Source organism: Acomys russatus, chromosome 1 (assembly GCF_903995435.1).
Source record: "Acomys russatus chromosome 1, mAcoRus1.1, whole genome shotgun sequence".
Taxonomy (NCBI): Eukaryota; Metazoa; Chordata; class Mammalia; order Rodentia; family Muridae; genus Acomys; species Acomys russatus.
Window position 1 is genome coordinate 62,594,381 of NC_067137.1, and position 72,089 is coordinate 62,666,469.

The following is a 72,089-nucleotide window of genomic DNA, read 5'->3' on the forward strand; positions in this document are numbered from 1 at the left end:
AATTTGATATGAAACTAAACTGGGCAAAACTTGTCAGCGAAATGTTATTTTTCATGAGTTACACTGCACTGGTTTCATTATTAATATAATGCCTCATATTCATATGAGGAACTGGCTTAAGGGGGCTTTGGGTCGGCACAGAGCTCAGTTTTAGGAGTACGTTTCTAAATAAATTACTGGCCCATGTTATGATTTCAATGAACCTGCCTCCTACATGAGATTGGAAGATCATGTTATAGTCACTATTAGTGTCAACACAATGTAACTCGGGGTCGTTATGAAGCTCTCCGGAGATGTCTACCGTGATTACATGCTCTTTCTAATCTACAGAAAGGAAGTCTTCAAAAGATGACATTCAGTGAGAGGAGACAGGGACCATCTGCTTCACTTATAAATCGCAGCCTTCTTATTATTATTTTTTGGGGGGGTATGTCATTGCTGTTTTCTCCTATTAGCACTGGAGAATGAAATTCAGGGAAGTTAGCTTTATGTTTTTGTCCTTATGAAAATGGAAAGAGGGCCGAGCATTAGCTATTAGGACAGTCCCTGCCTAGTGCCTGGCAGATGCCTGCATCAAATCCAATTCCAAAACCACTTTCTTCTTTATGCAATCACATATTCTAACAGAATCACATAACAAGCAAACACCCGTACTTTTTTTTTTCTTCCTTTATATTTAGGACAGTTTTGTCCTGTGTTTTCATTGCTTACATATGTCATTCTCAACTCAAAGGCACAAGCAGTAAGTTGGTACCTGGAAGGCTCCCATGGCAAAGGACCTTTTCCCTTTCAGGGGCCAAAGTGATGGAAAGCCCTACCATCACCAAGACAAAAGACAACACAACAAGCTTAGTTCATGGCAACAAGTGTCAAGAAGCGTTGCTGGGATCCGCTTCTCACCGGTTCAAACTCCTTCAAAATACAGAGTTTCTGTGCATGGCTTTAGATTATGCTTTCCAGAAGTGAAACCCTCACCCTACATAGATGAGGAGCAGTACCTTCCAGAGAGCACCCCCAAAAGGCACATTCTCGCTAAGAGGGGACCCTGGATGTTCCATTCTGCCTCCTGCAACACTTTCACTGTGCTTGGGCATCTGTGGCTAGAGAAAGGTATAGACCCATAGCATGGTGCCTGCTTGGTAGGTGAGGACCGACAAAGATGTGCCAGGCTCCCAAAGTGATGCTTACCCTGTGACTGCAACATCCCTCCATCTACAGAAGTCCTGCCTTGCTGGCAAGGAATGAATCCAGGCGCTCCAATCTAGAATCAACCTTCAAGGCATCTGTTAACCTGCTGGAGTTCTCCTTGTTGTCCCTTTCCTTGTCTGTATGTAAACATCTATGTGGTTCTTTTTTAAATGTTTTTATTGATGTCAGAACAGTCATACAAAAACAAGACTAACACTGTATGGTTTGGGCTCCTGGCTTCCCACATCACCCTTCTCCCTCCACACTGGCAGAGCTTGAAGACTGTTTATTCCGTGGCTTAGTTGCCCTTTATCTTTGATGTCCCAGAATGTCAAAGGTTGTAAATTTAATATTGATTTCATAAAGTAGTTTTATTCTAACATGTCAGTTACGATTAACTTCACGCTGGAAGAAGCTTAGCCACTGATCTGGATTTGCACGCGATGTGACGCCCCAGCTCTCAAGCTCTCTGAGTGAATGCTTTATTTATTAGCTTATGCGGTCTTTTGTCAAGGCCTGGACAGACCCCCACCTCCAGCCCTCTCTCTCTCTGCTCTGCGCCTCCAGCACCTGGGCTCTTACTTTAAGCTTGAAAACCTAAGTAGATCAGGGAGACGTATCATTTGCTGGCATGTCAACAGACAGACGAGTTTATAGATCACATTATACCCCAGTGGGTAGAGTCAGAGCTAGAGGAATGAGAAGTCTTCCTTGAGTTTCAGCCCCTCCCTCTCCTCAGGCTCCCAGCGCCCCTGTGTGCCACCATGAGGATGGGGGCTATTACCATATCAACAGTGATAAAAGTTGACATTTATTGAACATATTCTATGGATTTTCCATCTAATACATGTTCACTTAATCCTGTGTCTGTCTTATGAAGCAAATGTTTATTAATTACCATCATTTTGTGTTGCTAACACTACTGTGCCCGTTTCACTGATGGAAGAACTAAGGAAATCTCAGATCGCAAGCAAAAGAATTAAATCTCAGGCTGCCTAAACAGAATCCACGTACTGGCCTCCAATACCAGGGTGAACATTCTATCAGGAAACTGAGAGATGGAATTACTGCCGTACTCCTGCCAAGACAACACCCCCTGTTCCTTGCTTGTATCTTCTCATCCAAACTGGCATTGAGGAAAACTCATCCCTAGATTCCACTGTTCTCTCTCAAAGGGGGGGCGAGAGGACACTGTACTGGAAGTTTTGGTTTCTTTAAATACTCAGTTATGTTATGTAAATAGGTTTCGGTTTAATCCCAAGCATGGGATATGGAGATGCTTTTAGTTTGTCCACAACTGATAACCACCTCGTGCTGCTCAGAGAGAGGCATAGTCTTTGCCAGCTGAAATTAGTCTAATTCTGAGGCTTCTGAGAGGCTATAAATATCAGAACCCAGAGAGAGGAGGGACACTTCAAGAAGACAGACAAAAGAAAGAAGAAAGGAGAAAGAAGAAGGCTGCTGGTTCTGCTGAACTGCTAGATAGCCTCACGACTGAGACTGATATTTTCCCAATGAACCCAGTGACCCTAACCAGCCAGAACTAAGTCTAAAGAACTCTATGTCACCTTTCCCTTCTAACTTTCTTTCTCTCCTACCCAGGGTTGGGGATTGGAAGGGAGGTAGAGGCATTAAGGAACCCCAAATAACATAGAGTTTAAAAAGACACACTACAGGAGTGACAGGGTCCTTTCTCCTTCCTTACACTTGGATGAGGAAGCTTAGGGTACTTCCACTCTGTGGCACAGATCCCTTCCCAAAACCCATGTCTGTGCTTCTCTCTTCAGTGTGAGTGATGGTGGCGGATACAGACCACAGCCGTCTCACCTTTTCAGCCTTCCCTAAGCCCAGAGGCTAGTACCCCAGTGCTGGCTGTTCTAGCTCTTGATTGATATGTGCTCTTTGTGCTGGTCTTTGTGCCCGAGGCCTCTGCTTCTCTTTCTACCTTCAAAGAACTAGACAAAGTGACCGCCTAGATCTGTTTTTCCCTTCACTCTTCCTGTATCTTAGCAGGGAGGGCAAAGAATAGCTTAAAGCAGATTTGCCAAAATCCTTTGTCACTTTTGTCACGAAGTAGAATCTCAGTCCTGAGGAGATGGCTTTGTGAACTGTGTGAGGACCTAAGTTTGAGTCTCACCAACCATGTGAGAAGCTGGGAGTCACCCTATGCACACCTTTAATCCCAGAACTCTGGAGCTAGAGACAGAAAGATGACTGGGGCTTGCTGGCTGTCAGCCTAGTAAGAGACTTTTTCCCAAAGGAATAGACAGGAGGTGATAGAACAGGACACCTGATGTCCTCCTTTGGCCTCCACACTTGGGTTCACACACATGTGCCTATGCAGCACATACACGTGCTATATACATACATACCCAAGCACCCCACACAACAAAGTTTGGCACCTCTGTCCCCTCTCTTTGACTCTGGATGGCTCCTGGCACTGATCTGACCAATACAATTTATTGGAAGTGACAGTGAGCCCCTTTCTGGGCATAGACTTTAAGATAGCTAAGAGGCTGGCAGCACCCACTCCAACCACGTGCCACATTTTCTATCAACTATCCTGTCTGGAAGACCACAAGCAAAGCATGGAGACTACATGGAGAAGGAAGGGGCACAGCTGAGCCCATCTTGAGTGAAGCAATCCTGATCAGAACAGACGCCAGATGAATGCTCTCAAAGAAGGCCAATTAAATCATACAAAACAAAATCATGTGCCTCCTGGCCCACAAGATTCTGAGGGCTAATTGAGAGGTGGACGTTACACGCTAATAAATTATAAAACTGTAAGTATACCACTTACAAGGTATCACTTCAACTTTTATGGTTCCTAGATTTATTGTGTGGCTTCTTGGCAAATCTACATCTATTCACCATAGATACAAGGTGATGGACGATCAGAGAAATGATTCCAACCGAATTCCACTTAGTGGACAATAAGTTTAGCAGAGTTCCTTACTGGAGTGTGGGCAAGGGGTTACTTACAGTAATATGGATAAAACAGTTTGTATAATTGTATTATAAAGCCATTTCAAGTCACATGGTACTAAATATTAAATGTGATTCATAGTGTTAATCAATTTAAATCCATTTTAGTCACTTTTTTATCAAAATGTAATTCCAAATCTGATGTTCGGTGTAATTTTTTTGCCTGTTCAGATACAGAAAGTGGTGCTCAGTTTCAGAATGTGTTGTATATTTTCCCTGATACATACATACCATGTAACAGAAAGGGCAGCAGGGAAATAGCAATCTGCAAGACCAAGTGTGGCAGGTAAAAACATGATGCACATAGAGAATTCAGCATATGTGATGGGCCATAATACTCGTCATGAAAATAAGGTTAATCTAGACATGGGAAATGATTCACCATACATGCATGGGGACCTGAGATTTACCCATATCAGCATATAAGCAGCTGGGAACAGCCACACACATCTGTAATGCCAGTGTTGCAGAGACTGAGACAGGGTTCCTGAAATCACTCCAAACCTGCTTGAGCAAGCCCTGTCCCCAAAAGCACATGTTTACACTCACATATGCACACAAGTGCAATAAGTAAAAAGCGGCATGGGACAGGGAATAAGAGATGTGAAGCCACATCCATCAGTGGGCATTTGCAGTTTTATTTCCAGACTTTCTAAGAATTGCATTTGTGACAGTGAAAATAACGTTAACACCCCTTTAAAAGTATAGGCTGTAGGGCTGGAAAGTTGCTCAATGCCTGAGATTGCTGGTGTTCTTGCTCAGGACCTGTGTTCAGTTCCCAGAACCTATATGATGGCTCACCACCATCTGTAACTACAGTTCCAGGCACTCCTGGGTAGATCCTACAGGCCCTGTTCTGACGTCCAAGGCCACTAGACATGCATACACACAACACTTAAAAGATAAAATAATAAATAAAAGTATCAGGTATAGATCATTTAAAGAGGGCTCATGTGGCTATGAAACTCAGAGCTCTTTATGCTGTGATATCATTGAGATTCGCTACAGAAAGGCACCAGTCTTCTGTATTTCTATTTCCAGAAGAAAGACAAAGTTTAGCCACGTGTAGTAGTGGTATAACCCATGACTAGTGATGTGAACAAATAAATAAATTTCCAGAACTTAAAAAAAAAAAAAAAAAAAAAAAAAAGAATGCCCCGAGTGTCCTTTCAGTTCCAGCGGGCACTGCGCTACAACCTGAGAGCTTCCCTTATAAGCTCTTTGTCTCTCGGTTTCCTACTCTGTAAACTCCATACCCATGTGACTGTTGGAGAGATGGAGGTTGTCCTGCCTGGTGCGAAAGTACACTGCTCACTGCTATAACCCTTTAAGAGCTGTTCTGAAGGGCAGATTTCCACGCTGAGGAAAGCCAGAGGATAGCAGGACTGGCTCTGCACTGATTGCCTTATTTCTGCAGTCTACTTTGATTCCACTAGCACTACAGCAAACAGCTTAACACAAGGAAAGACTTCCCACACCTGCTCAATAGCATCACCTTCCCAAGCCCTCCACCCAGGTATTTAACACCCAGGGAGGCCTAGGGAACTGTGGCACCTGAGCACACATATGTCATTGTCTTCATAAAGCACCACTGCCTTTGGACTTGGACCAGAGGATACCTGCTAGCTCTTCTTGTATATCTTCACCAAAGAATTCTACAGCTCAGTCTACAGCACACCTCAGACAGAGTGAGCTCAAAGGTCCATGGAACTGACTCAATTCCACATCCTTGGACTGGTTTGCATGCCTTGTCTAATGTCTTTTCTCTGGTCCTCACTCTTTATATCAAGGATGATTTTCTTAGTGAAACAAGTACATTTGAGCCCTGTTGTCCCCTTTTCTGTAAGAGCCGAACCAAGATAAAAGTAGGGCAGTGTTGTGGGTTTCTGTGTTACTTACTTTTCAATTGCTATGATATAACACCATGGCCAAAGATGACTTACAGGAGAAGGGGTTATTTTGCATTATGGTTCCAGATTCCATCCTAGCAGGAAGGCATGACCTGAAAAAGACAGGCACAGTAGTAGGAGCAGGAAACCTAGAAGCCACATCTTCAGCAGCAAGCATGAAGGAGAGAGAGCATACTGGAAGTAGAAAGAGACTCCAGATCTCAAAGCCCACCCGCAATGGTGTACTTCCTGTAGCAAGCCTTACTTACTTCCTACAACTCCCAGAGAGCACCAACAATTGGGACCAAGTACTGAAATGGCTAAGCCTATGGAAGACCTCCTCCTTCCAACCATCATAGAAGAATTTTGTTATGGGAGGAGTATGGGAAGAGATGGCTCAGCCATTAAGAGCCTTTCTACTTTCACAGAGACCCTGGGTTCCATTCCCTGACGCCATATACCAGCACACAACCTCTGTGACTGTAAATCAAGGAGGCCTGACTTCTTCTGGCCCCCACAGTTGTACAGATACACACTCAGGTGCATGCACACACACACACACACACACACACACACACACCAACTAAATAAATAATTTTTGAATAAAATAACCCATATAAAAAATAGTATACAATAATTTTAATTGACTGGATTAATCCAGATCATGGAAATATTTTTCATTCACTGAGAAAATGCATAGTAAGATACAAAACAAATGAAAACTATCTCCAAGAAAGCCCTTTGTCATATATATATATTCAATTATTTTTAATTATATATAAGCTTTAAAAAGTACAAATTAGGGCAGGTAGCTCAATTGATAAAACGTTTGTTGTACACAAATGAGAATCAGAGTTTAGATTCCCAGTGCCCTAATAAAAGCAAGGTGGATGTGAAGGCCAATGTAGAATCCAGAAGCTGAGGAGGCTAAGATGGGATCCTTGGGACAAGCTGGCTAAACCAGCCAAATTGGTGAATCTCAAGCTCTGTGACAGACCTTTAGTACATAAATCAAATAGCAGTCAAAGAACACCAAACTCGATCTCTGGCCTCTGTGAGCCCATACACGCACATACGGACATACACCTGCAGCTCATACACCTGCTTCCATACGCATGAAGAAAGGCATATATGTCACACACACGTGTGCAAAAAGAGATAAACTACAAGCTGGTTAAAAGTATAGTTGATAAAGGAATGAAAGAGAAGCAGTTAGCAAAAAAGAAAAAAAGAATATCCTTTAAAAACCTACATGTATGATACAATTGCATTCCATAGGTTAAAACCAAACATGTATGGGGCATGAAGGAAGTCTCCTCAGCAAGCCGGTGGTGATCATCTCTGTGAAATGGCATCTGGGATAAGCTGTGCCTTCTTCTTCCTAATGTCCTTGCTTTAAATTTTACAGTATGAAATCAGAATCCTACTATTTAAAAAAATTCTAAATTTTATTTAGGAAATCGGAAAGACATCAAGGCAATAAATACAAAAGCAAAAGAAAAGGTGAAGAGGTGGACTCACATTGTCAAGCAGCCTCAGATGACCACATTTATATCTTGGCTCTGTCACTCTCAGCTGCGATTCTGTGCCAGGTCTGTCATTTCGCGCTCAGTTTTGCATATGTAAAGTGTACGTGGTAACCTAACTCATACTTTATTGGACTGCTAACAAATAATTGAGAACTAAAAGCTAGGCTTCCACAATGGTATCTGGAACACTGGAAATGCTGTAGGAAAGGCTGGTGGCTTCCTTTTTTTATATAATTAATCATTAAAGTGTTTGAAGGGCTTAGCTGCTACAACCTTTAGGAGCCCATTTGGACCCTGCCATTCTACTCAACAACAAAGAAAGAAGAGGGATAAAAAAAAAAAAAAAAAAACAGAATGGGAAAAGGGAAAAAAAACACAAAATAAATGAAATGGCCCCCAAAATTCCACCTGCCTACTTCTGACACTGCGGCCTAGGCCTGACCAGTGTCCTGCTGCCTGAGTGTCCCACTGTTCGGAAGAGTTCTCCTCCCAGCTTTCTGGCCACCCGGGTTCTTCCAGAAGCACTCAGGCCCAAGTTACGGATCTGTTTTCTAATTGAGATGCAACTGATAAAATAGTACATGTCACATTTCCTAGACACCAGATTTTTTTTAAAAAATGATTTTAATTAGTCATAAATGAGAAAATACACACACCATTCTGAAACTATCTCCATCCGAGTTTGCTTCCAAGTATGACACATGTAACGCTAGTGCCAATTCCTATTAACTGTGCAATACTGTGTGCTGACACCCACGACACATTTCCCAGCATTCAGTCACAAAAATACTTCTAATTAGCCATAAATGAGAATGTACACACATTTTCAATAGCCATTGCTTCTAGCGAGGTTCACATCAGAGAAAGCTTAGCTTGTCGCCACTGAGCTCCTTGTTTCAATTCCAACAACTCCGATTTCTGAAATGCTTAGACAGTTGACTCTTTCGACCTTGCTGGGTAAACAGATCTGAGGGAGATTTATTTCAGCCCAAGCCCTTTATTTGATATATGCGCACTCTTGAGCCCAACTAAAATGCATACCCTAGCCATTTCAAAGGCAGTGATAAAATTACTTGGTTAAATATTTTGGCTAGATTTCCTGTTGTCAGAGGACCAGGCTTTGTAGCGCTGCAGCATCTGAGTCTGTATGTGGCAACTAGGGCCATATTAAATGGCATCACCTGAGCCAGCCGCCCCTAAGAGCCATGTCTCGCGGGAAGGGCCCTGGGCACCCCATCACTACTGCGAGCCATGCCGATGAAGAATTCAAACCTCCTCCTCGCTAACAGTTTTTTAAATCCCCAGCCCTTTAACTTTCCTTAGGAATGTTGGCTTTAAGCCTCTTAGCCGATCACAGGTCACCAAGCACCTCTTTCGGCTCAAAGAGTGAAGTCATCGCTGTTATAATTCAGAACGTATCCGAACTCAGGGCTGCAGAGCCTTCTGGTACGCTCTTAGATTTCTGTATAAACTCCCATTCATTTGACAAGAGGCTTTGTCTTCTACTGACACCTGTGAATAACAAACTTTCCACATCCTGTGGCCACAATCTGCACACGGGACAAAACGGCGAAAGAGGGGTTTTATTTTAGCAAAGAGAAAATGGCCTATTAAACTTTGCCTACTTTCGCTCCCTTTAAAAACTCATTAAACAAGATTCTGCCTTTTTACTTGCTGAAGTGTTTAAAACCCTTTTTAATGAAAAATTCTAATCCGATATAATCACACCATAAGCACTCTCTTTCTGTTCTAGGAGGAAACAGTGTTAAATTTTAATGCATACCTCTGGCAGGCTATAATAAAAGTGTTCAGTCAGTTTTAAATCCGATTAGTGTAACTGTTTCAGATTAGAGAAAAACTCCAAGAGATTGGAGCAAGTCTCCAACTCAAGGGACCTAACTTAGGGACCTGATCATTCAGACCCAAGGCTCATGAATCCTGTTCACTCAAAATTTGTTCAGCGGTTGCTAACAGAAGGAGAAGAGAGGCAGACAGGCCTTAACAGGACTCGTGGGGCAGAAGGTTGCCCAAGCAAAGTCATCAAGGATAAGGCCCCCACAGGATGCTCTCGGTGTGTGGATTTGGACATAGTTGCTAGGATGGAAAAATGTGTACGGTTTTCCAGATTCCATACTTAAAATTCAGTCATTGTTGAACAGTTTAGAAGAGGAAAAAGAACTCGCGTTGTGCTTGTCCAATACTGCTGTAGCAAGCATTGGACAAGGCATCCATCTGATGCCCAACTGATGCCACAGCAGCCTACTCAGAGAATTATTCTACGTTCATAAGTGGAAAAAATAACCGCAATCTTGGGGATTGCAATTTTTGCTCAAAGTGAGGCTGGAGAGATGGCTCAGTGGTTAAGAAGAGCCCTGGTGGTTCTTCTAGAGGATCCAGGCTCAATTCCCAGGATCCGCATGGCAGCTCACAACTATCTGTAACTCCAGTTCCAAGGGATCTGATGTCCTTCTATCTGGCCTCTGCAAACATCAGGCACGCACATGGTATACAGACATATATTCGGGCAAAATATATGCATGTAAAAAAATCACATAAAATAAAGCAACTTTCTTAACGTCAAGCAGCAAGCAACAGGATACCTTCAGAAATCACATCCCATCCTACTTTTCTCCTAGGCAGAGTTCAGGCTCGCCTGGCGCTAAAAACTTTATTGACTACATGAAAAGTAAAAGGAGAAATTTCCGAGTTCTGACGTTTATTCTCCTTGTCATTACCACAGGCACTGATCACGGCACATAAACTGGAGTTCTTTTCTGTGGAAACGTTCTCCTCAGTGCTTCCAGTAGCCGTGTGGAGCAGATGTGCCAAAGCCTCCTGAAGTGGTATGCACCTATACATAGTTACGTGTTTGTATTTGTGAGGTCACCTACCACTGCCTCACTGCACCTTCCCGCACACCCTCAGGCTATAAGGGAAGTAGACATCTAACCCTAGAGAGTGTTGCCAGAATCATGAGGGAGCACTCAAATGTACCACCGCAGCAGGACTAACCCCAACCCCATCCTACGTGAGGGCCACTGAGCCAGCTCTTCTCAAAACCAGGTGATTTGACATCAGTTCCCATTTGGCCACTTACTAGCTATATAATCTCAAACAAATTACTCTTATCTGAGACCAATTTTATCATCTACAAGTTGAAAATTATCAGACCTGTTTTCCGTTTCAGGGTAAATTGTGAGAATCAAATGAATAGAACTGCAAAGTTTTCCCTGCTGTTATCCTGTTGATGCGTCTGCATTTGCAAACATCTGGATCTTACATATCGTTTCGTGACTGCACATAGGAGATAGTCAATAATCTGTGCTTGCTCATAGTTTTTTTTTTTTTCCTGCAACCCTAAGAGCATGCCCAGTAGGTGTCAAGAGGAAGGACTGTGACACCCCGTCCCGAGGAAAGCTGCTGCCCTTTCTTCCTCCTCCGTCTGGATAGATCTTAAAGACCAGAAGTCTTCATGAATCACGTGGGCCTATGTGGGCCCTAAAATGAGAAATGTTGGGCTGTAGAATGTGCTTGCTCCCCATATTTCTTCTCATGTTCTTCTTTTTCTACACCCAAGCCACAGTGCTCACCTACACCTCTTCAGAACCAAGAAGACATCCGTTAAGCTGTAAGTCATTTAATAGTAACTCAAAAATGAAGGACACCTATCTCAAAAAGAAAAGAAAAGAAAAAAGAATGTATCCTATATGGGGCATAACCAACTGCTCTCATATTGGATTGAAGAACTTTCCTTTTAGAAATTTATGCCTAGTACTATAAACCTGGTCAAATACATGTCAGGGGAGATCACAGACCCCAGGAAAGGGATAACTACTGCTGTTTACCTAAATTCACAGAGTACTTATGTCTATATTCACAGTGGGAGACTCTTCTCAGCCTTAATCCAATGAACCTTTCCTTCCAGTGAATGGCGACCAGTGCAAACTCATGACTGAACAAGGTGCTGAGAAAAAGTGGTGGATGAGTGTACGTCCCTAAACAAGGTGTTTATAGCATCCCCCGAAGGTGAAAAGAATGAAATACCAGGACACTGGGATAAGGGCTGTGAAATACCACCATGGGAACAAACCATAGCCCTTGCTACCAGGAACTCACAACACTGCGTCTGCACAGGGGTAGGCTAAGAAGCCCAGAAGTCAGGCTGTCCCACTGCTCACTGCTGAACTGATTGCTATGTAGGAATACAAAAAAAAAATAAATAAAAAGAAATATAAAAGAATAGAGAAGGGGAGCCATTGCCTCCAGTTGTTTCCTCCATGGTAACCTCACCAAGTTCCTATAGTCCCAATCCAATGGTCAGGCAGATGGCCCTGGTTAGGCTAAATGGGTCACAGAATCAAAAGTCATGAATCTGAGAAAGGGACTGGGGAAGGGGGTAGGTTGACAGGAGTGGCAAAGAGATAAAAGAGAGTGGAAGGAAAGAGAATACCAAGAATACAGTATATACATGTATAAAGCTTTCAACAAAACCAAAATTAATCAAATATATATATATATATATATATATATATATATATATATTAATGTTTGATGAGAAAACAATTCCTCATTAAAAAAGAACCAGAAAAGAAAAGAGAAATGGTAACAAAATTTAAATCCCTATAAAAGATTCACTGCCCCCTCCAAAAGTTTTCCAATTAAAAACAGGAAGAAGTTAAAACAAAGCTGCAGGTCTGCCCCCCAAACAGTCATCAACAGCTCCCTCTGCCCACATTTGATTTTTATTTTACATGAAGTATTTTTGTGTCTGCTTTGCCTAAATTTGGCCTCTTACCAAACCCTAATGACTCTACTTTATGTTAAGCTTTTCGAAAGATCTAAACTTAAAGCTAGAAAGAAAAAGGAAAAAAAAACTGTTAATTTATCTTGCAGGAAAAGGTGTTATAATTTGAATGAAAAGCAGCACGCAGACAGACAAGAGGAGCTGGCACAAAGCTTGGGCAATCAGTAACTTTTTTACCTGCAGGCTGAGAAACCATCTCTGGTGTTGTCTAGTGTTATTACCATCACCTATTTTCACTTGTACATTAGTTTCCAGCATAATTGTGTGAAATTTTGAGTCTTCTCTGCAGATTTACTATTTTAATAAGCTCACAAAGTTGAAACACCATATGTGTTGACAGTGGTACTTACACTGTATTAAGCAAACAAATCAAATCATTTTCTTTAAAATGCTAAGAGGCCTAGTTTGACCTTTCTCCAGCCATGGTCAGTTCCGAAATAAATGCTTACAGCAATCTTTCCTTTGACCTTTCAGTCTTCCCTTCTCTCGCTCAGTAAGGATCTCACAGACTGTGTGAGCTTAATCGCTACCGCCCTTGTCCTATTCAAGCCATGGGCAGCATGGGGCGCCCATGAGCTCTACTCACGAATATTCATTTGAAGCCACCAAAGCTAGGCTTAGGTACCAAAAAAAAGTAGATCTAGTTCATAATCTGGGTTTGAAAAGATTGGAGGTGAACTGAGAAAGGTCACATTGAGCTCAGGAGGCTAAGCAAGAGAACCACAAGTCTGAAGCATGCCTGAGTCGCAAGGTGAGAACCTGACTCAACAAAACAAAGCAAAGCAAAACTAGACACTGGCCCGTACCAGCAAGAGGGAGCAGTGTCGACCTAGGTAAATCCAGGTGGACAAAGTTTACCGCGGACGCAGAAAGGGCAGCAAGTCCACTCTAAAGCAGGTCCTTTCATTCCCCCCATTACTTTTACAAAATAATAGCATTTTTAAAAATATGAGTCTAAGCCCAGAACATGCCTTTAATCCCAGCACTGGGGAGGCAGAGGCAGGTAGATTTCAGTGAAGTCAAGGCTCTACAAAGAGAGCTCCTGGACAGCCAAGGCTACACAGAAAAACCCTGTCTCAGAAAAAGAAAGGAAGAAAGAAACAAAGATGGGTCTAGTTGTAGGGAAAAAAATGGAAAGCACATACAAAAATACATCAAACCACAGCCCTGCCTCTCAGAAGTGATCTTTGTTCTTGACTTTGGACTTTGGGAGACTTTGGACTTTGTCATAGGCTTCTTCTATGCATATTTTAATAGCCCAATATGGCAATGATGGTTTTTAACTTTTTTTCAACTTAATGTCTTATTACATCTTTTAGTGTCACCAATTATTCTCCAATTTCAGAAGGTCTTGAATAGCTATATTGGGTTCCATGAGAAACACATTGCCTACACGTGGATGTGTAGGTACCTCCACAATGCAGGTAAGATGGCAATGAGTTTACAGAGCAGTAAGTCATTTCTTAATGCCAAAGCCTAGCTACACTGGTTAATTTTCATTGTCATCCTGATTGGCTATGGAAACACTGAGGCTACCTATCACAGGGTGTGACTGACAGAATTTCCAGAGTAGTTTAATTGAAGAAAGATCTATCCTGATACACAGTGGCAACTCCCATGGGTAGGGAGTCCTGAACTAATTTTTCTTAATTTTTTAAAATAATTTATTCAGATTACATTCCCATTGTTATCCCTTCAGTTGTATCTTCCCATTCCCCCCTCCCTCGCTTTTTCACCCTATTTTCTTCCCCTAGACCTGTAACGAAGAGGATCTCCTTCCCCCACCATATGATCACAGCCTATCAGATCTCGTCAGGAAAGCCTGCTTCCCCTTCCTCTGAGAGCCACTGGACCTCCCAAAAGAGAAAGCAAACCAAGCAGCAGCATTCCCCTCATGGCTGATTGCTGACCCAAGGTAGCCAGCCCATCACACTGTGCCGTCGTGCCTCCCGCCATGATGAGTCACACCCTTCTTTAACTGTCAGCAGACATAAGTACTTCTTCTCTTAAGTTGCTTCTGCCATGTATTTCGTCACAACAATGAGAAGAGTATCTCACCATCCCCTACTCCTCAGCAGACACTGAAGGTCTCTTAAAGCCTCTGATGCAAGGTGGTGACCTCAGGCTCCTTGGCTTCTTTAGGCCTATGGATTGTAACATTGTTATCCTGTGCTTTATAGCTAATATCTACTTATAAGTGAGTACATACCATGCATGTGTTTCTGGGTCTGGGTTACCTCACTCAGGATGATCTTTTCTAGTTCCATCTATTTTCCTGAAAGCTGCACGATGTCTGTTTTTTTTTAAATAGCTGAATAATATTCCACTGTGTAAACATACCACGTTTTCTTTATCCATTCTTCAATTGAGGGATATCTAGGTTGTTCCCAGTTTCTGGCTACTATGAGTAAAGCTGCTGTGAACATAGTTGAGCAACTGCTCTTATGGAATAGTGGAGCATCTTTTGGGTATATGCCCAGGAGTGGTATAGTTGAGTTGTGAGGTAGATCTATTCCCAATTTTCTGAGAAACCTCCAGATTGATTTCCACAGTGGTTGTACAAGTTTACACTCCCACCAGCAATGGAGGAATATTACCCCTGTTCCACATTCTCTCTAGAATGCGCTGTCACTGACAGGTATAAGATGGAATCTCAGAGTTGTTTTGATTTGAAGTTTGCTGAACTTTTTTTTTATTCCAAAACAGGGTTTCTCTGTGTAGCCTTGGCTGTCCTGAACTCTCTTTGCAGACCAAGCAGGCCTCTAACTCACAGCAATCTGCCTGCCTCTACCTCCCAAGTGCTGGATTAAAGGCATGCGCCACCACCCAGAGTGCTGAACATTTCTGTAAGTGCTTCTCAACCATTCAAGATTCCTCTGTTGAGAATTCTGTTTAGTGCTGTACTCCATTTTTCATTTGGGTTATTTGGCTTGTTGGTGTCTAATTTCTTCAATTCTTTATATATTTTGGATATTAGCCCTCTGTGTGATAGAGTTGGTGAAGATCTTTTTCCTATTCTGTAAGCTGCCATTTCATTCTATGGACAATGTTCTTTGCCTTGCAGAAGCTTTTCAGTTTTATGAGGTGAGGCCCCAATTATTAATTGTTGATCTTATTGCCTGAGCTGCTGGTGTTCTGTTCAGAAAGTTATCTCTTGTACCAGTGACTGCCTCTACATCAATTAACAGATTTTCTTTAGAAGTCTATATGAGCATTTCACATATTTATAGCTGTAATATCCTTTTTAAAACAACGTGGTATGAAATAATATACACACCTAAGAAGCATTGCAGCTACATTGATCTAACATAAAGAAAATCTCATTTGTTGGTTGGTTCATTCAACAAATCATTCTGGAACAACTGTTGCATTCCTTGCCAACCAGTTGATTGATAATAAGAAATTCTAATGAATCCCCCCTGACAGAAGTCATTGTACCAGACTGAGAAAAATCCACAAGGATTTCTGCAGTTCTGTTTTTGTGGCCCTCACAGATCATTTAAGCAAATGGCTCACATTGATAAGTGAGATAAAAAGTTATGTTCATAATGATTAAGGGTCCCATCACCTCCATCACGACCATCAGGGTGCGTCAACGCTTCCTCTACACATGTACGTACCCAAGCCTTCCTTCTCTTCCGCATCACTTCACAGCGTGCCTTCCCTTATAGCCTCAGCTCTTCAGTGGTTCAGTTCTAAGCCCAGGGCCACACACCTCACCTCCTAGCTTCGCTCTCCTTGACTCCCATCAGACTGCACAATGCCCTTCTCCTACTTGTCACTTCAAAGAACACTCAAAAAATAAAAAAAAATAAAAATAAAAACCACTCAAAATCCTCCTGGACTGGTTGGAAGGAAAAGCAACTTTCCAAAGAGCCCGTCTCAGCAGCATGCCGTTCCCCGTGGAAAGCGGACTTGGATATAGAAAGCGTTGTTACATATGTATGAGAATATGCTTCACTTACTCACCTGCCTTTTTTCAGCCTGATTGTGAGCCCCTAAAGACGGAGAACATGTTTTCTCTCTACTCTGTAATGATCCCACCCCCCACAGAGCCCTACTGCTACACGTTGGTGCTGCCTTTCTTAAGGCGGCTATGGCTAATTACACTGAACGTAGCTGGGCCCGAGAATCAGACTTTTAGGGTCGGGTGCGGTGACAGTGGAGGTGACCTAGTCTACAACTCCCTGTTTTAAGCTCACATTCATTCTTTACTGAGTGCTACTGTGTGCTAACTTCCTTATAAGAATTGTGTGAAACTCACAAAACCACACAGGCAGGAGGTTTTACTATAACAACTTCTGCATGTACCCCCAAAGCTCTTCTCATGCATTTTAATAAGAAAATGTACATAAGTGATGGCTCAACCAGGGTTGGGACTTGAAGAAGTCCTGTCTACTGGAAGATAAATATTGAGGGGGCAAAATGTAAGGAGGCCGGTTGTGCAGGTGCCTCCTTATCTCTCTGCCCTCACCCCAGTTCTGGCCCTACCCCCGGGGTTTCTGGTGCTGGATAGGGCTGTAAGAAAAGCAGCATGCCTACTATTTCCACAATCCCAGGAGACTTAGGAGGAAGAAGAGAGTGAGTAATACACCCAAACTCTCAGCACTAGTGAGCGCCAGGGATGGATTTATATCTAATTATCTTAAGGAGAACAGAAAATTACTGTAGTAATCTAGCACCGGTCCTTGAACTTTAATCTCCTGGCCCTTGATACCATAGAGTAACCCCAAACTACATGTGAGAAAGTGCTGATTAGACCCCAGTCATAAAGATAATAATTTTTAAGTATTTGAATTAAACACATGTAAAAGGTACCTTTCTATAATTTCTAACCTGAATAGACGGTGTTTTTTTTTTTTTTTTTTTTTTTTTACAAATTAATGCCTATGCACTCTACTAGGAGCATAAAAAGTTGGTCTCACAGAAGACGAAGGTAGATTAGTGGTTCCTAAATGGTGGGAAAGAAAAGTATACTGATGGATACTAAGTTATAGCCAGCTGAAAATAAGATGCTTTGGTCAGTTTAGCACAATGGGATGACCATAAATAACAGCTAAATGCCATATAACTCAAATAACCAAGAGAAGGATTCCAAGTACTTTCTCCATGAAGAAATAGTCATTATGTTTGAGGAGGATGGATTAGCCTGGTTTAAAGCACACATACTGAGGTCCTACTGATAGGTACTAGGCTAATATGTCTTTAAAAAATAAATTAATGAATGTAGTGAATATTGATATGTCTGAGCCGAAGTTGAAATTTTAAGCTATCAAGAAGTAACAAACGGTCTCAACTACAAATACAATTATGTGTTTTCAGATGGTTCTCCTTCTATCCAAGTCCCGAGCTTGAGGATCTGCTAGGCCCCATTTCTACCTGACTTTGTAAGATATTTTTCTAATGTTAGCAGAGTCTACCTCTTAGAAACATAGAGATTGTCTTCATGTGGGACCTATTGTTTCTAGGGAGTCTGGGATGCTGCTGTGCTCTACAGGACACCTTTGCTGTATGCCAAAGCATTGCTTCCCAGCAGGAGTGTCCCAACTTCCTAGTAACTTGGTGTGGAGGTTCATCTTCACCGTAGACCTGGCTGGACTCGGGATCACTTGGAGGAACACTTGTATGGGTGTGTTCCTAGGAAGACTTAATTAAGAAGTGAAAGCCCAACCTTGGGCTAGAGTCACAGACTCAATACTAAAGATGAGGTCAGCTTACTATACCCTATGAGCATATACAGGGGGAGGTAAACCCCCTCAGGAACAGTCATAGGGGAGGGGAATAAGGGGAAAAGGGGAGGGAGGGAAGAATGGGAGGACACAAGGGATGGGATAACCATTGAGATGTAACAAGAATAAATTAATAATAAAAATTTTTTTTTAAAAAGATTCATCTCCTTCCTGACTGTGGACACAGTGTGACCAGACGCCTCCTATCCCCGCCCCCATGTCTGCCTCCCCATCATGACTGTAACTGGGAACTGGAAAAACCCTTCCCTTTAAGTTGCTTCTTGTGCAGTTTTTTGTCACAGCCAGAAGTGTAACTAACACACCTATTAGCTTCCCTGTGTACCCCAAAGCTCTTCCCCTGCCTTTTAATATTAAATAAAAATATTACCATTTTATTTCAGAAAGATAATAATGTTTGCTTCTCAAAAAATGCAAGAATTCAGCTTAATTAGGTTTCTTTTGTTATCATAGATACAAAGTTCCCTAACCTTTGACTCTTAGAAATGAATATAGTTGGCCCATACCATCTTTCTCAGCTAGGCCAAGGCAAGGTGACCAACCATCTGTCCAAAACCAACTTCAATTAAGGTTCCAACACTAACTGGAAGTCCATGCATATTCATGTGAAATTACATGATTGGAAGAGTTGGATGAATAAAACTGAAGATTGAGCATGACGGCACATGTCTATAACCCCGGTACGCTGGAGGCTGAGGCAGAAGGATTTTGAATGGCCAGTCTAACTGTATAGCAAGACTGTATGAAGATGGAGAAAATGGGAGAATGAGGAATTTCGTAATACTGGAATAAATGTTCTCAGAAGCAACTTGGGAATAGGGAGCGCTATGCAAATTAGTTAGCAATAAACTGATTTTTTTTTTTTTAACGCACAATGGCTTTTCTTCTTTAAACCAACCAACAACACAAGCCCCCTGGAACCATGGGGGGAAAGTGAAGCAAACCGAAGATACCTCTGTCAGGAACATGACGGAGATGGCTTCAACAGCAACACCTGCCTTGAAGTTGTTCTGCTGACGTCAGCTGGTAAAGCGGGTGAACCACCACCAACAGAGCCAACTAAGCAGGGCAGGGCCTTGCAGAGTCTGAAGCACCAACCAAGGACGATGCATGGACTGAAACTAGGTCCCCTACACAGATGTAGGTGATGGGCAGCTCCGGCTTCGTGTGTGTCCCGTAGTAAGGGCAGCAGGGGAGCTGTCTCTGACACAGACTCTGAGACCTGCTTTTCAGTCGCTTCCCCTTGGTAGGGCTGCCTTGCCAGGCCACAGGAGAAGAGGATATGCTTAGTACTGATGTGACATGATGTGCCGGGGTGGGTTGGGGGCTCCCCTTTTCTGAGTAGTTGGGGGGGGGGATAAAGCTGGGCGGAGAGGAGGGAGGGAACTATGATAGGATGTAAGGTGAATAAATTTTTAAAACTGCTAAATTTTACATTTGTTTACTATAAATGTCACTTCAGCACACAGATATAGGCCTGATAGACACTGAAACTGAGTCACACCTAGTCGTTTTTTTTTTTTTTTTAATTTATTTTATATGTATGAGTATTTTGACTATATATTTGTATTGTGTCACATTTGTGCCTGGTGGCCCATGCAGGCCTGAAGGGACCATTGGATAGCCCAGAACCCGAGTAACAGACAGTTGTGAGCCACAGTGCGAGTGCTGGAAACCACACCCATGCCCTCTGGAAGAGCAGTGAGTGTTCTTAACCACTGAGCTGTCTCTCTAGCCTACCTGTAGTCATCTTTGGCCTAGTCAGATTTCTACATGGGTTTGCAGTTTGTACAGCCCACTGTTCCTCATCTTACTAATTCAAAACCAGCATACCTCACAGCTGCTGACTAGGACAGAACTTAACAATCAACAGTCACATAAGTGGCCCTGCGTAGATGTTTTCCTTAACTAATCCACAGTGCCCGAGGGAGAGCCTAATGAATTAACGCTGAGGACTCTCAGTGATCGTCACTTTCTCCCAACAGTAAGGGTGAGCTCTGCTCCCTCTGGACTTCCTGTCAATCTGCCAGCACCCTTAACCACATATATCTTCTGTTTGTGCATTTTAGCTTCTCTTCCACATGGTATCCCTTGACTAAAGCATCTCAACTTGATGCTCACTACCATCCTCAACATCCCCCCCGCCCCAAACACACACACACTCATGCACACTGGCCAGTGTTCTCCTAGCATGCCTTTCTTGGCTAAAAATCCATTCTTAAGTGACTTCAAGGCTGTCAGAAAAAGCTACAAAGTGGTTTAAATATAGGAATGGTCCCCCATCGGCACATCAGGGAGTGGCACCTCTTGACAAGTACAAAGAGGTGTGGCCTTTTTGGAGTAGGTGTACCCTGGAGTAGGAAATATGTCACTGGGGATGGGCTTTAGAGTTTCAAGTGTTCAAGCCAGGCCCAGTAGTGCTCTCTCTTCCTGCTGCCTGTGCATCTAGACGTAGAAACTCTCAGCTCCTTCTCCAGCACCGCATCTGCCTGTATACTGCCATGCTTCCTGCCATGCTGAGAATGGAACAAGCCTCTGAGACTGTAGGCAAGGCCCAATTAAACGCTTTCCTTATTAAGAGTTGCCATGGTCATGGTGTTTCTTCACAGCAATAGAACACTGACTAAGACAAGCCGTAACAATAGAAATCACAACAGACCTCAATCTTAAAAGTGTGTCAAGAAATTCACAGACACACCTGACAAGCCTTTCCAGTCAGGCCGATCACTTGCAGCATCTGCCTAAGAGTATATCTGAATACATTTACATATGATTCATGCCTTCTCAGAATAACCGTTTATGAAGACCTGGATTTTGACTATTTAATTACGATCATCTCCGTGCAGCACCTCATTTCACACACTCATCAGGCAATACGTGAGCGAAGCACTATAAAATGTTGAGGGATATCAAATCTGGTAATATTTACCTTTTATATGTTTGCTTTGTAAACCCATTTTGCATATCTCTGGAACAGATGTGAGCCACTGCAGTGAGGTAGGATAAGAGTAGAGCTCACAGGACTTCTTTTGGGCAGTGATTATTTTTTTCAATGTAAATCGGGGATTATTTACCTGCTTTAGCCTGAGCAAGTCCATTTTGTAAATTTTCAAAAGACTTATCCATAAAATATGTAAAGAATGGGCAGCGTGCGCACTTACCAAGGACTCAACATATCACATTATAAGTATTTTTAGAAATGTAAGGCCTTGGTGTAGAAGCTGAAAAACTAGTGAAAAATTCACAAACCTGCTGTAAGATGTGAGCCGCTTGGAAAAACTAAATTCTCGAGGGTCCTATGTCAGTCGGAGGAAGCTAACCTATAATAAAATAACTAAATTCTAATTGTAGTAGCTTAATTGGTGTGGGTGTGTTTCTCATTCACCGTAGCTGTCTGAAGGCAGCTAGCAGGGCGGTGCAGCTTCAGTGCCTCCTGGATTGGAATGGATAGCTATGTTCTCTACTAACTACCCTCTGCAACCAGCCGGGCAAGACGGAGCTGAAGGTCTCACACATAAGTACACCTCAGTATGGAAAGTGGCCTAGCCACGTCTGCCAGCAGCCAGATGCAAACACTCATGAGCGTTGTCCCGTTTAATCACAAAGTAGATGAGCAATTCAACCTCCCACATGCTTAGAAGGAAATGGTGGACACTACGGGAGCTACCATAGACGTGTGTGTTCTTCTAAAGGCTATCAGAAAGTCTTTTAATTTCTGCAAATAGCTGAAGAGCTCATTCACAAAACTAGTTCACTCTAATTGTTGAAAAAAGCAAAACTATAGCTCAGTGTTTTTCTTTTTAGGTAATGCATTTAACCTTCTAGTTCTTCCCATAGGCTGACCCGATCATTAGGAGCCTAAGGAAACACAGCACAGAGAATCGTTGCCAATGTTACCTTGAGTATACCAAAATAAAACAAGCTGTCAGCCAAAAAGAACTTTGCACAATAAAGTGTTAAATGAAATAGTACCAGGCAAAATAAGGTAATGCTCTTTTGCTGTCTAGCACCACATAAGATGCTAACTGAAAGAGTAAATAAAAACACTCAACGTGCATTTAGCTTTCATAATTTACCTTCTGCAAGGTTGATTTAGAGTATGCAGAATATGCCACATTATTTAGGCTGTAAAAAGGAGTTGCTTTCCACTACCTGCCATGTACAATTATAATAATCTGTCAGACAAATATAATTACAGAGTGTGATGTCTGTTTGAGTGTGAAGGCTCTGATTGTGTGGTATTGTCTGCTTTACACTGCAGCACAGCATAAACAATTGTACTCAGTGGTAACTCTCAGCTAGGACTACCGCTTGGAGTCAGGAACGCCCCATCAAATAGCACAGATGGTTGCGTTTGGGTTTGAGGCTGTTGGCTTTGTTTGTTTCCGCCCTCCCCCTCCCCACTAACCAAGGCATTTTCATGCACAGACTTGACCACAATGAGCGTCCTACAGCCCAACGTGGGAGGTCTCTAAGATACTGCTAATAAATACCACACGTGAATGAGAATTAAAGCAGGATATGGTCAATTAATAAGCACCAACCATTTCAATGGTGTTGAAATAGGTTGAGAAAAGAATGCATGGATCCCTTTAATGATTAAAAATAATTAGATGACACTCCATGAGCTTAAAAGATAAAGTTGTTATTTTGTACACCAAGTTGTGATTGTAATTTGCTATTAGACTCTCACACCAGCTGACAAAACAGAAAAAAGTAACTGCAGTTAAAGCCTTTCATTTAATAAAAGAAATTGGAATTATGTTTGATTTGAGTGAGGGGGCCCCCTTACCATTCCATCTATACTAACTGGGATCAAGCTCTTAAAATTTATGATTCTATTTATGGTTCTGGTCACTCGAAGTTTTTGTGGCTGTCCATTTTTTTGGAGGCACTCCTACATTTTCCTTCTGAAGATGAGCCTTGCTTGGATGAGATTTCAGAGGCATTCCAGATTCTGCTTTGTAATTCACATGGTAAAGTTTTGTGTTGTAATCCAAAATACTACACCTAAATTTATAATCAGCTCAGTAGAACAATCTGGAGGTAGCATCTTGTTTTCTTTGAAGTTACTCGTGGATAACATTCTAGTAGTAGATGAACCAACTTAGAAAAACCAAACAATTTTGTGTCAACCCAGGTGGTTTCGTTTCTCTCTGAAAGAGCATATGGGAAAAGTATCTCAGAAACTAATTCTTATACTGCTAATAATCATTCTTTGGGAGATATGGAGGGAGAAATGTCCTTGATGAGTCCTCCAGTGAGATGGGATATTATTTGCACAGTGTTTGATCTCCTGGTATAGATTCCAAGGAAGATAATAAATATATCAAAATAATCAAAAAACTTCTCGACTAAAAATTATGCTGACTGCAGCGGTGGATCCCTTTAACCTTGCACTTGAGAAGTAGGGGCAGGCAGATCTCCATGAGTTTAAGGCCAGCCTGGTCTACATAGTGAGTTTTGGGATAGCCAGAGCCATATAGAGAGACCCTGTCTCAAATATATCCTTCCAAGGTAGGAGGTGGTGGTACATGCTTTTAACCCCAACGCTCCGAGGTAGAGACAGGTGGATCTCTGTGAGTTCGAGGAGAGCCTGGTCTGCAGAGTGATTCTAGGACAGCCAGGGCTCTGTCTTGAGACCTCCCCGCCTCCCCCCAAAAAAATCCTTCCTTAAATCCCACTATACTTTCTATATTTTTGTCTACTTGTTTATTCAAAGATATTATTTCAACCTCTGGTGTCCAAAAATTCCTTGAGACCAGGGCACTTTTAAACTCCTCTTTGTTTTTGTAATAAAATGGTGCTTGCATTGCTATAAAGATCTGAATCAATACAGGTGGGTAGATAAAAGGATGCTATAATGTTCGGTATTTATTGTCCTATTTTTAGAATTTGCTTTTTCCTTCCTGTTTCCACTTTCTAATATCCCAGCTTCTATCTGAAGATTCAGATGGCTCTGGGGACACTCTTATCTCCAACTTTAGGAGCAAAATAGTGTAGGTTCGACGAATCACATATCCATCCAACAAGCTATTGGCTCTCTGTCAAGCAAACCATCAAAGTAAAAATTTTTATCCAAGCAAATCTCAGTATTGTTTCTAGGAAGAAAGAGACAAAGATCTTTTTTTCAATGCTGGCTGTAATTATGAAAACATGGAGCCCTGGAGACTAGTGACAACTCTCAGGGCCCTGAGAACAGCTAATCTGAGCCTGGAGCCATTAGATACAAAGAAAGGCTTGGCACAGGAAAAAGCCAGGTGCTTCATTTTAACCCAACCTTATCTTTTCTGTTACAAACAACAACAACAAAAAGACAGAAAAAGAAGGAAAACTTTTTTATATGGTTTCAACAAACACAATGCATTTTTTAAACTGGCTTGGCATAATGCAAAGCGTATATACCACTATATATGCAGTGGACACTCCTAATCTTCAGCTTCCTGTGCACAAAACCAATTTTTTGAACAAATGTTTGATTCCAGGTACAATATGCAAACTATATAGCTAGAGTGTATATATACATACATACACACACACATATATAACTATTTGGAGATATGTATGTATATTCTATTCATCTGCTGATGGACACCTGGGTTGACTCCAATTCTTGGCTATAGTGATTAAAGCAACAATAAGGATGTTCTTAGTAGCCAGAAAACATGACTCAGATCAAGCGTTGTTCATTTGAAACTTTCTTAACAAGGTGTAATCATCAAAACAAATGTATCTCTGTGAAGAAAGTAACTGAGTTTTTTGTGAAGAAAATAATTCAAGATTAAAAAAATGAAATAGGCATATGTAAAGATTAAGATCTCTAATAGTCCATAAACCCCATACCTGATCTGAGGACACGATTAATAGTCTCATTTGAGCCAATCAATTGTTAAAAAATATAAGACAAACATGGAAACTGGGATGCTAGCTGAATACTTGCTGATATTAAGAGACCATAAACTTATAAGTTTGATTTGGGTATTACGGTTGGGACTTTTTGAATTATCTCTTTTAAACTTATACAGGAGTGGTTACGAATGCAGAGCTGTGAGATATTGGGCTCACTTCCAATCTTACAGCAGCAGGGTAGGAGAGGAGTGTGGAGACTCCTGTGTGATTGTGATGCCGTGCTGCTAATGGAAAGGATATGAGAATATTTAAGGCCTGGTACATTCAAATTTTTTATTGTATTATTCTATTGCTGCTCAGAAGTCATGAGTGCATGGCAACCTCGTTGCCTTCATGTAAGAGGGCTTTCATGCGTCGGCCGTGTTCTAATGGCCCCGTCTTCTAACTCACCTGCTTGCCGAGCCACCATCCATGTTGCCTACATTGTCTCCTAAGACTAGACGCTGCTATATGCTAACATGTGCATTCATCCCTGCAAGAGGCATCGTGGGCAGCTGTTACCCTCCGAACTCACACCCAGGAACTTCATTTTCTAATACATGGCTGTCTTCTGATCATTGCTGCATGCCTCTGGCAGATACTCACAGCCCAGCTCCTAACAGGTCTCACCTCTCCCTTTAGAGCAGACCATGTTCCCTTACGTGAGGGCACAGACATAAAGCCAGGGCTGGGTTGAAGAATCTCCTTTTGACAAGTCTCTCTCTATAATCTGGCTAAGGCTAAACCTCTTAAGTGAAATGCTGTCCTGGAAATAAAACCTGCTTTCTATGTTCTATTCTATTTCAAACTCAACACAAAGCAATGGTCCCCAAAGAAAAGTTATACTGGAGTTAGGTTCACACAATTTCCCTGAAATGTAACACGGGAATCAAATACAGATGATATGACTGGTCAATAAATGTCACCATTGAGGAGCTTTGTTCTCCTAATAATATCATTCAGATCATTATAAACAAAGTGAAAAGGGTTCTTATGTGAAACAAACGCAACGGGACTTACTCTGGCGTAACACAAGACAGAGGCAGGGCAGCCAATCCTAACGGCCTGCGAGAAGGGGCAAGGCCAGCATGCAGCTTTGCGGTATCCCGGGAGGATTTTATTTCCAAATATAAAATTCATGCCATGCTCACAGGCAGAACCTTAGAGTACTCTTAATGATCTAATGACAGCATTACCATTGAAGGCTGCTACTAATACCTTCAACTACTACCGTTGTGTACAGATCAAGGGATATGATTTCAAAGCCCATGTGGAATGAAGGCTGCCTGAGCTGAAAGCAATCCACCCAAGTAAAAAGAAGAAGGAAGAAAAGAAAAGGGAAGAATGCAACTGAAGCCCACAATTTGGTATATCCAGGATGGGGAGGGGGGTCGGGTTGGTGGTTTGATTGTGGCTTTTTTATTTATTATTATTATTGTTGAAGTTTGGGGAAGGAGTGGTATTTTGTGGCAGAGAAAGAGAAAACGTCTCTAAATTAGAAAGCACCGCCTGCCTTTGACTTTCTGAATTACCTCTAACTTAAACATTATGGCGTGTTTATTTTTCTCTTCCAAGAACAAAGAATGTGGCAATTGCCTTCGTTGGCCTTAAGCTCTCCTCCCTCCGCTGTCAAGAGGACAGAGAGCGCATACTACACTGTGTTTGGTCTCACTTCAACACTGGTGTACCCAAGGGGAAAGAAAAGAAACAGCATATTAACTGCAGAAAAGTTAGGAGTCCCTATAAATCCAACCAAGTAAATATCCCGTACATACGGAGCTCATCACTTGATGCATAGAGTGAAATATCTGTTATGTTTTTATAAAGGAAATATCAGAACAAAAAAAGAGGGATTGCATTTCGGATCCCAGGCAAGTCCCTACATTTATAAGAAATTTTCTTTCTGATAGGGCCAACAGGCTGTGTGTGTGTGTGTGTGTGTGTGTGTGTGTGTGTGTGTGTGTGTGTGTGTGTGTTACATACATGCTCTCGTGTGAGTACATACATGTAATTTTTAAATGATGTTAAAATGTTCTTTCATTCTTCTGGTAATTTGTAGTTGAGATTTGTAATTTTACCAGTATTTCTCACATATAATGCCAAATCTGGTAACACTTATTTAAAGTACATTATAACATGTGTTTAAAATACATTGAGCTCCTTTGAGAAAAGGCACTATAGAAATCTAATAAATAATAAGTAGATGATTGACAAAGGATAATATTAGAAGCCCAGTTTTGAGTCTTTTCAGAAATTCATGCATTAGGGTTTATTCTCAACTAGACAATCGCATTGGCAGGTAATATGCTAGAGGGCCATGTGTCCCAGATTGTCAAGTTCTGTCATATGGCAGAGGGAAAAGGTCATGACCTACAGAAGCTTTTTCTGATTCAAGAATAATCTCAACAAGAATGTAAGTAGGAATCCCAATTTTGGCTTTAAAAACGCATTCACTGATGCTATTTGGAATGTGAAAGAAAGTTGAAATATATAGAAAGTAGAGTTATAAAGGGCAGCTGGATTCAACCACATGGCCAAATTTGAATCAGCAAACTGACATTCTCTGAGATAACACACATTATGTCCTTTAAAATTAAAAAGTAAAACAAGAGCCAAGTAGCATTACTCATTCGTTATTTTGTGAGTTGGTTCAACTCAAGAATGCATAATTTTCTGCTTATGATGCAAACTAAGGGGGATGAGAGCCAGATCTAAACAGTTGCCTCCTTCTGGAGTAAAACCTATAGCTATCCAGGGATTCGATGTGGTTATGAGAGGAGACCAGATGCCTTGAATTTTGGCTGCTATAGGACCTGGCTTGGCTATCTTGGATGTATCACCAAAGAAGTAAAGATGAGTCTAGGAGAGCTACTCAAATGATGGAAAAACAGTGCTTTGTAGGTAAGCAAAAGTAGAATAAGCAGCGTACACAAAGTGAGCTGGGAAGTTATAAGGAAAGGTCTCCCTAGCAGATCCTCGCCTGTTAAATGTGACATTTGCCTCTTCACATAGGAACATCTGGTCTCGGGTTTTATTTTTGACAAGTTTGATTTTTCTTTCTTTTGAGAGGTGGCGGTGAATTTGTTGACTACTGCACATTGCTAATATGCAAAGTATAGAGCAGTTGATGAATACATATATATTGTAGACACTGTGTTATGACATTAATGCACAACTTAAGTGGACAAAAAGTGGATACATTCTGCAAATATGATATTATATCGAAGTTGCCTTGTTTAATTTTCATGTTGCTTACAGTGGAAACATACTATAGACTACCATATTACCAGCAACTGATACGGTAAATATATCTCTTTCAAATGACAAGAACAGGGGCGACATTTGGGGACCATGAGGAAATAGGCTTGATAACTAGGGCTGTTTACTAAGGATCAGACAATAGAGAGAAAGGAAAGCCGGGATCATCATTGAAGTTTCTATGCTGTATGCCGAGGCAAGCATTAACCCTAACCCAAACCTCCTTTCACATGAGATCATTAAGCATTTTTCTTTATTACTGGTGCTACTCTTTTGCTAAGTTTTTCTTTCTTATAGTAGTAACCATTAGAATTTATACCTTAGAATTTGAAGCTTAAAAATATGAATGCCTGGGTTCCCTAGCAGTTAGAGTGAGTGCTGTCTCTGATACAAACTCTGTTGCCTGCTTTTGGATCACTTTCCTCTAGATGGGTGGCCTTGTCTGGCCTCAGTGGAAGAGGATCCACTTAGTCCTGATGCTACTTGATGGGCCAGGGTGGGTTGATGGCGGGGGGGGGGGGGGGGGCAGAAGGGTGCTTCTTTTTCTGAAGAGAAGGTAATGGGGATTAGGATTAGGGTGGGAGGGTGGGACCAGGAGGAAAGGAGTGAGAGTGTTGTGATCCAGATGTATAGTGAATAAATAAATAACTTTTTTTAGGGGCTGGAGAGATGGCTCAGAGGTTAAGAGCAGTGGCTGTTCTTCCAAAGGTCCTGAGTTCAATTCCCAGCAACCACATGGTGGCTCACAACCATCTACAGTGAGATCTGGTGTCCTCTTCTGGCATGCTGACACACTTGTGGGCAGAATACTGTATAAATAATAAATAAATCTTTTAAAAAATAAATTTTTTTAATTAAAAAAATACTAATGCCAGAAAGATTCCAAGTACAAGGTTTATGCTAACTAAACTGAATGTAAACTGATTCCTTGAGGCAGGAAAAAAAGAGAGAGAGAGAAAAGGCCAAGGCACTAAAGCTTCCTGAGAACACTTGCTTCTCTTCAATCACTGGCATGGCCTCCAGTTAGAGAGAGAACAAGAGGAGCCCACTCATATGAGTTCAGCAAGGAGGCAGAAGCAATTCAGAAAGAGCCAGTTCAGAGACGCTTATGGCCTGGGTGGGTGAAACGTCATTTATTGAACAAGCAGCAAGGGAAAGCTGTGCTGATGGGAAGTCACAAGGGTGCCAGCCCAAACAATTCAAGATCACAAGTACCTTGTGTTTCACCCTTGTTAGCATAAGTACTTCATGATCTATCTCCACTTATGAAGAAGGGGAAGGGAGATACAATAAAGTCTAAAACTTAAAAATTTAGAAAAAAACACTTAAAACTGTTTGGACTCAATTTTATTATTTGAAATTTCTTTCAAAGTTAATTGAGCTCTGGTAATGAGGATGAAATGTCAGTTTTAACACCCAAGAAACTCACAGGTTCATAAAGCAGACAGGCAAAAAAAAAAAAAAAAAAAATAGGTAACATGTGAAACAATTAATGGGTGAATAAGAAAGGTGGCATAGGAACACACAGTGCCGATGAGATGTGCAGACTGAGACACAGAGTTAACCAGAAGAGGTCCAAGGAAATAGTAATTCTGTGTGGTCCTTGTTATAGCTGAAAAAAATGATTTTTGTTGTTTAACACTAGAAAATTGGGGATATGTCAGCATATTCAGGGAAATAAGGTATGCCAGGGGTGGCTTTATACTTCTGCTCAGCTCAAACTGCTTTGGCTCCACAAACTTAGGTCCTCTCAGGCCTTCTTCCTTCACTTCCTCCTTCCTCACAAAGATTTCTCCACAATCACCCTGGAACCTTATTGTTCTCGGCTTCTCATGAACCAAATATGGATCTATGGTCACAGTCGCCTAGACACCCACCTGGCCTGGCTCTCTCAGTCAACCAGGTTTCTGACATGGTTTCTCAAAATGTGGCTAGCTATGAGCTCAATTGCCCTACCCCTCTTCCCTTGACCCTAACTGATATAATTGATATCCTGCACAGCTGCAGCCAAGATCAATCGCTTCTTACCTCCTTGCCCCCCTCCCTACATCCTGCTTTTAAAGTATATAAGCAGCCTGAGAAAATAAAATTTTGTCAGCTTGATCAGATTCCTTGACTTGCTGTCCATTCTTTGCGTCTCTCGTCCCCCATTCTCTCCCTAGGGGTCTGAGGGTCTCAGTTGATTGTCCAGCGGGCCAGGACAAAGGCAGTCTAGGACGAAGAAAGTGGCTATAAGCGATGGCCCCAGAGCCCTAAAGAAGCACTGAGTACAAAGAGAGATCTTGGCTCAGACTGACAATACACAGAGTTTTTAAAAGTTGACATAGGAAGAAGAACGGGAACAAGATGCACATGGTGGGAACTGACAGGGTCCTGAGACAATTCTGCTTGGAGGCCTTTACATGACTAGCAGAACATAATAAGCTTCAAGAAGGGAACTAGAGAATTTATACTTTAAAGCACCATCCAACTGGGATCCAAGGACAACATTTAAAAAAAAAAAAAGGAAGATGAGAAAATACTGGAAGCTACAATATCCATCAAAGATGGCTAGAGTCATTCAGGGAAAGAAAGAGGAGGAGGAGGAAAAGGAGGACCAGGAGGAGGAAAAGGAGAAGGAAGTGGAGGACCAGGAGGAAGAGGAGGAGGAGGGAGAGGAGGAAGAGGAAGAGGAGGAGGAAGACCTAAATTAAGACACTGACCGTACCAGATGTTAATAAACCAAACTCATTTCAATGAGTGACTGTTTAGTTATCAGTGGGGGGGCAGGGAAGAAAACTGCAGAAGGAACCTGGGACTGACCATTTGAATTATTAATAAGCTCAGCAGGGAGAAGTGTAGGTAGAATATCGGCTTGACTTTGAACATGTTGAGACATAAAGGTTTTGATATGGTTATAGATTTAGGAAGAATTGAAGCCAGTTTGATTTAGAGACCCCAAAATTCAAGAGAAGAAGATTGGGCTGCGAGGTGACCCAGTTGGGAAAAGTGGGTACTTCCAAGCCTGACAACCTGACGTTGATCCCAGGCACTATGCGGTAGAAAGAGAGAACTGACTCTGTTGTGGATTAGCCACCAGAGGAGCTGACTCCAACACCAATTCAAGGAGAGAAAGTCTTTATTGGCCAGCAAAGCACTACACTTAGTATTTGGGATCCCACTGCCAGCACTGAGCCTGTCTCAAGGTGAGCTTTTTAAGAAGAAAACTCATATCCTGCATTGGCATAGTTCACTTAACAAGAACAGTTAGCCTGAAGTAGAGCTATAGAAACCAAAAAAGCAAAGTCAGTAAATTTAGAGACTTTCTCAGAACTGTGAACTTTGATGGATTTGGTCTCTGCTTTCATTTTGGCAATTGGTGCGGTCTGTATGGTAAGGTTTATGGCCTGAATGGTACTTCCACTGTAATGTGAGTTTGCTAAGGTCTGGGGGCTTGCTACAAGTCCAGAAAGCTGTCCTCTGACAGCTACATGGGTGCTGTGGCACACTCATGTCATACCCACACATACATAAATAAATGTAAATAAAAGTTTAAAATAAAAAAAGAGATAAGGGTTAGTCTAAATAGAGTATCAAGTGTGTTCCCCAAGAAAGGTGGTAGAATCAAAGGAAATGTAGATTATCCCCTCCTGTAGTACCACATGTGAAGGGAACTCCAGAGCCTGCTCTATACCACTCAGGAAGTTCATCACTCTTTCCACCTTCAAAATATCCTTACTATCTTGTATTGGCCTTTTGGGTGAATACTACTTCCTCTGTTTGAATTTCTCTTAACAAGGGAAGCACCTAAAAGCCCACACAGGCCACAGAAGCTAAGATCCACCACACAAAAGTCCTGTCATCATTGACTTATTTGTTATGGCTGAACAGAAAAGACTTTAAAACAACCAAATGAATTAATGCAGCGAACTGAACCAAGAACAGGATTTGTCTTCTGTCGGTTCTGACAACAGTTTTGGCATAACAGAGAAGAGTGGAGTTTATTGTTAATTAGGATTAATTCTCTACTTATCAACCCAGAACAATGCTTCACTTTGCTTCTTAAGTCATTTTATGTAGCCATATCCATACGTCAAGTTACCCACAATGTGTTTAATCTGTTTGAATGCAAATATTCTAATGCATTAAAAATACATATGTCTGCCTATACACACCCACCCCCACCTAAAGCCAAACCATCTGTTTTTCTCGTAGTATCTCATAAATGACCTTGGTGCTGACCCAAATATAACCTGCTAATTACCCTCTGTGTACCTTCCAGGCCCTGATTAATCGCCCTTAGCATTTGTGTAAGACTGTGATTCTGCTCTGGAAACCCTCTGTATAGCTTCTAATTCCCGGTGGGGGAAAAAATTACTGTGACCTATACAGTTGGAGAAAAGAAAACACAGTTACACTCTTCCGAAAGCAGAACAAAGCAGCGAAATAACATACCTTTCACCAGGGACTTGGTGCTATCTGAAACCCTATAATCCACATCCTATTCTGCTTCTTCAATAGGTTACGTGATTTCAGGGGGTGGGTCAGAGAACTAATCAATTTTGAAACACCATCTGCAAAAATAGATAATGTTCATCTAAAGGGCAACCTAGTCATAAACCCTCACTGAGTGAGTAAATAAACACGTAGGCTTTATGCTGAGGGCTTCCCCTGAGTGAAACAGCAGCTCACGAGTGGCAACAAGATATTCTATCCATACCACCAAAAGAATTTATCAAGCACCAACATGTTGAAGGAACTATGTGATTAAATTGACATGATCCAAAACTCCTAGAATTTGTAGTTCAATTTCTATGCTTGTAATGAGTTATTTAAGAATTTTAAATTTCTTCAATCTAAATCTGAATTTGTCTCCTAAATTGCTTTTCGCCTGTTTTTCCCGTGCTGGTGAAGGACTCCAAGGCACACAAGATTCCTCCTAAGTCCTCTTTAAGACATTGATTCAGTCACCTAACGATGCCTAAACTGTTGTCTCTAGAGCCAGCATCCTCGCAGACTCATGCAGTCAGTGGCTCTGAGTCCCACGTCTCATTGCTTTCATACTGCCCCTGAAGTGGCTTAACTGTCACATCCCACTATGTTACTCATCTGCTCCAGTGCCTCCTAATCACATCACACATGGAAAAGGGGAAAAGCAAAGACTATCTTTTTCCTTGCTATTCTTCTACATCTGTTAAGCCTCTCAGGCTCATTCAGATCCATTCAGTAGAGGAGTATAAGCCTTATGTGAGGTGATGTGAAATACAGTTGCATGGTAGTCCGGCTTCACAAACTGACAATGGCAAGAAAGACAATGGAGCAGCATTAGAGAGTTGAGTATTATGAAAAGCTAACTTGAGTCTAAGCAATAACGAAAGGGTTCTAGGGGTAAAGAGGTGGCTCAGCGGTTAAGAACACTTGTTCTTGCAAAAGACCCAGGTTCAGTTACAAGCACCCACCAAGTAGATCAACCATCCTAATTTGAGTTTTTCCTTTTCTGGCCTCCTCGGGGACTGCATACTCATGGTGTGCATACATATATGCAAGCAAAACATTTATTCACATAATGTAATATAAATATTTTTAAATAACTCTGGGGTCCTATAGAGTTTAAAGCATAATTAGGAGAAAGTTCCCAAAGATCTGGGCAATAAAGTAGTAGAAGAGACTATATTATCTTGGAAACTCAAAAGAAGAAAGTGTGTTTTGTCTTATGTTGGTTTTTTTGTTTGTTTGTTTGTTTTGTTTTGTTTTGTTTAACTGTTTGTTTAAAAAACAATTACCAATAGGGACTAGGGAGCCTGAGCCAGCCATGTTCTATAACTAGACAAGGTTCCCAGCAGTGAGACTGGGACATCAACCCAGACACAAAACCTTTGACCTACAATATGTCCTACTGCAAGATGTGCTGGGAAAAAGGTGGCACAGAACTTGTAGGAGTTGCCAACCAATGAATGATCCAACTTGAGTCCCACTCCACAAGATGGGAGCCCACATCTAACACTAAGTGGATGGCCAGGAACCAGAGGCTGGTTAGCCCAGAGACCCAGGAAAGGACTAAATACAACTGACAAAGAAAAAAAAAGTCAATGAAATGAGTCCTGATGGTATTATGCTATCTATGTTCATGGATCACTCCCTAGCCTGTCAGCAGAGAGGCATCCTTCAGCAACTGGTAGAAGCACATGCAGACACCTATAGCCAAACACTAGGTGAAACCAGAGGAAGTCCAAAGAAGAGGAGAAGGAATGATTCTAGGAGCCAGAGAATACCACCCACAGAATGAAGTAAGCAGAGCTCATAGGGCTGCACAGGGACAGAAGCAACAATCACAGACCTTTTAGGGATCTGAGTTAGGTCCTCTGAATATTCATTACGGTCGTGAAGCTTAGTGCTCTTGTAGGACACCTAACAGCAGTATCTCTGACTTCTGACTCTTTTATCTGCATTTCCGACCCTTTTCCTCCTAACGAGTTGCCTTGTCTAGCCTCAGTATGAGGGTTTGTGTCTAGTCTTATAGTAATTTGTTATGTTATGTTTGGTTTATCTCCCTGGAAAGCCTGCTCTTTTCTCTTTCTTTCTTTCTTTCTTTCTTTCATTATTTATTTATTTATTTATATCTTTATTTTTCTTTTTCTTTTTTTGAAGGGACATTCAGGAGGAGTAGATCTAGGGGAGAGAGGAGGTAAGGTAGGGAAGACTAGGAGGAGTGAACATAGGGGAACCTCAAATTGGGATGCAATGTATGTAAAGAATAAAATTTAAATTAATTTTTTAAATGAATGACTTTGGGGGGGAAGAGTATTAGATCTTTCCAAGAAGTCTAAGAAATAAGGATCAAAGGATATCTTGGAATTCAGCGAAGAGACTCTAAAGAGATTTTGATATCTGACACCATAAGGGGCTGAGAAGTGAGGGAGAAAGGAAAAGTGGACATTGGACTATGATATTGACATGGATTTGGAGGTTATATGAGAATTTAAGGTTGAAGAAGATCCCCAAAAGTGTTACTCAGTAATTGAATACTTTCATATAATAATAATTATCCTCTTATAAAAACCACTGCTTGGGAGTTTTGTTGTTCTAGAACTAAGCACATTGTTTCATCTTTCCATATCCTTCTACTCGTGTACAAGTGCAAATACAAATTCTCAATAACTATTAACCTACAAGTGACCAACAGGAGAACTGCTTTGTTTATTTTTATTAAATATTTTTACATATGCATTTATATTACACATTTATATTTATGTTACATTCATAGTGGTTTGGCTATTTGTATTTGGTAGCCTTAAAGAAAACATCTTTCCTATCTTGGTGAGACTAAAATTCTGAATGTAAGTCAATATCTATCATATCTCATCATAATCAACTTAAAACATCTATCTAGACATAAAAACATCTCAACCCCTAAACAACTAAGCTTAATTGCAAAACTAAACTATCTGGTCTTCAACCCCATCAGACACTTGAGAAAGATTAAAGTTGATTACCTGAGTATACCAGGAGTGCAGGTTAGCAGCTTCCAAAATGATAATATGAAAAAGGCAGTTTGCTGCCTGAATAGTCACCCAAAACTCTCTATAATATTGGAGCATCATCTTCAGCCTTCTGACCCAATATATCTGACAGACATATTTGTGAGGCACTAACTATTGAAAACTTGCTTACCCGGTCTTTGCAGAGTTTGGCCATCAAGTTTGCCTGCATCCAAACTTGCCCATTTTTAGGCAGAATTCTGTCTATGGTAGAAATGAGGACATTTTGCACAGTGGCTGGTTTGCCACATTTGAGGCCATCTCCATAAGAAGGTCTTTGATGCTCATTATCTACTTTGAGGTAGGCTGGGTGTTGCCAGGAGTTAACCTTTCTCATTGTAAATCTATCTTTGAAATAATAAAAAACATCTTTAAATGCCATATTCTATATGTCTCTGAGAGTTTTGAAGACCCTAACTATTTTACCTTATCTTTCTATTGAGTCATATTTATCTGTTACACCTAGGATTTATAATCTTGTGATAAAAATAGACTAGTAATTGATATGACACGATTTGATGAACTAACAATTAACTTATAAAACTTACTTATCCTAAACAGCCTGCAATAGCACTTTCAATGTATTGGAAGTAAACCTTGAATTATAATTGAGTTGTATGAGTACACTACCTCATATTAGAGTAGAAATATACATATATATATATATTATAGTGTGTAAACAATAATCTTAAATTTGAGTTCTATACCAATGTATCTAAAATTAAACTTATTTTGCATCTATATACAAAATTCTGTATCAGTGAATTAAAAATAACATTATGAGTAACAATTAAGGCATTAAGTTGCAGAATAGATTCATTACTCTTTGTCCTATCATCCCTTTATATTTCTATATTCCCCCTTCTTTTTTTTTAACCCCTATCTCCAAACCTAAGAATGAAAGATAAAGGAAAGGAAAGACATCCCTGAGTCCAACCTTGTTTTCTCTCTAAATAAGACCAATAATAACTTACAATGAACTCCCAATGAAAATAAACATCTATCACTCAATAAAGCAACTCCAAACCTACCCAACCCCCCCCCCCAAGGGAAATGGGGTTTCCTTCTCTTAAGGTTTCTTCCAGCTGATTTGGGATGAATAATACCTTTGTAAGGGCCCAAATAAAATTGGGGAAAATGGTTAAACAACCTAGGAATAGCATTTGTGTCCTGTTTCTAAATTCCAGGGTTAATTAGAGTCCTGTGTAGGACAGTCTAAAATGCTGGACCAGTTAGGATTAGAAGCTTTCTTCCATGCTGTCCTGGGAGCTGTCATGTTCTGATGAGGCACAGCAACTGAAGCACTTGATGCTGGAACATGAAGGGATGCAGAATGTTAGTGTCCAGCATACAGATAGGAGTGAATTCTGTCAGGTCTGATCCAGAGTAGGGGCTGGTTCTTTCATTCTGAAAACATATAATTTCTCACAAGCATTATACAGTCCAAAGATTATAAATTAATAAGGTGTGCATGATGCACAGAACAATTAGGGCTGGTATTCTGCTCTTTACATGCACAGAAAAAGCCACCTGTAAATCTTTATTCATACCATACGAAAAATGGCACCTAATAATAATTCACAGGGATTCTGTAGCCAACAAGAAGCATTGTCTATGCATAGACATTCATGTCTCAGCAAGTCTCAGAGCTATTCTCATGTAGTGGGATTAGCATTATAAGTTACCTGCTTGTTCTGAAATTTGAATTCTTCAGATCCTGATCGTATCTCCCTCCCTTATGCCCTCTCCCTCCCTCCCCTTGTAAAATCTGAATTCTTGACCCAGGTTTTTCTTGAGACTGAGATAGGCTTTCTCCATCACAGAAAAGTCTACCAAGAATAAATATTGGGTTAATTACAGTTTTATACTCGTTTTCCAGTTTTTCTTATTCTGAACTGGTTATGATTTTAAGGTCATGGGATTAAGATGAGTAATTTTCATTTATAGACACCCTCCTGTAAGAACTAAAAAATATAGGAATTTTCTCTGGACTAACCTGTTAAAAATATTTAATAACATTTTTGTTTATGTGGTATTAGTCGCTAAAGAACAAAGCACATGCCCTGTAGATTAACTAGCAAGAACAAGGTTAACATTAATATTGTGACAGTATGGTCGTGTTAGCATTATTTGAGATGATCTCAAATAAATTACTTTATTAAAAGTTAGTCACACTTTACCTGAAAGATGAATTTTATCTATAACAGTAATGTTATTGTTTTAGAACTTAAGATGTTCTTTCAAAACTTTTCTTACTCAATCATCTTGATATACACGTTTTCTGGATAATCCGTATCCAGACAATACTCCAAATGAGGATTTCAATGGCAGTGACTTTAATTCGGTCTCACACTTTAACATTTTCCCACCTCCCAACCATTCCTACTTAGAAACAAACCCTCTCAGGATGCCTGCTGGGTGCTCTGGAAAGCAGCGCCCAGATTGGATTTTATAATAGCAAGAGGTATGCCTGAGAATGTCCGGGGAGATGGGCTCCGGCTGTGTTTACATGCGCTACACAAAAGGCAAAGGACATGCCAGTTACCCTGATCAAAGACTGGTGAGAATGAGCCGTGAAGTTTAAGCGCAGAGCTGAAGTCACCCTTGGCAGCCATTGGGTAGTTGTTCAGTCAATACTACTACGAAGCTGAGGCTCCGTTGACCCACAGCCGAGGTAAACATACGCAAGGTCACCCGCAGTCTCTCTGTTTCAGAAAACACCTCATGAACACAATCAGCTAAAAGCAGGCAAACTGAGGCAGAGTGCATGGACAGAGCTAGGCCCAGAGGCCAGAGTTCCCCACCCTCCAGTCAGCGATCCCAACTCAGAGACTCACTCCCGCCCCGCCCCCCTCCTTGCTGCAACACTTGATATGTGTTGAATACACTCAGTGGTTCTCAACATGTTTTTTCCTTACAGTTCTTTATTAGCAACATTCATTTAGGTTTTGGATTCTTGTCAAATGCAATGTGAATGGAGAGCAGATGCCTTTTCTGAACTCAACAGAACAAGAGGAGAGTCACAGAGCCCATCTTGCCACAATCAAAACTAGTGCTTACAACAACACCCACTGTTGGTGACAGGCTGTGTGGAACAGGGCCAATGCTGATCTAGCAGTAGATGCCAACTCAGTGAGTCAGAAAAATGTTTCAGATGTGCCAGGTCGCTCCGAAATCCCCATCAGTTCCTGGGTAGAATAATTGCCGTGTTCCCCACGAGCAAGGAACCAAGATGAGAAAACACAACATCCCCGGGACAGTGTGTATCATTCGCATCCTAGCTGGCAACAAGGCCCACTGCTTTGAAAAGAGTACCACAGGCTTTCATGAAAGGCTAAGGTGGCTGGCAGCAATTCAAAAACACAAGATGGAGGGAGAAGCAACTGTGGGAAGGAATTCAAGGCGGACAAAAGGATTAACAGCGAAAGGATGCAGGGTGTACAGGGATGGGTGGTTACGGTTTACCGTGGGTTTAGCAACACTGACGTGTTTTTATGAATATTTACAAGAACATTTGGAAGCTGTGTCTTGCCCACACAGCCTCCGCCCCCAACACTCTCGGTAGAAACTGCACCATCGTTAATGAGGCTGGGGATGGGAGGGAAAACCAGCCCTTATTTGGCTCCCAGATCGGGGTCTCCTTGCCTGGTTGCCAGGACTCCCAAGAACAAATAGTAACTGAAAGAAAGTTTAGACAAGACAATCTAGGCCTGAGTACTAGGAAGCCAAGTAATTAATAGGCATAAGAAGGAAGAATGGTGCTTAGAAGATGAGAAAAGAGTGAAAACTGAGTCTCTGGAGAAAGATGCGCTGTGGTGGCCATGCTCTCTTCTTCAGATTCAGAAGGGACTTTCATCGGTCATGAAACCACATCAATTCTTATTTCTTGGGAGTGAATTAGCATTTTCTTTCCATTCTGAGTCCTCCCTGACTTTAATTCAATCTATCAATCCATCCATCAGAAGAGGCTTCTTTTCTTACTGATTTTCTGAAGTTTTATCTGTCCCCTTGTTTTGGGGGGTACATACTGAGCAGAAGAGTAACAATCTAGAGCAGAACTCTGTCCTACACTACCAAAGCCCTGTCCCTAAGAAAGTCTTGTTGGCTCTTTAAACTCTCAGTTTGACCCATCGTAGAGCCAAACTGAAAGCAACTAAGAATCAACTGGGAAGAGCCACAAAAGGCAGTGAGCGCTCCACCAATGTTGGTGCTGTTATCACAGGCCAGCCTCAACTTTCATGCGTAGTCATTTGGCATCTGATCCATATATTCATTTATCATACATTTGTCCTTTTCAGAGGCTGAAATCAGACTTCCAGTCTATAGCTGACACAGAGATACCCAAGGCAGTGGTTTGGAGGAGAATGGCACCCATAGGCTCTTACATTTGAATGCTTAGTTACCAAAGAGTGGAACTGTTTGAAAGGATTAGAAGGACTGAGAGGTGTGGTCTTGTTGGAATAGAAATGTCAGTAGGGGTGGGCTTTGAGGTTTCAAATGCCCATGCTAGGCACTACTCGTGCCAGTGTTTCTGTCTCTCTTTCTCTGTGTGTGTATGTCTGTCTCTGTCTGTCTCTATCTGTCTCTTTCTGTCTCTATGTGTGTCTCTATCTCTCTCTGCTGTCTATGGATCAGGATACAACTCTCAGCTACTGCTTCAGTGTCACACATGCGGCCATGTTCCTGACAGCTTCCTGTCATGGTAACGACTAACCTTTTAAAATTGCAGGCAAGGCCCCCATTTAAATGCTTTCTTAGGCCGGGTGTGGTGGCACACGTCTGTAATCCCAGCACTCAGGAGGCAGAGGCTGGCAGATCACTGTGTGTTGGAAGCCAGCCTGTTCTACAAAGTGAGTCCAGGGCAGCAAAGGCCACACAGAGAAACCCTGTCTCAAAAAGCCAAAAAAAAAAAAAAAAGCTTTCTTTTTATAAGAGTTACCTTGGTTATGGTATTTCTTCACAGCAATGGGTCAGTGACTAACACAGCTAGTTACTCAAAACACTGGACTGCCAGCTACTAGAAAAGCCAGGCAGGTGGCTTCACATTCAAGTTACCTGGGGCAAACTTATCTCTGGGCTGATGCAGAACAAGCTGCTGGCAGAATTGTGTTGTCTTCAGCCATGAGCATCCAAGTAGAAAATCATGAATATATTTCTGTTAAAGCTGGATTGTTGAGGCTGGAAAGATGAATCAGTGGTTAAGAGCCCTTGCTAATCTTTCAGAGGACCAGAGCTAAATTTCAGCACCCATGTCAACATGCAGCTCACAACTTCTTGTGTCTAGTGCCAGGGGATCTGACACCTCTGGCCTCCAAGGGCACCTGCACTCACGTGCACATACCCACACAGACACAGACACACAGACACAGACACACAGACACACACGCGAGAGAGAGAGAAAGAGAGAGAGAAAGAGAGAGAGAGAGAGAGAGAGAGAGAGAGAGAGACCAAGAACTAGGTCTTTGCTGAATATATAGGTGTACACAGAAGCACTTGCTTGGCAAGCATGAGGCCCTAGGTTTAACCCCCGTTACGAAAAAATTAAAGATAGAGCAAAGGGGGGGTCTCTAATTAATTGTATCTTTTTGTTTATTTGCTTGATCACTTATTTTTCTGCATATCTTTCTTTGGTTCTGTCCAAGCTCTAAAGTAAACATAACAACATTGTAGCCAAGTTGTTTCACATTGAGGGTTCAAATCCTTCTGTTTGCCTGCTGTTGCACTCTTCTCAGGTTTCACTCTGAGATTTGTCCTTGACTCTGAGGAACTCACACCGGTGTTCTCCCTCACTGGAGTCCTGCTTCCTACATCTCACACATGTCTCTGGCTTCCTCTTCAACAGCAGTGGTCTTTTTTTTTTTTTTTTTTTTTTATAATTTATATACAAAAAGAAACACCAAATCTTTTTGTGTTTATTGTTAATATGATCAGGTGAATAATTCTAAGTTGAGATAATGTTTTCCCAGAGATTTTGGGTTATGTGTGGTACCTTCCCTGAGAGGCCAGTGCTGGTCTGCCTTCTGGATCCTCTGTGATATGCTTCATCTCCTCAGAAGCACTGAGGAGCCTGACTCCTAATGCTCTGAGATGTCAAGGCTTTATTGTGAGAGCCTTATGTTAGGGTGCCTGTTTGGTTTGGTTTGGTTTGGTTTGGTTTGTTGTTTTGGTTTTAGTTTTCAGGACATGCTGGCAATTTCCAATCTTAAAATGTACAATCTTCCATTTAGGGAATCTTGGTCTTTTGCAATGGCTAACCCACCATTTTCTTTTTCCTCTTTTTGAATTTATATGTGGACATCTTAAACTTAATCTCCAGGTTTTTGTTTTCATTTATCTTTAATTTTATATTTCTTGGTCTTGTTCTATTTTTAGGGTATTCTTTCAATTTTGTCCTCTCAATTCTTATTTTTTAAAGTACTTTTTTATTTCTATGAATGTTTCTTCCCTGGTTTTTGTTGTTGTTATTGTTGTTTTGGTTTTTCTAGACAGGGTTTCTTTGTGTAGCCCTGGCTGTCCTGGAACTCACTCAGGATGGCCTTGAACTAACAGAGATCTGCATGCCTCTGAGGTGCTAGGATTAAAGGCAGTGCACCACCACCACCCATGTCTCTCCTGGTATTTTAACATAAGTGTCCTTTTTGATTTTACAATATTTTTTCTTTCAAAAGAGATTGCTATATGCTGTGCTTTGCCTTTCATACTTTCTCCCATTCTGAATTCTGTTGTGGTTTCCCCTTCAATTTCTTAGCTCAATTGTTTGCTTGTTTATTCGTTAATTTGTTAAGTCATTTTATTTTGATCTGTGTTAGACACTGTCCTCAAATCTTTGTCTACAAATACCTGGATGAGGACAGAAAGCTGAACTGGAAGCCCTGGCTGGCTTGTACACTTTTCTTTGAGGCAATTAAGCCGAAATCCAGACTTCTTCAGGAAACTCCCCAAGGGCCAGTACCCATAGCAGGCCTTTCTCTGGAGCTGGCCTTTAATCTGATTGAAATGGATACACTTGGCAGCCAGTCGGTCACGTTTCCATGCCACCTTTCTGTGTCAGTCAGTACCTTACCCTAGCATTTCACTGTGTCTGGTATGCCCAAGCCAAACTCTCTCATTCAGCTTAATGAGTAAATAACACAATCACATTATACCTACATTCAATTCTCTTTCTCTTACTCCTTTCTTTTACCAATGTGATAGGAAGACTCTCCTAGGTCCATTGATTAACATCTGACATGATCTGAAAACAGCTATGAAATGTAAAAATTTGTCATCATTTAGATTCATTTATTTTGTGTTGCTATTAACATCATATATATTCATGTTCTTCTTTTAAAGATTTATTTTTAATTTTGATTTGTATGTGTATGTATGTGTAGGTAGAGGTGCGTGTGTGTGTGTCTGTGTCTGTGTATCTGTGTGTTAGTGTGTCTGTGTCTGTGTGTAGGTGTTCTGTATGTGTGTGGCAAAGACGTCAGAGCCCCTGGATGTAGAGTTACAAGAAGCCGTGAGCCACCTGACATGGGTGCTGGGAACTGAACTCAGGTCTTATAGAAGCACAGACTGGCTGTGCTCTTTACTGCTGAACCATCTCTCCAGCCCCATTCATATTCTTCACCCCAAGCTCCTCACCCATTACCAAATCACTGAGCTTTGACAGCTTGTACTAATTTGCTTTCTATTCCTGTGATGATAAACCCCATAACCAAAAGCAACTCATGGGGGAAGGGCTTATTTCATCTCACAGCTCCCAGACCACACTCCATCACTGAGAGAAGTCAGAATAAGGGCTTGAAGCTGAAAGCTTGAGGCGGGAGCTGAAGCAGAGGTCACAAAAGAACAGTGCTCATTGGCTTGCTCTACCTGGCTTACTCAGCTTGAGTTCTTATGAAACACAGGAGTGTTGCCATTCACAGTGAGCTCAGCCCTCCCTTATCAATCATTAATCAATAAAATGTCCCCACAGACGTGCCACAGAAGAATGTAAAGAACACGTTTTCTCAGTTAAGGTTCCTTCTTCCCAAGTGACTCCAGTTTGTGCCGAGTTGACAAAGACGAGACAGCACAAAGTCCAAAATCTTTACATGAAAATGGAGTGTTCAACCTGTGCCTCTGTTTCAATCCTAGTGGAAGTTTCCACATAAAGGAATGAGGAAAGATTGGGGGCTGGGTATGGTGGCACAAGTCTTTAATCCCAGCACTCAGGAGTCAGAGGCAGGTGGATCTATATGAGTTCGAGACCAGCCTCATCTACAAAACAAGTCCAGGATAGCCATGACTACATAAAAAAAACTATATCTCAAAAAAAAAGAAAGAAAGAAAGAAAAAAAGAAAGGGACAGGATCTTTGCGGATAATACAAATGAACTTTAGCCTACTTATCAGGTTTAGCTCAAATAGGTTAATTATCATCCCCTCATTTTCTCCCAAAAAGAAAGCAAAGCCAAGAAAAACAAATTCTTACTTTCCCAAAACATATTTCTAATATTTTCATTTTCTATGTAGGGCTTATATTAGTTAAGGCATTTAACAATAATTAATAGAGGGCACTCTCACTGTGTAAGCAAGAAATAAATACATAAAAAATAAGCAGTACCTTGCAAACTCTTGAGAGTGCTGGAGAAAGAAACCTGAGGTTAGTGATGTAGGCACAGCCATATCTGGGACATGGTCTAAGAAGAAAGCTCCCACTCCATCACCTCCCTTGTTGGTTGCCCCTGGAAACCTATGATTTCTCTACCAAGCTGGGGGAGACTTGGTAATGCAAGTCAACAAAAGGAAAACTGTCTTGTTGCTCATTTCTCAGTCGACAATTCACTCAGATAATCTGTGTCCTAGCTCAAAAAATAGACTAGAGGGCTCAGTAAATGGCTTAGTCAGTAAAGTGCCTTCACTGTAAGCATGAACCCCTGAGCCCATGTCAAAAACCAGGAGCGTGATGTGTGCTTATGACCCCAGCACCAGGAAGGTAGTGGGAAAGATAGGCAGACCCCTGAAGTTCATGCCTAACCTAATGAAAAAGCTTTGGGTTTAGTCAGCCTCTCTGAAAAAAAAAAGTGTGCCTCCATATATACAGACAGGTACCCATGAACCCACACAGATACACACACACACACAAAGGCACACATGCACATACATGCATGCCTACACTAACAAGTATGTGTTCTACATATAGACACCATGGTGCACACAGCACAGTAAATAAACACAGCAAAAATTATGAACTGGAGAATCCTTGAACAGTTAGGATAAAGTTGTATTTATAAATGCTTTCAAAGTTGAGATTTTCATGTGTTTTCCACATAGAAACTATGACTCAAATTATCATCGCCACTCTCATCCTTACCACAAAAGTCTAAATATTCTTCTAGTACTTTACAATGTTTCTTTCTTTTTTCCTTTTGATTCATATAATTTTCTTAGCCATATTAGCTCATAATTGATAATGTAATGGACTGCACATCGATGCATACTATTTGATATGTTTTCATGTATATATTTATATACACCCTTATGAAACTATTATCATAGAGAGATATATACACCCATCAGTCTCAAAGTTTTCTCCTACTGCCCGATTCCCAGGGGATTGCAAGTCTGTTTTCTTTCTCTCAGCAGGGTCCAGTTGTGAGTCTTTATGTTAATTCCTATCTACTGCACAAAGTAACTTCTCTGATGTAAGTTGAGTGAAGCACTGATCTATGGGAATCACAATATATCTTTAAAGGTCATTCCATTGCTATGGTCCTTTAGCAGAATAATAGTAGTAGGTTTTCCCATAGGCCGGTGACCTGTGGGTTTTGGCCACTTTAGCAGTTTTGGATCTGGGCTCCATCTCATAGAGTAGGCCTTAAATCCAATCCAAAAGTGACTTGTTACTCCCATAACCTTTCTGCCACTATTGCACCAATATATCTTGCACGTAGGTCAATCTTGTAGGTTGCAGGACTTGTAGCTGGAAGATATTGATGACTCCCTTTCTACTGTGGCAGGATGCAGAGTACCTTCTAGTACCATGTACATTAGTGGAACTAGGGAAGGTGAAGCTTCCCGCTAGGCATCAGCTCAATTTCTCTGTGTTCAATGGTGTGTGTGAAGTGCTATCTTTGGCAATAGGGCATTATTATCATGTTGTAGAGAGTAACCAATAGTCTTGGCAATAGACTGGGATGCTTATGCATTTCTATGGGGCCCATCTGGCCAATGACTCAACAAGGTGTAACTCATTCCTAGCCCTGGAGGTTTTGCTTGGTGTCATAAGATATCTAGTTAGGATATTTTCTCCCCTTTTATTTGGTGCCTCCATTTAGATTCCTTTCATATATTTATATATATTAGAAAGCTTCTACAATAGGATGTTTCCATATGGGTTTCAAATGTCCTTCAGTGTTAGGTGCTCCTCCCCATATCCCCACTTTTACCCTTCACTCTCATAGCCTTCTCTGTTCCTCTTATTCTACTTTCCCCTTTGTCTCTCCATAACATTCTATTCTATTTCTCCCTCTTCTGGAGATCCTTTCCTGCCCCCTAGTCCCTTCCTAGGTACCTAACTTCTGTGCTTATGCAGATCATAGCACATATTGAAAACTTAAGAGCTAATATCTACATGTAAGAGAAAACATACACTATTTGGGTTTTGGTTTGGGTTTTTTTTGTTTGTTTGTTTTGTTTTTCGTTTTTTGTGTTTGTTTGTTTGTTTGAGTCTGTATAACCTCATTCAGGACAATTTTTTTCTAGATCTAATCATTTACCTGTGCATTTTCTATTTGCATTTTTCTTAACAGATGAATAATAGTCCATTGTTTAGATGAGCCATATTTTCATTATCTATTCATTTTCTGACTAAAATCCAGGCTGTTTTCAGTGTGTACCAGTTATTAGAGCAGCAACATACATGGATGAGGAAATATTTCTGCAGTAGAAGATGGAGTCCTTCAGATATATGCCCAACACTAGTGTAGGGTTTGCCAATCCTGTTGGTTTTCTCAAAGAATCAATCCTTCCAACTTTCACTGATTCTTTTTGGTTGGTTGTTTTTATTTCATTTGTTTCAGACCTGAGTTTGATTATCTTGCCTTCTTTTCTTTGCGAGTATTATTTCTTGTTGTTCTAGAGATTTCAGATGTGTTACTAATTTACTGATAGGAGATCTCTCCAGTTCACTGATGTTGTCACTTAGTGCTATGAACTTGCCTCTTAGGACTGCTTCCATTTTGTTCCATAAGTTTGAGTATGTTTTGCTTTTATTTTCATTCATTTCTACATAGCTTTTTTTTTCTTGACTTCTGTCTTGACCCATTTTCATTCAGTGCTATACTAAGGTGTTCAGTTTCCATGAGCTTGTGTGCATTCTGGTGTTTCTGTTGTTGACGATATTCATCTTAAATCCATAGTGGTCAGATAAGATATGGAGAGTTATTTTACTTTTCTTATACCTGTTGTGACTTCCTTTGTGTTCAAGTATGTGATCAGTTTTGGGAAAAGTCCCATGACCTACTGAGAAGAAAGTATATTCTTCAATGTTTGGATGAATGTTCTCTTGGATACTTGTTGGGATCATTAGATTTATGGTGTTATTTGGTTCTAGCATGTCTCTGTTTAGCTTTTGTCTGGATGACTTGCCTAATGGAGAGAGGGGGATATTGTAGTCACCCACTGTCACTGTGTTGGGAGCGATGTATGATTTTAGCTGTATTAATGTTTCTTTTATGAACTTGGGTGCCCATATATTTGGTACATACATGTTTAGAATTGCAAGGTCCTCTATCCTTGGTGGTGAGGTGTGTTTCTTGAATGCAGCAGAAACATGCATCCTGCTCTCTAATGCAACTTTTTACCTGCAAATCAGTTAGTCTGTGTCTTTGAATTGAGACCATTGATGATAAGAGTTATCAGTGAGCAGAATGTATGGATTTCTAATATTTGCTGGTATGGTGTGGGCTTCCTTCCCTACCTCTTTAATTTGTTGTTCTGAGATTATTTATTTTTGTGTGTTCTCGGGTGTGGTCAACCTTTTCAGACTGAAGTTTTCCTTCAAGTGTCTTCTGCAGAACTGGGTTAGTATAGAGAAGTTGCTTAAAGTGGGTTATTGTGGAATTTTTTTTCTTTTTCCATCAATTGTGGTTGGTAGTTTTGCTGGATATAGTAGTTTGGGCTGTCATCTGTTGCCTTTCAGAGCTTGTACAACATCCAGGCCTTTTTAACTTTCAGAGTCTCCACTAAGAAGTCCTAATGGGTCTATCATTATACGACTTGCTCTTTTTCCACTTCAGCTTTTAATATCCTTTCTTTGTTCTGTGTATTTAGTGTTTTGATTATTATGTGTCATGGGAGAATTTCTTCTCTGGTCCTGTATATTTGATGTTTGTGTGCCTGTCCAAGGAGATACAGTAGGTAAGTTTTTCAGCACCTAAATTTCTCAAAGTTCATGAAACAAATATACACAAAATGTGATATTCTGAATTAAAAATCAGTGTTGTTAGTGGTTTCGTTGCATCATATCCGTAGACAGAGATGCCTTCATGGTGAGCAGTGAACAAAATTGATGTTAGTGCAAAAAATGATTTAAGTCAAGATATATATGGCCTCTAAGTAAGTAAGAGTCAATTTAATCATTTCAAAACATACTTCAAGAAGCAATTCAAAATTTTGAGTGACTAAATTTTTTTTCTTCATTTCAAACTCTTTTTGAGAAAAGGGAGCTTGTCAAGGTCCAAATGATGTATCATTACACACATTTAATATCCCTGCTTTTCAATGTCTATAACAAAAATCAGATATACCTGATCAATACTAGGCTTTTGTGAAAAATACACAAAATGAACATTTTTAGACATAATTACTTTACCCTAGATATATCAAATCAACACATTTCAAATAAAAGTACATTATTGCTCTATCCTTAAGCTCAACTGAAATGAATTTGGAATTTCAGGTCATGATTTTGTTTTCACATCATGGGAACAGGAAGAATAAGTAGGTTAGTGAGACAGGTGAACCTTGACCAAGTATCTATCATGGTCACATTAGTTTGGAAAACAAGAGAACAGTCTTCCCTCTTATTCTGTGCATGCTCTCTGGGGTCCGGGGCATTCTGAGGACTGTATTTCTCCAGGTATGGAGAAGGAGGAATGAATCTGCCCATCTTCTAATTAGTCTTTATCAACTCAATGCACTGCTTTTGCTATTGCTATGGTACTGCATTAATAGGCCGCCAATAGTCACACAGCAGACATTCTGCCGAGCCGTTGTTTCGCTCTGTGTTTATTTAGGAAAAAGAGGTCCAATTCAGAAAACCTAGAGAAAGGGTTTTAAAATGGCTTTTAAAAGAGCATAAACCAGAAACATCTGCCTTTTACTATCCAACTGTGCAGAAGGACAGTGTACACAGTGTCACAAGAATCTGGAGGCCACTGGGGCTTTGAGACCCACCTGTTCCCCTGGTGAGAATTTTGTCACAACGGGAAAGTAAATAATGTCTTTCTCCTGTATAATTAGAACTCTCTTTTCTGAAATCAGCAACAGTCTTTGAGGCAAGAAATTGACATCATGTGCCAGTTTTCCCCAGACTTAGCACTCGCTGCTAACTCTGCCTCTCACCAGTCTTTACCGAGTAGTATTCCCAACTCCACCTGAGTCTCCACACTTACCAATGGACAGAGTAGTGATGTGTAGTCACATACTTCTTTGTAATTCATGGTTTGTCTGTTTTAGTATTTTTACCTTAACTCTTTTCTCTGCTTTGTCCAATTTAATATAACTGGTTTTATTATTCATGAAAATGCTGTATTAGGAGAGAATTTGTAGACTACTGCTATAATTTTACATTATTTTCATTCTAACTCTCCATTTCATTCCCAGTTGAGTTATCTATCGCTGTCTCCAACTTACATCCTAACCCCACAATTTATTATCTCTTACAATCCTAATGGGATGCTAATCCCACCTGAGCTCTTCCAAGTGAGTTGAATCAAGCAGATGGATGACCTTTGATGGCCTCATTCATATGGTCAGATCTGGGTCACCGTAAGCTCTAGTCTAGGTTTTCTTGCATAGTGACTTTAGGATTCTGTGAGGGGAATAGTGGAAGTGGCAAGGTCACTCGCGGTCATGCATGGAAACCATGCACTACTTCTTACCTACTTTTACTCATTAGAGCAGGTCAGCAGGCAATCCAGATTCAGAGGCAAGGACATGAACTATTTCTTCTACTGGACAGGATGAGCTACAAAGTAGCCAACTTCAACTCAATATAGTCCCGCTGGCAAAAATGGAGAGAATCGGTTATTATGTGTCTGGCAGATGAGGAAACAGGTATAGTGTAAATCAAAAATGGTGCCATTTAAGCAATGTTCTAGTCAGGCGCCATTTGGGTTTCTCTGTAGATGCTAGAAAGGCCAGTCCCCCAGACCCCACTCTCAGTCTACCAGGTTAGTCTAGGTATGCTTCCTAAATGCTAGAGAAATTAGAGTAGTAACATTATTCTGTGGGAATAGATATGTTATACATGGTAGAAGATCCCAGGAATCCTTGATAATAAGCTTGCTAGGTGCCTTGTATGAAGAGCATTGGGCAAATGGATTAGAACTGAGTCAGACTCCACATTCATAAGCCAAAGGTGCCACTTTGCAATTTGGTGACCTTGGATAGATTACTTTTCCTTTTTAACTACAGTTTTTCTTAGTGGGGAAAAAAATCTGCCTTGGCCTCTCCAGAGGCCTTTTGTGGGTATCAGACGAAGAGTGGGCTCACACGGCTGGATTCATGGCTTTAGTGCTACAAAGACAAACAGTAATTGGGCCAGCAGCTTGCTTTTCAGCCTTTTCCAGAGTTCCTGCAAGCTGCAATTCTGGTTGCAAGGAGCATGCAAAGAATGAAGTGTGTTCTCTAACAGACGAAGCCTCACTGGTACAGTGGGGCAATCCTATAATCCCAGCACAGGTTGATCTCTGTGAGTTCAAGGCCAGCCTGGTCTACAATGTGAATCCAGGACAGCCAAGGCTACACAGAGAAACCCTGTCTCCAAACAAAACAAAACAAAAACAAAGAAAGAAAACAGCTTCTCTTCTCTCCAGCTCCTGTCCCTGAGGAAGCTCATCCAAGGCCCTCCCAGCGGGGCATGGCCATCTTCCTTCCTTTCTATAGGAAAGGATTACTGGCTGAGTGGGAAGTGTTGAGGACGAATGAGTGTTCCTGGGAAGTGGGAGGTGGAGTGACAATCCTGGCCTAGATTGTGTTTTTCAAGTTTGATGCATGTCAGTGAAATGGCATTTACAGCCTGCTGAAGCCTTCGGAGAGTCAGAATTTGAGAGCTAGTGGGTGAGAAATTGTGATCCCTCCCTGATTATTCACCTCCTCCAACCTGCATTTTTAATTCACCCACTCTTAATTCTAATCTCTCCAAGGAAATTTCTAAAGCTCAAGAAGCCAATTCTGTCTTCTCAGCTGCTTCAGTCTTCCTCGGGTTCCTGCTCATGGAGAAAGGGGGGAAATTGTAGGTAATCTCTTGCTCCTACTTAGCCACAAGCCCAGCTTTTCAACCAAGCTGACAGGATAAAAAAAAGACATATATTCAGATTTTAAAAAGAAAAATAAAGTTCACCCTGCAACAGGAAGGAGCCTTTCCTCCCTGGGCTCATGTGCCACTCCTTCCCGTGTTGACTCTTACTTTCTCTGTCCTTCCTGTCTGCTTCTGTGGACTGAAACCATAACTGTCATCCTCAGTGCTTGTGAGGAGACATGAGCTAATACAGCAAAGCCCTTAGAACAGTGCTCATCACACCCCACTGTGTCCTTTCACACCATGCTAGATTACCATAGCAACTGCCTACCTGGTCCCCTGCCTTGAACCTCTCCTCAGAGCTAATCTATCTTCCCAAGATTCACCTTCCTTATCTCCACTAACCGCCTTCTCTCCTCTTACAGAACAGACAGACTTTTGTGCAAACTCCTAACAGCTGTGCATTTCAGACGCTATTGTCATCTATCTCTGCTTTTACCCAATCACCTTTTCCAGTCTCTCAATCTACACCAGGGTTTCCTTCTGCCACACCACTAACCCTGGCTAGAAAATTCCTTTCTGCGGGCGCAGAAGTGACTGTGTGTTGGACCAGATATGACAGATAGATAGAACAATGGTTCGGCAATGACAGCCACAAATATCTTCAGATATTGTCTGATATCCTCTAAGAGATTAAACCAGCTGCCCAGATTGAGTGCCTTTTTTCCCACAAAGTGCTTTCTTGCTTGTCATGCTTTCCTCAGCAGGTCCTAAAATGTATTTAGAGCAAACTCCTGTTGCTCCTTTTTCTCCAAGTATGTCAATTCTTTATTTGGTAAAAATATGTATAACATGAAATTTGCCATTCCAAATCGTTCCAAGCAGGAAGTACATACTGATGAGATGTTATCACTCCTGAAGAAGTACTTCCTTATTCCTGAACTGAACTCCATACTCATTAAACAATAACCCCGATGTCCTTCGGCCCCGGCTACTGGCCACCACCATTATGCTTTCTGTCCCTGTGAATACGACTACTCTAGGTACCGTATGAAAATAAGAACCATAAAACCTTTGTCCTTTTGCGTCTAGCTTATTTCTATTTATACCTTCAAAGTTCTCTGTGTGTGGCATGGATCCAAATCTTATTTTTTTAAGGCTGAATAGTATTCCTCAGTGTGCATGTGTGTACATTTTTCATATGTTGTTTACTGTTAGTCTGCCTATGAAAGCTTGGCTGATTTCCAACTTTCTATTACAGTGAATAATGCTGAGATGAACCTATGTACAAATATCTGCTGTGTCCCTGTTTTCTATTCTTGGGTGTGCACATAGAAATGGAGCTGTTGGGCTGTATGGCGATTTTTTTAAAAGGATCTACCATGCTGTTTTCAACAGCAGATGTACTATTTTACATTCCCCTGACAATGCACAGGATTCCAAGTTCCCTACAGCCAAACCAACACTTGCTTTTTTCCACTTTGGGTTTTTGTTGTTGTTTTAAAATAGTCACTTTAATGAGTGTTAAGTCATTCTAGGTGCTGATTGGCCATTTGTACATATTCTGTGAAGAAATGCCTAGTCAATTCTTTGCACATTTTTAATCAAGTCAGCTGCTGCTGTTGAGTTGTAAGAAGTCTTTATTATTATGGATATTAATATTAATGAGCTTATCAGGTGTGTGTGTGTTTTGCAAATATTTCCTCCCTTCCCTGGATGGCCTCTTTGCTTTGCTGGTGGTAGTCTGTGATGCATAGAAATTAAATGTTATTGTTTAACTTTTTTAAAAAGGTATCATAAAGGCTTTGAGAGAATGGTCCAAAACAAACAAACAGTCAGTACATAACTTAGTACTTCATACAGAAAGTGTGTACCAGTTTATTGCTGTGGCAAATTACAGCATGAACGTACGATCTTTGAGGTCTACATGCCAGAGTTCTGACATGAACATTACAAGTCTGCAGCTGAGGTGTCAATGGGACAGCACTCACTCTAGAAGGTCTAAAACTATACTCCCTTGCCTTTCCTGCCTCCCAGGAGTCAGCCACATACGTTTCTTGCCTCGTGGCTCTTCCTTCAGTCATCTTCAGAGCCAACAGGACAGTGCTGCTCTTGGAGACTCCACCAGCAACCCCCTCTCCTCATCTTAGAGGGAAAGCCCTTTCAGAGATTTGCTCGGTTAGGCTGTGCTCATCCAGGTCATCCAAAGTAATCCCCCAGGCCAAATTCCTTAGCCTGTATCTTCATGACTACCACCAGGTTGCTTTTGCTGTGTAAGGTGATACGTTCACATGCTCCAAAGAGCAGAACAAGGGCCTCTTGAGGGCCCATTATTCTGTGTAAATGAAAAAAAAAAAAAAAAAAAAAAACTAACTAGAGAACTTGGAGGTGGTATTGTTATATGGCTCTCTGAGCACATTTTCTCCTTCCTGCCTCAGATGAGCAGCATGGTAACTGCGTCCCCTGGACTTTTGGATGCTAGCTGAATTTCTATAGACTCTCTGGACCATCTGCTTTACTGACCAAGATATTTCATGAATTCACACTCTCTTTTCTGGTTTAGAATAATCAATATCAGAAACAGATGGGGTGAAATCCTTCAAAGTTTGTCATAACTTTAGTAAAAAGAAGTTACAGAAACCTAGCAAACTCAAAATTATACCCTCAAATTAATATTTATGTAATATATATACATAAATGTAATATGTATAATATATATAAATATAATATACATGTATGTATTATATATAGTTAGTATGCTAATTGTCTATTTTCTTACTTAATATGAAATAAAATTGAGCCATGGGATTTCTATTTAAATTTTAATACTCTGAGGATAGCAAGCATTAGAAAACAGAGACATGGGAATCCAGTATATTTATGAAGGTTTTTCTCTGGACACACTGCACAAAGGTCACTTCACTCCAGCCCTGACTCCCAATGCTAAGTTGAAGAAGGAACATTTTTGTTTCGTTTTTTAACTTTTAAAAAGCTACCATAATTTACCTCAACCACTCTCTTAATTCTTTCCCCACTATCTGAAATTCTCTCCTTTCCTTGCTTTCAAAAACAAAAAACAAAAACAAAGCAAAAAATAAAACTTGTGCCCATCAGAGCTCAGTAGAAATGCCCATGGGAACTGGGCTAAAGGGCTTTCTAAAGAATGAAGGATACTCTGTAGTTCTTCTTGTGCTGTCTGTGACCCCTCCAGATCCCTCTATCCTTCCTCCTACCCTTCCACAAAACTTCCATAGCTGTGCCTATTGATTGACTGTGTGTCTCCACATGTTTACACCAGCTGCCTGATGCAGCCTTTTAGAAGACAGTTATGTCTGCAACCATAGCAGAGTAGTATCAGTAATAGTGACAGGGGTTGGCTCTCTCCCATGGAGTGGGTCTCAAGTTTGGGCCAGTCATTGGATAGCTATTCCCTCAATCTCTGTTCCATCTTTAGTCCCTACACTTCTTGTAGGCAAGACAGATTTTGAGTCAAAGGTTTTGTGGGTAGGTTGGTGCCCTGCCCCCCTGCACTAGAAATCCCACCTGGCTACACGTGGTGTTAACTTCAAGCTCCTTAAACTGCTGCTGCTAGGAGCCTCAGCTAGACTCTTGGGAGCCTCCCTGTCCCAGAGATGCCTCCCTTACCAATTTCTCTTCTCTTTCCTGGTCTTCTCTCTCCCACTCTCCCCAGACCTGATCCCCAGGCCCGATACCCTCTCCACCACTTCTCCCACCCTATCTCCATCTATTTCAGATGTCTATTTTATTTCCTTCTGGGTAAGATTCAAGCGTCCTCCTTTGGGCCCTCCTGGCTTCTTTGGGTCAATAGATTGTAGCATGGTTATCCTGAACTTTATGGCTAATATCTACTTATAAGTGAGTACATACCATGGCTATCTTTCTGGGTCTTGGTTACCTCATTGAGGTGATTGTTTCTAGTTCTATCAATTTGCCTTCAAATTTCATGATTTCTTTGTTTTTAATAGCTGAGTAGTATTCTATTGTATGAATGTACCATAGTTTCTTTATCCATTCTTCAGTTGAGGGACATTTAGGTTGCTTCCAGTTTCTGGATATTATGGATAAAGCTGCTATAGACATAGTTGAGCAAGTGTCCTGGTAGTATGGTAGGGCATCTTTTGAGTATATGCCCAGGAGTGGTATAGTTGGATCTTGAGGTAGAGCTATTCCCAATTTTCTCAGAAACCTCCAGATTGATTTCCACAGTGGTTGTACAAGTTTGCATTCCCTGTTCCCCTTGCTCCACATCCTCACCAGCATGTACTGTCCCTTGAGTTTTTTATCTCAGCCATTCTGACAGGTGTAAGATGGAATTTCAGAGTTGTTTCGATTTGCATTCCCCTGATGACTAAGGACATTGAATATTTCTTTATGTGCTTCTTATCCATTAGAGATTCCTCTGTTGAAGTTTCTCTGCTTAGCTCTGAAACCTACTTTTTATTAATTTTTTTATTTATTTACTTTCCATCCTAGTCATAGCCCCCCTCCCTCCTCTCCTCCCAGTCCCATCCTCCCATCCTGTCTCTCCTATTTCTCAGGAAAGGAGAGCTTCCCTAGCCACCCACCCCAGCTCATCAAGTCACATCAGAACTGAACTCATCTTCTTCCGCTGTGGCCTGGCAAGACACTCCTGCTATAGAGAAGTGATCAAAAAGCAGACAATAGAGTCCATGTCAGAGAGAGCCCCTGCTCCTCTTATTAGAAAACCCACATGAAGCCTGAGTTACCCATCGGCTACATCTATGTAGAGGACCTAGGTCCAGTCTATGAATAGTCTTCAGCTCGTGCTTCAGGCTCTAAAAGCCCCTCTGAGCCCTGGTTAGTTGGCTCTGTTGGCCTTCTGCTGGAGCACTTGTCACTTCTAGGTCCTTTTATCCTTCTCCCCACCTTTCCACTGGACTCTCTATCCTTCATCCAAATGTTTGGCTGTGAGTCTCAGCATCTATTTTGAACTACTGCTGGGATGAGCCTCTCAGAGGGCAAATCTGTTAGGTTCCTGTCTGCAAGCATAGCAGAGTACTGTTAATAGTGTCAGGAGTTGGCTCTCTTCCATGGGGTGGGTCTTGGATTGAGCCAGGCATTGGTTAGACAGTCCCTCAATCTCTGCTGTATCTGCTCTATCTTTATCCCTACACGTCTTATAGGGCAGGATAAGTTTTGGATTGAAGGTTTATGGCCATACTCCATTTTTAAATTGAGTTATTTGTTTTGTTGGTGTTTGATTTCTTGAGTTATTTATATATTTTTGAAGGTTGGTGAAGATCTTTTCCCATTCTGTAGGCTGTCATTTTGTCCTATTAATGGTGTTCTTTGCCTTCAGAAGCTTTTCATTTTCATGAGGTCTTGTATTAATTGTTTGTCTTAGTACCTGAGCTGTTGGTGTCCTGTTCAAAAAGTTGTCTCCTGTACCAATGAGTTCAAGAATATTCCCCACTTTCTCTGCTATTAGATTTAGTGCATCTTGTTTTATGTTGATGTCTTTGATCCATTTGGATTTGAGTTTTGTGCAGGGTAATAAATATGGATCTATTTGCATTTTTCTATGTGTAGACATCCAGTTAGACCATCACCACAAGAAGAGCTACAGAGTAAACTAACCTGGACCCACAAGGGCACACAGAGACTGAACCACTAACCAAAGAGCATGAACGGGCTGGACCTAGACTCCTTACACCTATGTAGCAGATGTGCAGTTTGGTTAACATACGGGTCCCCTAACAATGGTAGTAGAGGATGTCTCTGATGCTGTTGCCTACCTCTGGATCCCCTTCCCCTAGCTGAGCTGCCTTGACAAGCCTTAGTGGGAGAGCATACAGTTAGTCCTGAGGCACCTAGATGTGCTAGGGAGAGTTGGTACCCCTTTAGGTCCTCCCCTTCTCTGAAAAGAAGGTGAGAGTGGAGGGGAGGGGAATGAGGGTTGAACTGGGAGGAGAGGAAAGAGGGGCTTGGATTAGTCTGTAAAGTGATTAAATAAATAATAAAAATAAATAAAAGAAAGAGGGATACAACCTCAGGGATCACATAATATGGAGCCTGGGCAGACATTCCATATATTCTTTTCAGTGTATTCTAATTCACTGCCAAAAGAGACACTGGCAGACAGAGACGTAGAATACCTTTCTGTCCAAAGTGTGTACCAAATATTGTGGTCAGTCTTCATACACAGGAGGCATTAGTGTATCAAAATCTGCATGTTAGCTTATATCAGCTATCATCTATATCCACATTGACCAGGTCTACCATGAGCTGTTCGTTTAAATTCAATTGTCTTCTTACAAACCAGTATTCATAAAGCTGCTTTCTGATAGTCATAAAAAAATTGCTTATATCTAAAATAGCTCCCTACTGTGACAAAGAGATCTGTAAAAGTAAACTCTACTTAAATAGAAACCATTATTTTTTAAAAGCACCTCATTTGACTATCAAAATATATTTGACTAATAGTCATCTCAGAAGTACCGATTAAAAATCAAGTATAAGGGCATAGGTTAATAAATGATTTATTGCTATCACAATACATGTGAAATGATCTTATTGTGTCTCCAGACTTTAGAAGTCACCCTGCATAACCTCATACCCAAAGATAAAATTCATCACCATCGAAAGAATTCTCTGAGATTTTTCTTTTGGTTAAGAGCCCACAATTTGCTTGTTCTCATGCAAAAATGTACTATTCAAGCAATGACAAACAATATCTAAGCCTCTCTGGTGGAGATAATACTATACCATTGCCCTGTCACTCATTTTAAGGACTTTTTATTGTATAATAGGAAAGATCTGATAGAAATGATGTGGTTCTGTAGAAATGTATAGTTCAGTAAAATCACACACATTTCTACAGATCATCTGTTTCTTTTAGACAATGAAATGCAAATGAGTATTGGGAAGAAATGTATTGGGTTTTTTTTTTTTTTTTCAAGATCTTCCTTTTGTAGAATAAAGGAAATGCCATCATATGGATGCAATGAAGTGAGGGCTTATCGCACAAGTCTGGGAGTTTGAGTTAAAGAGCACTCTAGCACAATATTAACAGAAGACAATAAACGTGCCATTCTCAGGAAGCAGACTGGGCTTCCCAGGCTTCTGTCCTGCCTCTTCCAATTTGGGAAGCCATATCTCTCTAAGCACCAGAGTTTTCCTACTGTTCCTTGAACTCCAAGACACTTTGAGCAGACTCTTTCCACTATCTGGGATTCTGCTCTCTTTTATTTACCTAACGAACCCCTAGTCCTCAACGATAGCCCAGTAGAATCTGCACCTCTTACCGGTATCACTGACCTCTCTCATCATCTCCCTGACCATGGCTGTAGAATCATTAACTTTGCATTTGTGTGTCCACTCACTTCCATTGCACAGACTTCTATCACAGAGGCACTCACAGTGTCCTATGCTTATGAGCACACACATATGTCACCCGTCTCTGGAAACCCTGTTCCTCTTTTGCTGAGCAGGCAGAGTTAGCACGTGACGTGGTTCAGTGAGCAGCCTTGAAAGAAAGAAATACATAAGAGCTGAACTTTTTTTGCCCTGAGCTGATATCCATCCCAGAGAATAGAGAACTGGCTTCACAAGGCCAATAATGAGCCTAATGGTACTTAATATCAATTACACTCAATCTTCATTTTAGAAATAGCTCCAGATTTAGGGTATTTTTTTAACCAATTGCAGTTAAACAAAGATATTAAAGAAATTTTATTGCAGCAATTGCTCAAGTTAAAACAGGTTTGAGAACAAATCCAATTTAAATACTTACCACTTACTTCTATTTACCTATAAGATGTTTAAAATAGAACACTTTGAGGCAAATTTATAAAAGTCTCATCTTCAATTGTGAATTATGAGCAAGTCTTTTCTACAGCTTTTCAAACATTGTGCTCTAGTTGGTTATTCAAAAGTTCAAATTACCACAGATTGTTCCTCTGCCCTAGACAGCTAACTCATTCACACGCGAACCCATCCTCCATGAAGAGGCCTGATTCCAGTGCACTTACTGTAGACATTTGCAAAATGGCTCACATAGAGACAATTCCAGGGGCCGCGCTCCATATAACCCTGTGCCTGCACAGTGGTGGGCAGCAGTGATGGAACACAGGTGATGAAAAAGGCAGTATCTCCTCCTCCCATCACAAAATCATAATCTTTAAAATAATAACATCCCGTTAGTGAAACTTCGGGAGAACTAATATTTCCATATTAGTTTGACGAGCTTTGGTCAAGTAATAAAATTAGTATGGGAAAATCAACCTATGAAGATATGCAAATGTTCAGGGGCCTTTTCAGTGGCCAGAGTCCTTCTGCTTCACTCCTGAAAGCCTGGTTGATGTTCCTTCTGCACAACACTAACACATAGATTTCTCGGCACCATTTGCTTTCACAAAGTAAGCTCCTCCTACATTTACCAAATAAAACAAAACTTGAAGCAGTGCCTGTTGCTTTTGCAGCTGGCATGTCGATCTGCTTCCTCGTGCTTTTTGGCTCGTGGTATATTTAGTCATTGCTTGAATGTCTTGGTCAAAGCTTGACATTCTGTGTGATGATCTTTTATAGCAGCAAATGTGAAACTGGGCTTGATTTGAGATAAATCAGATTGAGGTGTTGAACTGATAATGTATAGCAGAAAAATGAAGTGAATTTGGATATTGGTCAACTCCTTTTTTTAAGTCAAGTAGCCTTTCAGCTAAGGAAACCTTACCTATGTGCTAAAGTAAAGGCTTAAAGAAAGAGAAGGCCAAGAATCTCTGATGGTGGCATGAGGCCTCACAAACTGTTTAAGTCCTACCCTACCTGCTGTTTAGCTTCTGCTAAATTGAGCGTAAAAACTTGGCCTGCTGCTGCTCTGCACATTCTCAATTGGGAATGAAGGTATTTTGCCTTGAGGTCTGTTTGGATATAAAGAACATCCACCTCAAAGAGATTTTTAACAGAAACCAAGGGGAAAACAAGACTGGATCCCTTCAAGTACTTGTCATTTTAGTTCTAGTATTTGAGATTTTACGATCTCCATATTTCCACTGTTTGCATCATCTCAGAAAAGCAGTCCCCTCTTCTTTTTTTCCTCTTTTTATTTCAATTTTATCATATAATTTACATATACAATTATATTATTACACATATATACAATAAATTACCTACAACATGAAGAACGATGAAACAATCAGGAATTATATAAATGTTACATTCTTAGTGTTTTGGCTATTTGCATTTGGCAGCCTTGAAGAAAATATCTTTCCTATCTTGGTGCATCTAAAATTCTGAATGTAAATCAATATGTAATCTCCTTCTCAAGTAACACAAGAGAGAAGAAAGAGTAGAGTGAAGATTTGTGTGGCCAGAAGTCTATGTAGAAGTCTGATATCACTTTTTTTATCATGTGACTTTTACTGAGTGGCAGCTTCCCCAAGAGATCAGTGAATGCTGAGATACATCAGTACTTGATGCTTGCATTTGACAAGATAAAACCAAATAGGCAGGGCACAATAGAAATTTATAGAAATCTGTCCACAAAGTGATCATGGTGCTGAAAATATATTTGCCCAATATGGGTAAGCACTACAAGAGTTATTGCTTCTCCTACTGTGGGTTCATCATGGGTCCCTGAAAAGACAAAGCAGCTTTCATTATCTCTCTTTTATTTCTTGGAAAGTAGGACTGGCCAGGGACCTCAAAATCAATTTACTAAATAGACCCCTAAAGATGCCTGATGTCAGATTGTCAAGTGTCACTGGTCACTCAGGTGTCCTATCATCCAAAAGACAGATGCCCACCCCTAAGTGGTCTTCCTTCTTCTGGATATGTGTTTTGGGAACCTTATTTATTCTTGACCTGTTAGAGTACCCAGTGCTACCTAAGTAGTGAAGAGGCTCTGAACGGCATTCACTCAGACACTTTTCTTGCTATTTCTCTTTGAATCAAACCTCCTGATCATCATGTCACTGACCTACTAAACATAATTCCATCTCCTCCCATAGGAATTCAAATTCTGGTGCCCTTAGTACCTTCTATCAGTCCTGTGGATCCAGACATTCTCTCTCTTGTGCCATTCAGGCCATCATCAGCCAACATGGGAGTCCTCTGGGTTGACTTCTCTGCTTCTGTCCACTTGCTAAACGTGAACCTGTGTATACGCTGAAAGCTTCCTCCTATTGAAGCCTGGTAAATCTCTCTGCAAGCTTCCTATGGAACTTAGAAACAGCGCATTTCATTCTTCGCTTATCCCTCTCCTGTCCTTAATGTATAGTTGTCTCAACTGTGCCTTGCTTCCACAGCTACATTACAAACTCTTTGGTGCGGGACTGGTCTCAGCCCTACACACACACACACACACACGCGCGCGCGCGCGCGCGCATATGTAGAAGGAAATTATGGCTGACTATCGGGATCACCACATCTGATTTTCAAAGCCATAGGAACTACATCAGTGGAGGAAACCGCGAGCCAGCAGGGATTTTCTGGGGAAGGGTGACTAAGACTTCAACCTCCTCACAGCTAATCAGTCTCTCCTCTTTCAGTGGAGAAGTAAGCACTGGACACAAGCTAGAGTTATGTGGCTTTAAAAATCACCATAAGGGAACTGGAGAGATAGGTCAGTGGTTAAGAGCACTGGCTGATCTTCCAGAAGACCTGAGTTCAATTCTCAGCACCCACATGGCAGTTTATAACTGTCTGTAGCTCCAGTTCCAGAGAATGCAACACCCTCACACAGACATATGTTCAGGCAAAACACCAATGCACTAAAAATAAATAAATATTTTTTCAAAAAAAAAAAAAAGAATCACCATAAGGACTGGAAGTAAACCTTACATTTGTAAATGAGTTGTATAGGTCCAACACCTCATACCAGAGTGGAAACATAAATACATATGTATACCAAAAATAGTCTTAAATTTGAATCTATACATAAAATTCTGTACCAGTGTATCAAAAATAAACTTATTTCTGTATCAATATACAGAATTCTATACCAATGAATTAAAAACATTTGAGGATGACAATAGTTCTATAGTTCAAGAGCATATTCAATAATCTAACCTTTTCTCCTATTGTTTCTGTATATTTTCCATATGATATTCTTATATTCCCCCACCCTCCAATAGTTCACACAATTAGGCTTAAGTTGTTTAGGATTTAAGAAAAACTTTTAAGGTCTAGAAGATTTTTTTAAGTTGATAAATACAAGATATGAAAGAGGATGATTTAGGTACAAAACTTTAGACTCACCTAGATAGGGTTGCTAGTATTTTCTTCAAGGTTGCCAAATATAAATGAGCTAACCATTTTGTGTGTGACTTTTACGTATGGCTTTGTTTATTGTTTCATAACTGTTTATACTATAGTAGTTCATTATAAGTAAATAAAGTTCATATTCAAAAAAAGAATTATAATAAGGAGCCAGGAATGGTGGTGCACATCTTTAATCCCAGCACTCAGGGAGGCAGAGGCAGGTGGATCTCTGTGAGTTCAAGGCCAGACTGGTCTGCAAAGCAAATCCAGGACCCCCAATGCTACACAGAGAAATTATGTCTCAAAAAACCAAAGAAAAGAAAGAAAGAAAGGAAAGGAAAGGAAAAAAGATCACCATAAAGGGTTGGGATTGGGGATTTAGCTCAGTGGTAGAGCATAGCAAGTGCAAGGCTCTGAGTTCAGTCCTCAGCTCTGAAAAAAAAAAAGACAAAAAAAAAAATAGTAATAATCACCATAAATTAACTCACTGATTCTTCTCAGTGGATATTTCCTGGAAAAATAAGATGTGCATAATTAATGGTTGTGCAGTGAGGGTTCAGCCATCTAGAAAAATGAATGGTTACAAACAAGACTATACATTCCAGATGAACAAAAACTTACCCTAAACTAAAGCATCATTTTATTTTTCTCAAAGTTAAATTTATTTGTGAGTGTGCATGTGCCACATGGGTGTAGATGTCAACAAAAAGCTCACAAGAGTCTGTTCTTTCCTTCCACCTTCTAAGTCTAGGGATCCAGCCAGGAGGCCATCAGGCTTGGTGGCAAGCACATTTACCAGTCAAGCCATCTTGCTGGCTTCCTTCTATTTTTAATCATGTTTGTATTAATCATTTGATATTTTTATACAATACACACACACACACACACACACACACACACACACACACACTCACTCACTCACTTACTATGCTCTTTCTTGACTGACTACCACTGAGTAAGGAGCCTGTCCTGGAATATGTCACACCAGTGGAGAAAACTGGTTTTCCCTCTCCCAGCAGCAAAATGACAAGAGCTCCTCATCTAGGGGGTGTGCTTTGTGACTACTCCTCCCTCCTCCAGGCTGGAACTTTGTCTGGCTTGAGCTCATGCTGACACAATTATGTGAGTTCATATGTATATTTGCCTTCTTGTATCTGGAAAACACAGGGATTTTTTTTTCTCTTTCCTTGTAATCATTCATCACCTCTGGCTCTCAGAATCCTTCTGCCCGCTCTTACACATAGATTCTTATAAGCCAAGAAAAAAACGTCTCTAATCATGGCTGAGATATAACAATAGGTCATTAGGAGTCATCTTGCTCCTATGTCCATTCAACTGAATAGTAGTGGTAGCTTTTCCCCACGGACTATCTAGCCCCAGGATCTTGACCTCGCAGACAGTGTCGTGTATGGGTTCCATCTCATGGGACAGGCCTTAATCCTACTCTTTACAAGCTGGTTGGTTACTTCCATAACATTCATTCAACCACTGCACCAGTGGATATTACTCGCCAAGCAGGTCGTTATTGTAGTTGACAGGGTTCAGGGTGAGAGAATGATTATTTGCCCCCTGGGAGTGCACATAGCACCAGATAGAGCTAAGGCTTCCTTGTTTGTTTGTTTTTTAGAGACAGGGTTTCTCTGTCCTGGCTGTCCTGGACTCATTTTGTAGACCAGGCTGGCCTTGAATTCACAGAGATCTGCCTGCCTCTGTCTCCCAAGTGCTGGGATTATAGGCGTGCGCCGCTGTACCTGGCTTCCAGTTGACCAGCAACTAGTCCTCGCCATGCTCTGTGACGAAGAAGCATGCTGTAAAGCACGGGCATCAAGACCAACAATTGGCAGATAGAACAACACGGAACTGAAAAGCTTCTGCTCCTCAGAGACACTATCATTGAGTAAAGGGTTACCCTACAGAATAGAGGCAAATTTTAACTTATACATCTGACAGTTACTATTTGCAACAGACAAAGAATGCAAACAAATTAAACATAAAGAAAACAAATAACCCAATTTAAAAATGGGACATGGCACTAAAGAGAGAGTTCTCAAAAATGAAACACAAATACCTGATTCCCCCTCCCAGAAATGTGCATCATATTCCTAAATGCATGGTTCCTTGTCTTATTAAAGTGGTTGACACGAGCTTGATATAACAGTGACAGAATGGTTTTCTCGAATTTTCCTACACAACTTTTCCTACAAGCCTAAAACAAATAATTGTGAATATCTGTTTCCTAGAGAATAGACATAAAATGCCCAATTTTTATCCTAAAATATTATCTAAAGTTTGCACTCTGCACTGCATATTTGTTTAAGAATTAAATTAAAAACTCAAGCCAGTGGGTCCTCCAGCACAAGTCCATAGATTTGGCAAAGCGTCACTTGTCAATGGCTTATTCAGGAAGGTATTATGTATTTTTTTCCAACTTTAAAATAGATGCCTTCCTTATAATTCATGTTAATAAATATTCTTACTGACAAAAAAACCCTCTTCAATTATCCCTCTTTGCAGATGATATGATAGTGTACATAAGTGACCCTCAAAACTCCACCAGAGAACTCCTAAAGCTGATAAACACCTTCAGCAAATTGGCTGGATACAAAATTAACTCAAAAAAGTCTGTAGCCTTCCTATACACAAATGACAAGCTTGCAGAGGAAGAAATTAGGAAAACCACACCCTTCACATTAGCCACAAGCAATATAAAATATCTAGGAGTTACCCTAACTAAGCAAGTGAAGGACTTGTATGAAAAAAATTTCAAAACTCTGAAGAAAGAGATTGAAGATGACCTGAGAAGATGGCGTGATCTTCCTTGCTCATGGATCGGGAGAATTAACATAGTAAAAATAGCCATCCTACCAAAAGCAATCTACAGATTCAATGCAATCCCTATCAAAATAACTACACAATTTTTTAAAGACATTGAAAGTTCAATTCTGAACTTCATATGGAAAAACAAAAAACCCAGAATAGCTAAAACAATCTTGTACAATAAAAGATGCTCCGGAGGAATCTCCATACCTGATCTCAAACTGTACTATAAAGCAATAGTACTTAAAACAGCATGGTACTGGCACAGCAACAGGCTGGTTGATCAGTGGAATCGAATCGAAGACCCAGATATGAATCCACACACATATGGTCACTTGATTTTTGACAAAGAAGCCAAATCCATTCAATGGAAAAAGGATAGCATCTTCAACAAATGGTGCTGGTCTAACTGGAGGTCTATGTGTAAAAAAATGAAACTGGACCCATATTTGTCACCTTGCACAAAACTCAAATCCAAGTGGATTAAAGACCTCAACATAAAACCAGAGACACTAACTCACTTAGAAGAAAAAGTGGGAAAGAGCCTGGAACATATTGGCACAGGAGACAACTTCCTGAACAGAACACCAACGGCCCAGGCCTTAATGTCAACCATTAATAAATGGGACCTCATGAGGCTGAGAAGCTTCTGTAAGGCAGGAGACACTGTCAAGAGAACAAAGCGACAGCCTACAGACTGGGAAAAAATCTTCACCAACCCTACATCTGACAAAGGTCTAATATCCAAAATATATAAAGAACTCAAGAAATTAAACACCACCAAACCGAATAACCCAATTGAGAAATGGGGCTTGGAACTAAACAGAGAATTCTCAAGAGAGGAGTATCAAATGGCTGAGAAACACTTAAAGAAATGCTCAACCTCCTTAGTCATCAGGGAAATGCAAATCAAAACAACTCTGAGATTCCATCTTACACCCATCAGAATGGCTAAGATCAAAAATTCAAGCGACACCACATGCTGGCGAGGATGTGGGGAGAGAGGAACACTCCTTCATTGCTGGTGGGAATGCAAACTAGTACAGCCACTTTGGAAATCTATCTGGTGCTATCTCAGAAAAATGGGAATAGGGCTTCCTCAAGACCCAGCTATCCCACTCCTTGGAATATACCCAGAAGATGCTCCAGCACACAACAAGAAAATTTGCTCAACCATGTTCATAGCAGCCTTATTCATAATAGCCAGAACATGGAAACAGCCTAAGTGTCCCTCAGTAGAAGAGTGGATAAAGAAACTGTGGTACATATACACTATGGAATACTACTCAGCTATTAAAAACAAGGAATTCCCGAAATTTGTGGATAAATGGATTGAGCTAGAAATGATCATAATGAGTGAGTTAACCCAGAAGCAGAAAGAATCAAATGGTATATACTCACTTATATCTGCATACTAGCCCAAGGTGCATGTCCCACGAAAGCCTTCACTTACCAGGAAACTGGGACAGAGGGGAAGGCATCCTATTGGGACTCTAAATGAGAGACGCATGGGAGAACAGCAAAATAAAAGGATCCAGAGGGTCCTAGAAATCTACAAGTAGAAACAATATGATAGGCAGATTTGGGCCCAGGGGTCCCGCTCAAACTAAGGCACCAGCCAAGGACAATACAGGAGGTAAACTTTAAACCCCTTCCCAGATCTAGCCAATGGTCAGAATATTCTCCACAGTTGAGTGGAGAGTGTGATACGACTTTCTCACATACTCTGGTGCCTCACATTTGACCATGTCCCCTGGAGGGGGAGACCTGGTGGCACTCAGAGGAAGGACAGCAAGTAGCCAAGAAGAGACTTGATACCCTATGAGAATATATAGGGGGACGTAATCCCCCTCAGGAACAGTCATAGGGGAGGGGAATAATGGGAAAATGGGGGGGGGAGGAATGGGAGGATACAAAGGATGGGATAAACATTGAGATGTAACAAGAATAAATTAATAAAAATTAAAAAAAAAAAAAAACCCTCTTCTTTTATTTTTACTGTTCTACTAAAAATCCTGCATCTATTTTCATTTATCATAAATTCTCTTTAAATCCCAGATAGCTATTCTACAGAAGCTCCCATTTCCTGTCCCTCTCAGCACACTGCCTTTGCCTCCAAAGCACACACCTTCACACACCTCAGTCCTGAGGCTCCCCTGGGAAGTGGGGCCACTTTCAGGGCCTGCAGAAGCAGGTGGGGTTCCTGAGTCACACTGAAAACTGCAGGCATTTACATCCCTTATTATACTTTCTGATGAGGAGGAAACCAAATTAGCAAAGAATTTTAGGATTAGAATAAATAAACCCAAGCGTCTGAAGAATTCTCTCCTGAACTAAGGTGTGAGTGTTAGTATATGAACACAGCGTGTAGCTGGGGCTCTCAGAGATCCCTTACCTCTATCCTATCTTCCTGACTACAGTAAGAAAACTAGGACTTCTGGAACTAAATGTTGACCAGATGAATTATTACCAAACTGAAACAAGAGGATCAGCAAGTTTCCCACTAGAATTAAGAAGTACTAACCAATGGAAATGGGTAGGAGGCTGGAATATTGTTCCTTATTGTTAATTAAAATTAATAAACCTGTTAGTCAGTAGAATGTGACAATGAGCATATATCCTCATTCTTATAGGTCTCCAGGTCAGCTGTGACTCACTTCCATAAACTCCATGTGGCCTTGGTTCCCGAGGCAGTTCTGAAGGAAATGGCACGTTGCTGCAGGCAGATCTGCCCTAGATTCACTCCACATGACATCCAACGGAGCAAACGCGTATCCTAAAGCATATGTCAAGACTGTGCTAGGCTGCCAACATCGCACTCGCCAAAATAAGACACATAACAAAGCCCCAAAAAATCAAAGGGGCAGGAAACTATTCTTCACTTACCTAGAGGCCACAGCAAAAATGTGAATGTGTAGGGTGTAGAACAGGGGGGCAGTTCATCCACTGCAGGTCACATGACTTCTGACCACAGCCACCAAGACCAATGGATTTTCTAGGTGGGGAAAAAAGCAAACTTTGAGGCAATTTCTCAGAGTGGGAGGAGGATGTCTTGTTGGTATAAAGTGAGAGCTGTCAATCATGATTTATTGAATAAACGACATTGTGAAAGAAAAGGCCAGGACTGCGTCCTAAAGCAGAGGTTGCATTCAGACACATGTAAAAGTAAATTTGTATAGGTTGGCTTTATAAGTAATAATTGATTACAAATGACACTGACAGTTATGGAACATAATTATTCACCACAGGAACCATCCTTAATCAATTAATCAGGGCACAATTCAACTTCACTTTTTGCACATAGCAACAGCCATTTTTTTTACTTTCCCCCTCTTACCTACTTTGTTTGCTGTTGTTGAAACATTTTAACAAATTAATTAGATGTTAATTCTTAGCAATAAATGAAAGCCTTAAGGTGTTCAAAATGTAAACTTTACAACAAAACCTGTTTATTCCCAAAGACTTTCTTCATACACTGAATAAACCAAATCTCCCCCCCAAGGGGCTGCATGTCAGCGACAGTCCCAGCCACCTCCCCACTGGCATCAGGCAGGAGTGATTTCTGTAAGAACACATTACTGGTCTAGCTCTCTTCTCCATGCATCCTAATCAAATACTTAAACACATAGAATCTGGGCTTTTATCGTTTCCAGCTAACCAATCTCTAAGTTTGAAAGAAAATATTGCCATCAAACCATCACAGCCAATTCTATTGCATTACCAAGAAATGCCATATCTCCTGTGACCCAGGAGGTCAAGCAGGCTTGGGCCTGTTCATACTGGGATAGGAGAAAAGCATATCCCGGACTATGCTGCTTGGGCATACTAAGCACACTAGGCACTTTAAAGTAAACGTCTTCCCCAGGATTGGAAACCCTCACCCTAAAGCAAATTATAAAACTCAAAAGGTGGATGTCTTCCTAATCCCAGAATAGTCATGCCACACATCTGAGAAGGCCTTATTGATACACAGGGAAGCTGAGAAAAGCCCAGTCCTTCAGCATCATATCAACCTTACTCCAGGTGCATGTCCGAACAGCCATTCTTTTTTTTATTAATTTATTCATATTACATCTCAATGGTTATCCCATCCCTTGTATCCTCCCATTCCTCCCTCCCTCCCATTTTCTCCTTACTCCCCTCAGCCATTCATCCTTAATTGAACCTAAGCATAAAAATCGTTTCTCTTGGGTGTTTGGGGTCTTCATTCTGAAGGCATTCATTTCACCTGAAACTTTCATTAAATAAGTTCATGTTCTTCTCTTGTAGCCCTGACTTCAGTTGTGTAAATGTTGGCTGGTACCCTGTGGTAAGGAAGGGTCCACTCCACACAGACAGCAAGTTAGAGACAGACCCAAACTCCTTAACAGGCTGGACGGTGTCCTTCCATGACACAACAATAGAAAGAAAAGGAACGGCGCGTTCTCTCGGGTGGTGTGCAGCAAAACCCTGTGAGGATGGAGGCCATAGAGGGAGTCATTCCAATGAAAGACTCCAGCTTTGCCAGATAAGATCAAACTGTCAGAATCGCCCATGGAATGAACGCGCCTCAATATCCCTCCTGAGTACTTGGGCTGTGTGCATATTTCCAGTGTCCTACGTGGTTTGTGTAATAAGCCCATTGTCTTCTATCATGGTCAGACTCCAGGGAAAATATGTTTAGTAACCAGTGCTGCTACTTACAACAGGAGTGAAAATACAGATGTGAGTACACAAAGGGTTATTAGCAGGCTAGAGAGCATTTCAACACCAGGCCATGTAAAGAACAGAGGGAAAACAAGATGTGGCAACAGAGAAAGGGAAAAGCTGGGAGAGATGTAAGCACTGTTTCTGAATGTTAATAGAATTGGCCTGAGGGAATGAAATGAAGATGCATTCTGAGCAGAAAATTTCAAAAACTACAGAAAGACAGCATTCAGCTCAGCACGAAGCCCCTCTACCCTGTCCCTTGTCTCATGGAGGTGGTCCTCACACAGTTGACCTGTGGCCCAAAGCCGATTCTGGCCCCTGTGTCCTAGTATGGTATACAGGAAGAACAGATGTGTCAAATTTGTTATGATACGGAATTTTTAAAGTTCTTTCTGCTATTGAAAAATCAAGTACATCTTTGCAAAATAAAAATAGAATTTTATTACAGCAGTACAAACATTTGATGCCATTCTTTATAGTTTCAAAACTATGAATATCCAATCAAACTTCATAATTGCTTTCATAAGCGCCTAATTAAACTATAAATATTATTAACTATATCCACTTACAATAAGGATGGAAACATCTGGATGAAAAATGGAAAATTTAGACAAGCAGCTGGGTATTTTACCTACACAATGCTAGACACCGAGATATTCAGAAACATCAAATGGCTGATAGGCCTTTTTCTATTTCATCTGGATTATATGAATCTATCTTTTTCTTTTGTTCAAAATTTCAGCTTCTCTATTTTTAATGGGAGTGTTTCCTACCCTCCTCCTACTGAAGAGCTTTAACTGGCTACAGATAGAGAATGCCACTTCTCTTTCCTGCCAGCTCTACTCCTCTGAGCTCATCCTCTTCACTCTGTGATTCAAAGACACTGAGAAAAAGAGAAAGAATTTGGATATGGGGTTTTAGAATACAGCCTCTCCCAGTCTCCCCTTCATAGACTGTAGGAACTGCTAGAAAACCCAAGCTCAGTGGTCCAACGTGTCTGCAGATACTCCTCTGTCATGGGCTTCTCACGGGACTCTCCCTACCCCCACTTCTTCTCCCTCTCACACCCTTGATCTACCTCCAATTCAGTGTCTTCTTGACCTGCTTACAGGACACTATCTCTCTTGCCTTGCCTGATGCCTGTGTTCATAGCCCTTATAGTTAAAATAATCATCATAAAACTACTAATTCCAACTTAATAAGTACTTAAGTGAAGGGGTGTACAGGGATGAACTTATTCCATCTTCCCACCAACCCGGGGAGCAGGTACTTTTTTGCAGGTAAGGAAATTGAGGCAAGTAATTTCCAGATTCTTACAGACATAGCACCAGAGACCTCTAACACAGATTAAACACTTCTAATCTGTGAGCTTCCCTCTCAACTGCTATGCTCACTCCCTATCCAGTCAGCTGTTCTAATGCCCATGCATTTTGTCTAAAACCAAAAGATGACTGTAATCCTACCTCCTTCCAAATGCCTGTGCACATGTACTTCTCCAGGAAAGATGTTCTCCTCTCTCTCTCTCTCTCTCTCTCTCTCTCTCTCTCTCTCTCTCTCTCTCTCTCTTTCTCTCTCTCTCTCCCCCCACCTTGAGAACTCTGACAAGTGCATCCCAGAATGGAACCACTTGTCCATTGCTTATTTTCATTCCTCTCAATATGATCGAAATTCAACAAGTAGGTTCTACAATCTAAATGTTTTTTACCTGTATATCAAGGTTAATCCACAGGAATGAAATGTTTCAAATATTCATTTATTCATTCTCTGTGGGAATAGTGTTTAATTATTTTGTGAAAACCCAATTGGAATCCACTATGCATCATTAATTAGAAAATATGTATAAATTAAAAAATAAACATTTACATCCAAAAGTGATGAACTTTTTGCTCATTCTGCATCTGTTGATTATGGCCCATTTTCTGGTAATTGGGATTAAACCATAAATTACATTATGGCTTTTTTGTGTCTCTCCTGGAGACAAGACAGAGTCTTTCCTAAATGCTTGTCTAGTTGACTATTTTTCAGTGGAAAGAATCCTGAGG